The sequence below is a fragment of the Lathyrus oleraceus genome, chromosome 2, assembly GCF_024323335.1.
Source record: "Lathyrus oleraceus cultivar Zhongwan6 chromosome 2, CAAS_Psat_ZW6_1.0, whole genome shotgun sequence".
Lineage (NCBI taxonomy): Eukaryota > Viridiplantae > Streptophyta > Magnoliopsida > Fabales > Fabaceae > Lathyrus > Lathyrus oleraceus.
The window spans coordinates 428,876,073-428,948,161 of NC_066580.1; the positions used below are offsets into that span (position 1 = coordinate 428,876,073).

Sequence of the window (72,089 nt, forward strand, 5' to 3'; positions counted from 1 at the left end):
CGTTATATGCAAACGTGACCAGGCAGGTGGTCGTGAAGTTTATCAAAATTCAACTTATTTGTCGTTATGGTGTGCCAGATAAGATCATTACTAATAATGGATCTAATCTGAATAATAAGATGATGGAAGAGTTGTGCACTGAGTTCAAGATTGCACACTATAATTCCTCTCCTTACAGACCCAAGATGAATGGGGCTGTTGAAGCTGCTAGCAAGAATATCAAGAAGATTATCCAGAAGATGGTTGTCACGTACAAAGATTGGCATGAGATGCTGCCATTTGCTTTGCATGGATATCGTACATCTGTCCGCACTTCAACAGGGGAAACCCCTTTCTCTCTTGTTTACGGCATGAAGGTCGTGCTCCCAGTAGAGGTGGAGATCCCATCAATGTGAGTCTTGATGGAATCCAAGTTGACTGATGCTGAATGGATTCAGAATCGTTACGACCAGCTGAATCTAATCGAAGAGAAGCGATTAACTGCCATGTGTCATGGTCAGTTATATCAGCAGAGAATGAATAAAGCATTCGATAAGAAGGTCAAGCCTTGTGTGTTCCGAGAAGGTGACCCTGTGCTCAAGAAAGTCTTATCTTTCGCGCCCGATTCCAGGGGCAAGTGGACTCCAAACTACGAGGGTCCATATGTTGTCAAGCGAGCCTTTTCAGGCGGTGCTTTGATGCTTACAACTATGGATGAGGAGGATTTCACTCGTCCTGTGAATTCAGATGCAGTCAAGAAATACTTTGCCTAAAAAGAAAAACAGAATAGCTCACTAAGTTGAAAACCCGAAAGGGCGACTTAGGCAAAAATGAGTGTCTCGGTGGATTAAACCCGAAAGGGCGATCCAGGCAAAAGTTAGAGACATGAAAAAAAAACAGATATTTGCATCCCGCTAGATTGAGTACCTCACCCTGGGGCAATCTAGGCAAAAATTTGGGATTTGGCAAGTAACTGCATCCTGACAAGACTGTGTTCTACATCTGTCATCTATCAGAGATTCCTGTTCATTCGTCATCAACTGAAGCTTCGAATACATCGAATCCGGAATTGGTAGAGAAATGGTCATTATGTTCAATGTAGCCCTTTTCCAATATATATCACCAATTTCAAACTTGTAAAAATCTATGGAGTCTTGCCATTTGCAGGCTACCATTCCATCAAATGAATTCGAGCTTTTATCCAATTATTTGCACTCTTATTTGTTTCTATTCAACAAATGTTTTGCATGTTTTAATTGATAAAATATCATTGTTTTTAAATAAATAAAAAATTCACAAATTGTTTTTAAACAAAGTGAACATTCACAATGATTAAAGGATACTCAGGAGATTCTCAGTGCTCTCCCAAGGGTGGTATGATTTCCAACAGGGTAAGACATTTGTTCATATCCCTGGCATGTACTGTATCCTCTTCTCCGGACTTTCTCCTCATCGGAGTGTGTTGCGATTAATATTCCCCTGCTAGAGTGATTGTTGAGATTGGTCTTCTCCCCTAGCAGAAGAGCAGTGGTTTCCTCCCTTAATGGAAGTATTTTATTTGGAAGGTTCTGTATTTGGTGGTTGATCCCCATTGTTCCTTCTCTTCCTCAGATAGTAGATCCCCAACTGAGTTGTTGGTGTATGGGATCCTATTCTTGATGATGTTATATTCCTCAGATAGATCCCCAGCTGGTTGTTGGTGTATTGGATCTTATCTATGATGATGGTATCTCCTGCATGAGATGTTTCCCTTTGCTGAGATACTGTTTTCTGGTATCTGGGTTTTCCCAGCATGGTTCGCTTTTGTGATAGTTTCTACCTACACAATTGAATCTTTTTCTCCGGCTGTGACTGATGTTTCCTCCGGATCCTTTGGGGTTTATTTCCCCAAGCAGAGTGTACGGTGAAGGTATTTTGTTGCCTCCTTCCTCCTCAGCAGGTGAGAGCTCTTGGTGATTGGCCTTTTGAGAGCTTCTTTTGTGATATTTCCCCGGTAGGGTGGCTTCCCTAGAGGAATTTGTTCGCGCCGTGATTCGGTTCGCAGTTGGTGGTTGTTCATTCCCCAACAGAGGTTTGATTTTCGTTGATATCTCTGATTCGCCAGATGGATTGGTGGCAGGGTGGACTGTATCTGTGTCGATTTATCCCCTGCAAAGATTTGGTGATTTCCTGATACCTCTGATCCCCAGTAGAGTTGCTTGTTTGGCAGGATCTACTTGTGTGATCTTCTCTTCCTCAGTGGGTTTTCCCCAGTGGAGTTGTTTGGAGTTGCTTTCGTGGCAGTTTCTGCCTGTGCATTGAGCTCTCTTTCCCAGCTGAGACTGATGATTCATCATTGCAGATGATCCTTGTTGTCTTTGATCCCGGTAGATTGTTTATTCTCCGGTGATCCTGGCTTTCTCTTTCGAGATGTAGTACCGGGTGTTTGATTCCTGGACCTGTTTGTGTTAGATACGTCTGTTTTGTCAGTATTCATCAAACATAAATCAAGCATATTCATGCATACTTTCAACATTCAAATATTCATGTTGCATTTTTGCCATATATCTTTCGTTTGTTGTCTCCTGCTAATTGGTGATATAGATCTCCCCAATAGATCTCCCCCAAGCAGATGTCGGGTGTCTAATCTCTCAATATAGATTCAGCCCCTTAAGCAGAAAGCGTTTGTCTTTCCTTCTACAGTTCCCCACTGAGATATATCCTCGTGGATGACGGTTGTTCCCGCTTCCTCCCAACACATATATTGGGATGGGTTTCCCTATTGAGTTATATCCTCATTAGGATGAGTCTTGATTCAGTTTGCCTTTTTAGTTGATCCTAAATTGGCCTTTTTGTGACTGTGTTCTTGTGCTTCCCTGTGGTATAGATGAATAATTGTTCAGTAACCGGCAATCATTCACTTTATCCTCAGCGGAATTTGTGGCCTTCTACCCAGTAACCGGTAGTTATAAGTCCTATCCTTTGTGGTTTTCTACCCAGTAACTGGTAGTTGTAAATCCTATTTTTCTTGCTCTCTAGCAGAGTTTTGTGGTTTTCTACCCGGTATCTGGTAGTTATAACCCTATTTGTTTTTCCCGTGCGGAGTAGTGATCCTTTCGCTCCCCACGCAGAGGCTTTGGTCTTCTACCCAGTATTCGGTAGTTGTAAACCCTATTTTTATCCTCATCAGAGTCGGCGGTTTCTACCCGGTATTCGGTAGTTGTAAATCCTACTCTCTCCCTGTTGCAGAGTTAACCTTTGTGGTTCATCCTAGTTGATGACGGTTACTTTTGGTGGTTATCATTATCCAGTATTCGATATTTGTCGCAACCTGAAAAAGGAGATGCGAAAAAACAACCGGCGAAGAGGAAATGACAGAAGAGTCGCCACCGTGTGTTATTTACCCCAAAGGAGGGAAAAGAAACGCTCGAAGTAAACCTAAAAAAAGGAAAGGAAAAGACAAGGTCTCGCAACCAAATCTTGGGTTCGGGAGCCGATTATGCGAAGGGAAGGTATTAGCACCCCTATGCATCCGTAGTACTCTACGGGATCCACTTTTGTTGTTCTTGTCTAAAGGGTGCGTGTATATCTAATGTACTATTTACTAAAATGACTCGCACGGATGTCGCATCCACTGCATACGTATCTCATCTGAATATGAGAATCAGAGTCTTCATAGCTCGGCTACCTATGGGTTAAAGAGGAGTGTGCTCGCTAAGACATCGCGTCTTATGCCTACGTATCTCATCTGAAATGAGAATCAGAGCAAGCCGTAGTTCGGCTAACTACGGGAGCAAAGGTCTCGATTGTAACTAGGGAAAGAGAAAGGGAAGGTCTCGATCGCAACGAGGGCGAGAGGAAGGAATCGCAACAAGGGCGAACGCAAACAAGGATTAGTTGTTAGTTGTCAATCAAACTCGGCAAGACATCGCATCTTGTGCCTACGTATCTCATTTGAACATGAGAATCAGAGTTGCCGTAGTTGCACTACATAGGGGTTGCCATCTGAACATGGACTTACAAAGGAGGACACCAGTTGTGTCAAAGGAGAGTGGGCAATGTGTTTACGTCCTAGCAGCAGGTGTCGCAGCTCGCTGAATCGAGTCTTAGGCAGTTACCTCTTTGCAATAGAACGGACTACATGCCACAAGATCGGAGATGCTCGGAAAGGTCTAGAAGTGGGGGAAGATCTGCCCTAGAGTTGTCATGCGATACGTACTTAAGTGTTAGGATTTACAAATGGGAATATCTACCTAATGTTAGCATGCAAAGAATATGGGAATTCTACCTATGTTATCATACAAAAGAATAAGGGAATCCTACTTATGTTATCATACAAAAGGATATGGGAATCCTACCTATGTTATCATACAAAAGGATATGGGAATCCTACCTATGTTATCATACAAAAGAATAAGGGAATCCTACCTATGTTATCATACAAAAGGATATGGGAATCCTACCTATGTTATCATACAAAGGGTTCTATCTAATGGGTGCTACCTAATTGGAACAAGAATTGACGAGTGGAGCAAGGGGAGGTGTTAGGGATAAGGGTAGATGGCGATGCATGAAGCAATCGACTTACAAGGTTGATGGCGATGCATAAAGCAATCGACTTACAAGGTTGATGGTGATGCATAAAGCAATCGACTTACAAGGTTGATGGCGATGCATAAAGAAATCGACTTACGAGGTTGATGGCGATGCATAAAGCAATCGACTTACAAAAGGGTGGATGAATACGTGCTGGTTCTGTTAGGTTTTGAAAAATGATTACTCGACGTTGGATCGAGGTTTTAATCTTGTTTTGAAATGGTTATCGAATGTTCATTTTAATTCTTGTATTAACAGATGAATAAAGAATGAAAGAATAAATATTATACATTTCATGGGAGAGGGATACATTTGTTATGAATGGGGGTTGTCATGGCAATCAAGCAATATAAATATATGCCTCATACACTATACAAGTAGGCAACAGTCAATCAACAATAAGATATTTATACAAGTATATGATCAAATCCAATAATCAAAGAATGAAATGAATGAGCATTAAACAATGTATGAGAAATATGAACATGTTAATCAATCAAACAATAGAAGCATGGATGAAAGAAACAAGTATAGAAAATATCAGATTAATCAGGCAAGTGAAACTATGCACACAAAGAATCAATGAATAATTTAATCGGGAAATGATGCAAGGATCAAATAAAATCAATATGAATGGCCTCTAATACATGGCATATGAGATGAACAAGGGAGGATCAAAAGATCTCCTCAATTGCCCTAAGCAATCCCTATGTCAAACATCAATCATACAAAAGTTAACCAAAAAGTCAAGTCAACTTAAAAATTATCAAATAAATAGTAAATTAATCACAAAAATTATGAAAAATTAAACTAAGTTAGATGGGGTCAGGAAATCATCATCCCCCAAAAATATTTCAAAAACAATGAAGATTGGTTATTGAATTAATTGAATCAAAACAAAGGTCAAACCAAAAGTCAAACAACAAGACTAGGTTAGAAATAAATCAAAAATAAATTGAAAATGGGAAATAAAAATTCAATAAAAGGTCAAGTTGACCATGAGACATCGGTCAACCATCATCCCAAAAATCAGAAGTTAAAAATAATTTTAAGGCAAGAAAATAAAATTTATGAAAAAAAGTGTGTTAAAATGGCCTATTTGAAACAAATAATCAAAATAAAATATTAACATAAAATAAAACGAAAATAAAAAATTAAAATAAATTAAATAACACATTAAGGAAGCTAAAAAATATTTTTGGGTATTTTTAGGAATAAATAAAATATTTTTTATTAACCAAATCAAAACAGAATAAAAAAAATGAATAAAAATGAAATGAAATAATGGAAATGGGTCAAGTTGGGGGGGTGCTGGTAGCAGTGCGCATGAGGCCCAGATCCAACATGATTTAATTGTGTGACAGCAATAAAAATGTGACATTAAAAAAAATGCATGTGACCTAATTTGGACCGGTCAGCTCCCACTTAATACACAAAAGGACAAAAAGAAAACGGACGGACATGATGGAAACTGGACACGCGATCTAGCGGTCCAGATCGCGCCACAAACACGTTTCCATGCAAAACTAGAAAACCTCTTAAAATCCATGCACAGCCAGCAAACAAAACATGAAAACGCGAGCAAGTTCCTCTACTTTCCAAACAACATTTCTCACTCTATGGTACACCAAATGCCATGCCGTAAAAAAGCAAAGTTCGGGTTTGAAGCAAGAAGAACATCATGGTATTTTGTTTTAGTGAAAATGATGGCTCTAACATAAAGAAATATGAACAGCAAGATGGCCTCATGAGCACAAGTGTGAGCAGAAAAATTAACATTTACAAAACTCAACAAAACAAACAAGCATATGGTTAGCAATGTACACAAGCATGGAACAAAATATGAGCATGGCAAAATAGCATGATGATGAGCATGGTGGTGGCATGAAAAAAAACAACAATAGAAAAGCATAATGGTAAGCATGAGATATTATTCATGGAGGGAAGAGCACAAGTGTACCTAGTGGAAAAGTAATCCACTGTCCCTTGGTATTGGAGGAGTGGAAGAGGAAAGAGAGCTGCCTCTTGGTGCTTTTACTTCAAAAGCTTGTGGAATGAAAATGGAGGGAGAGCAACTTTGTTCACTTGCCTTGCTTTTGCTTCAAACGAAAATGGCAGCCACCACCCTCAGATTAGGGTTTTTTCTGGTTTATATATGTTGGTTCAAAGTGTCTTTAATGGGCTTAAGTCCAATTTGATTTAGTTGTGTGCATTTGGAACAAATTTGGCAAGGTGAGGTGGTATTAGGAAATGACTTATTTTGGCATGGTTTAAGTGAGTTGAACCAAAAGTACATGATCAAATGAGGAAAAGCATGTGGCTGGTCGATTTTGGTGGTCTGGCTGCAGCAAGGCAAGGCTTGAAAATAAGTTCAAATGAGTGACTTTTGGACTATGTATCTTGATGATGGTGTGACCAAATGGCAAGGCAATGAAAGCAGTAGCAAGAGGGCATGGAACTTAGCATTTTCCATGTTGAACATATCTTGAAATGATGAGTGGAAAGGGATGGAAAATAGCCATGAAGTTCAGGTTTCAAGGCTGCAAAAACAGTTGGGCCAGTTTGGCCTAAATGATGTCCAAAAGTTTAGTTCATGATGCCAACTTTAGATGGATGCATCTCTCAAACCAATAATCCAAATGAGGTGATTCCAAAAGGATGTGGAAGAGGGCATAACAAGGTACAATTGTCATGAAGAAAGTGTTTCCATAAGATGCCTTGAAGTGCAAGAAATCTGGTCCATAAGTCTTGACAAATTTTGCAAGTTTTGGACTTGGAAAATTTTCTAAGAGTCTTAAAATAAAGTCCTACTTTGACCAAGCATAACTTTCTCAATTTTAATCCAAATGAAACAAACTATATATCTCTAGAAAGCTTGGAACAAGAGGAACAACTTTCATGTTGGAGAAATTCTTAAATGGAGATTGCATCTTGATGGAAAATTGGCTTAAAGTGGATGCAAAAACCATAAAAACTTGCCTTAAATGGAAAGTCAAACATTTCCACATTTAGTAACTTTTCCAACTCTTGATTAAATGGTGAATCCATGATCCAATCTTGATCAAATTTCACATGTGGGCTTCCTTGGGCATGAATTTTGGGATTCCACCTTCAAAATGTCAAGAGTTGACTTTTTGACCCCACAGTTGACTTTTCCCAAACCGTCTAATTCCTGATTCCATTGATCAATTGAGGCACCTCTGGCTCAAATAAAGAGCTGATTTTTTGCATGTAGATCCTTGTGGACATGTGGAGGGCCATGGAAATGAGTTTCATTCAAAGAATCAGAAATAAACCGATTTTATACCAAACCCTAGTTTTAGGGCAACAATGACTAGGATCTGATTGCACTGATTGCCAATGGATCTTTCTGTGATAATTGTGAATCTTCTTAGGCCAAGATGCCTCTATAATCATGACATGAATGAGCCCTTTCACTTCCAACCAAACCTTGCCTGTTGCAGGTAGCCATGAAACCCTAATTTCTGATTAAATCCATATGCACCATCTGAGAGCTCTGAATCTTCCACTGATGAACTGAGGACCATAATAAGACATATGGGACCCCTTGAGACTTGTATATTTGGAGAATGAAATTCAATTCTCAGTCATTCTCTGTGTAGGCTCCTTCTGTTAAGGAGTGATCAATAAAACCTCGATCTCCCAAGTCACTGATGTAGTATGCAATGAGTATGACCTAGTATGATGCTAATGCAATGTGAAACACAATCTCACGCTTCCAAGAAAAATGAAGGGTAAATTTTTGGGTATTACAGCTGCCCCTATTCAATAAACTGGAGACCCGAAAGGAAGATAGCAGCGACTTTCGCACTTTTGAGGTATCAAGGGATTAAATACAATAAAAAACCCGGAAATTTACACTGAAGTGAAGTGAAGTAACAATGCCTGTCAGAATCGGCAAAGAGGTAGTCTTGAACAAGAATCCGTCTGGTACGGTGAGAATCGGTCTGAGTACCGAAAGAGAATGTAAGTCTAAATACCAAAATACACGGTCACAGAGAAATAACCTATGGCCTGAGTGCCGCTCATCAGTTTGAATACTGGAAATGACTTCGATCTGATCATCGGGAGATATGAGATTATTAATATCGGTCTGAACACTGAGAGGCTGGCCTGACTGCCACAAGTTGCGTCGACCTGAACGTCGGAAACTTCTTCGATCTGAACATCGGAAAATTGGCCTGAATGCCACAAGTTGCATCGACCTGAACGTCGGAAACTTCTTCGATCTAAACATCGGAAAATTGGCCTGAATGCCACAAGTTGCATCGACCTGAACGTCGGAAACTTCTTCGATCTGAACATCGGAAAACTGGCCTGAATGCCACTTCGATCTGGATACCGGAAACTGGCCTGAATGCCACAAGTTGCATCGACCTGAATGTCGGAAACTTCTTCGATCTGAATATCGGAAAACTGGCCTGAATGCCACTTCGGTCTGGATACCGGAAACTTTCATGCCTGTCAGTATCGGCAGAAATAGGAAAAATGATAATTGAGGCGGCACGTGGGCCAACGACCCATGCAGGGGATAATAAGTTATGAACAACCTTTAGTCTGAGCACTGGAAACAAACTTCTGGCTTATCACTTGGGATACCGAGAATGTTTTATGTTTGCATGCGTATGTTTGAATTTTGCGATGGCGTAATGCTCCATGAAAATGGAAATGCTACGCGATTTGGGAGGATGTAATGCAATATGATTCTACATGCGGGGGGTGCAAAATGCTGGGCAGAATGCCAAACCGAGACAAGGAAGTCTGCTGGGGAAACGACCAACCATGCAGTGTTTTGGAAATAACATAATAACGGGACTCTGACTGGGGAGAGAATTGAATTGAAAGCCTGATACTGAGGAAAACGATAGTGGTTTTGACAACCATAATCTGCGAGAGAGACGACTCAGCAGGGGAAGCGAACACCGATACGGTACCGAGACCCTGCTTCAAGGAAAGAGACTGTGGCGCCTGGCGTCGAGATTATCAATCTGACATCGAACTCTAAGGAGCAGCCACTTCTGCTGGGAAGATACAGTCTGGCACTGTCAACTCCGCTGGGGATATATAGTCTGGCACTGTCAACTCCGCTGGGGATATATAGTCTGGCACTGTCAACTCTACTAGGGAGTGTATGTTCTGAAACAAACGCTTGGGGAAGTACAGTGGTGAGAACCCGCTGGGGATTGAAGAATCCAACACTCTGATCAGCTCTTGCAGGGATAAGACACCGAATTCGTCTGTTGGCGGCTTCACTGGGGAAGATATTCACGATCATCTGCAGGGGATTTTAAGGAAATGCCCCTAGGGTATCTGTTCTGAATAGACGATCCAAAGCACTTAAAATTTACAGCAATTTTAAATGTTTATTAAGCATGTACCTGTAAAGCCCTTATGTGTCATGATGCAATGTTTATCAAAGATTCAGACGTCATTTTTGCAAACAAAACAGTAAAATGAAAATGAAAACAGAGATATACTGAATAACATGATTTTATTGATTGAATGACCTCTGAATAGGCATTTACATCAGGAAGCAATCCCTGGAAAGAGGTAATCGCACAAAAGATAAAAACAGAAATTAATCTAATGGCAATGTGAAATGGATTTCTATTGGGTTCCAATTCTGCTATGACTTGCTCGTCTTCAAGATCCTCCAGATGATCAGCTTTCTGAAAGAGTGATTGGATTGTTTCCTATCCTTCAAATGTTTCCAGTCATTGACACGAGATGAGATTTAGAACTACTTAGAATGCAGTCATTTGCTTAATCCCTAACTTTTGCCTGGATCGCCCTTTTCGGGTTTTCAATCCACCGGGATACCCATTTTTGCCCAAGTTGCCTTTTCAGGTTTTTAACTTACCGGGTGTACAATCTTTTCACTTTTAATCCCTAATTTTTGCCCGAACCTTTTTCATTTTCTTGGTTCGTCGGGATGCCCATTTTTGCCTGGACTACTCTTTTTATTGTCCAGCGGGTCTATTTCATGCGAAGTATTTTTTAACTGCGTCTGAGTTCACCGGGGAAGTGAAGTTTTCACCATCCATCGTTGCAAGCATTAAGGCCCCACCATCAAAAACCTTGGTGACAATATACGGTCCATCATAGTTAGGAGTCTACTTGCCCCTGTGATCTGTCTGAGGAGGAAGGATCCTCTTCAACACTAAATCTCCGACTCGGAAACAGCGAGGACGCACCTTCTGGTCAAAGGCTCCCTTCATCCGACTCTGATACAACTGCCCATGACAAATGGCTGCCATTCGCTTCTCTTTGATAAGACTCAACTCATTGAACCTTGTCCGAATCCATTCAGCTTCATCTAACTTGACATCCAACAGGACTCTTAGAGAAGGAATCTCCACTTCAACAGGTAGGACTACTTCCATACCATACACCAGGGAGTAAGGAGTTGCCCCAATCGATGTACGTACTGAAGTGTGGTACCCATGCAAGGCGAAGGGTAGCATCTCATGCCAATCTCTGTATGTAACGACCATCTTCTGCACAATCTTCTTTATGTTCTTATTCGCTGCCTCAACAGCACCGTTCATCTTAGGACGATAGGGGGAAGAATTGTGGTGCTGAATGTTGAAGTTCTGACACAACTCCTTCATCATTTTGTTATTGAGATTGGAACCATTATCAGTAATGATTCTTTCGGGAATCCCATAGCGACAAATGATTTGTTTCTTGATGAAACGGGCAACCACATGTCTGGTGACATTCGCGAACGATGTTGCTTCGACCCACTTGGTGAAATAGTCGATGGAAACAAGGATGAAGCGATGCCCATTGGAGGCAGTCGGCTGGATCTTTCCGATCATGTCAATGCCCCACATAGCAAAAGGCCACGGCGAAGACATCACATTCAAAGGATTTGGTGGCACATGCACCTTATCAGCATAAATCTGGCATTTATGGCACTTTCGAGCGTATTTGAAACAATCTGATTCCATGGTCATCCAATAATAACCCGCTCTCAACAATTTCTTAGCCATTGCATGTCCACCGACATGAGTACCGAAGGAACCTTCATGAACTTCCTGCATTAACATGTCCGCCTCGTGTCTGCCCACGCATCTGAGCAAAACCATGTCGAAGTTTCTCTTATACAGCACATCGTCTTTGTTCAAGAAGAAACTGCCTGCCAATCTTCTCAAAGTCTTTCTATCATTGTTAGATGCCTCTGCAGGGTACTCTTGATTCTTCATAAAGCACTTGATATCGTGATACCAAGGCTTGTCATCGACTACCAGTTCAGCAGCAAACACATACGCGGCCCTGCCAAGGCGCATCACATCGATCCTGGGAGCATAGTTCCACCGAATCACCCTGATCATGGAGGATAGAGTAGCAAGAGCATCTGCCATCTGATTCTCATCACGAGGTATATGATACAATTTTACTGTTGTGAAGAAAGTCAACAGTCTTCTCGTGTAATCTCTGTAGGGGACCAAAGTAGGCTGGAGAGTGTTCCAATCACCATTCACTTGATTGATCACTAGAGCTGAATCTCCGAAGATGTCCAGAGTCTTGATTCTCAAATCAATGGCTTGCTCAATACCCAAGATACAAGCCTCGTACTCAGCTTCATTATTGGTGCACTCGAAGGTCAGACGAGCGGTGAAAGGAATGTGGGCACCTTTCAGAGTGGTAATGACAGCACCAATTCCACTTCCTTTGGCATTGACGGCCCCATCAAATAACAAAATCCACTTTTCTTCTGGATCAGGTCCCTCCTCAACAACTGGCTCTTCACAGTCTTTCATCTTGAGGAACATGATGTCTTCATCTGGAAAATCAAACTTCATCGGCTCATAATCGTCAATTGGCTGCTGAGCAAGATAGTATGACAGAATACTCCCTTTGATGGCTTTCTGGGATGTATACTGGATATCGTACTCTGTCAGTACCATTTGCCAACGAGCAACCCTTCCGGTGAGAGTTGGCTTCTCGAATATGTATTTGACTGGATCCATTTTAGAGATCAGTAAGGTTGTGTGAGTCAGCATGTATTGTCTCAATCGCTTAGCAGCCCATGCAAGTGCACAACATGTCTTTTCAAGCATTGAGTATCTCGACTCGCAATCTGTGAATTTCTTACTCAGGTAGTAGATGGCGTGCTCTTTCCTACCTGTCTCGTCGTGTTGACCAAAAACACAACCCATGGAATTGTCTAGTACTGTCAAGTACATAATCAGTGGTCTCCCTGGGACTGGAGGCATGAGGATAGGGGGATTCTGCAAATACTCTTTTATCTTTTCAAAAGCCCTTTTGACAATCGTCATTCCACCTGATAGCCTGATCTTTCCTCAGCAATTTGAAAATTGGCTCACACGTGGCTGTTAGGTGAGAGATGAACCTTGCAATGTAGTTCAACCTCCCTAAGAAACCACGGACTTGCTTCTCTGTTCTTGGCTCAGGCATTTCCTGTATTGCTTTCACTTTGTCAGGATCCACCTCAATCCCTTTTCCGCTAACAATAAAACCCAGCAGTTTTCCAGATCTCACCCCGAAAGTGCACTTGTTCGGATTAAGCCTCAGCTTGAATTTCCTTAACCGTTCAAACAATTTCTGCAGATTCACCAAATGTTCTTCTTCTGTCTGAGATTTGGCAATCATATCGTCCACATAAACCTCGATTTCATGATGAATCATGTCATGGAACAGAGTTACCATAGCTCGTTGATATGTTGCTCCAGCATTCTTCAGGCCAAACGGCATCACCTTGTAGCAGAAGGTGCCCCATGGGGTTATGAATGTTGTCTTCTCCATGTCCTCTGGTGCCATCTTGATTTGATTATAGCCAGAAAAGCCATCCATGAAGGAGAATACCGAGAACTGAGCCGTGTTATCCACCAAAACGTCGATGTGAGGTAATGGGAAATCATCTTTAGGACTGGCTCTGTTCAGATCCCGGTAGTCAACACACATTCGTACCTTCCCATCCTTCTTAGGTACTGGGACGATATTTGCAACCCATGGCGGATAATTGGTGACTGCTAGAAACCCTGCATCCAACTGCTTTTACACTTCTTCCTTTATCTTGACAGCCATCTCTGGTCTTGTTCTTCTAAGCTTCTGCTTGACCAGAGGACAACCTTCTTTAAGAGGCAAGCGGTGTACCACGATGTCTGTGTCAAGCCCGGGCATGTCCTGATAAGACCAGGCGAAGATGTCAACATACTCTTGTAGTAATTCGATCAACCCCTTCTTCACATCGTCTTCCAAAGCAGCCCCTATCTTGATTTCTCTCTTGACGTCCTCAGTGCCAAGATTAATCACTTTAGTAGTCTCTTGATGTGGTTGAATGACCCTTTCCTCTTGCTTTAACAGCCTAACAAGTTCTTCAGGGAGTTCACAGTCTTCATCACCCTCTTCTTCAGCTTGGAAGATTGGATTTTCGAATTCGAAGCGAGCCATAGCAGAACCGTTATCAATAGGATCCGGTGATGTGCATCTGCATGAGTGATGGTATGTGCTTATGAGTGTGAACAGTGAGTGAAAACTAAACAAAACATTGCCAAATATTTTTATTCTTTTGAAATTTTGAAAACTGCAAAAATAGAAAGACAGTGAACAAAAAATTTGAATGCAAAAGGCGTCCTTCATTTATGATAAACAATGCAGGTATTCACATAGATGAGCCCTACAATGAGTCATTACGCCCTGGGTGGAACGTAAGACTTGGACATGCATGAATAAACAAAGAAAAATTACTCCTCTAGAAGAGTGACTTGGACAATTTCCTCGGAAGACCAATTGTTGATGACTTCACCCGGGATCCTCGGACGCACCCAGTTGTCGATGTCGCAATCACTATCCCCATCTTCGTCGTTGATCGCCGAGATCTAGCCATATTGGATGACGCCAGCACTGGAGAAAGTAATCGGCCCCTAACGAGTCTGAAGTGCTGAAGTTGTAGAAGTCAGCGTTGGTTGATACCCAATCCCGAACTTGTCGTCTTTCATTGGTAACTCCAACAGACGTCCCCAACCGGGAGCAACACCTGAATCCACCAAGGCCTGTACCTGCTTGAAGGATGAGATAGAGGCACCCACTTTAACCTCTTCCACCGGAGCTGCATCCTTGATCTGAACTGACTCAAAGGCCTGACACAGGGTCTCATGAATTTCACCTTCCACCTCCACATACTTGAAAGTAGACATGTTACTTACCAGGATGTCCTTCTCACCACAGACGGTGATAATTCTTCCATTGACTGGGAACTTGATCTTCTGATGCAGTGTTGAGGAGACTGCCCCAGCATTGTGGATCCAAGGACGACCCAGAAGCCAACTGTACGAGGGACTGATATCCATCACATAGAATACGGTGTTGAAGGTTTGTGATCCAATCTGAATTGACAATTCTACCTCTCCAAACACCGACCTCTTAGAACCATCGAAGGCTCTCACCATGAGATCGGAAGGTTTCAAGATCAAACCTTCTACTTCTATCCTTGACAGGGCTCTCTTGGGTAGCACATTGAGGGAGGAGCCTGTATCCACCAGAACATGTGACATCACAGTGTCTTTGCATTCCATTGAGATATGCAAAGCCTTGTTATGATTGCGTCCAGCTGGTGTTAAGTCAGAATCAGTAAAACCTAACCCGTTGCTTGCATGAACATTTGCAATGATCCCTTCTAGTTGGTTTACTGAGATCTCCTGAGGCACATATGCAGCATTAAGGACCTTCAGAAGTGCCTCCATGTGTGCCTCTGAACACAACAGGAGTGAGAGAATGGATATCTTAGACGGCGTCTGAATCAACTGATCAACTACTTTGTAGTCGCTTTTCTTTATAATTCTTAAGAGCTCGTCCACATCATTCGAGAAAGTAGGCTCTGAGCCAGCCTGGGGTGCAGAGGTACCCTCATTCACAACTTGTTTGCCTTTGGCCTTAGCCGCGGCATCAGCACTATCAGTTTGGGTAACGGGTGGTGAGAATAATCTGCCACTCCTGGTGAATCGCCCGATTCCACCAACATTGTCCATTGCGGGACCTTCAACTTCGAGTTCAGGCTTCTGACCCTCGTCTACTTTTAGTGGTCGTTCCACCCTATGATCGTGCGTGTATACACTCCCCCCATAATGCCACGGAATGGCCCTTTCACTGGTGAAAGGTAAAGGACCAGGGGTTGTGATGGTCATTGTAGATTGTCGCACTGGTGGCATGGGTTGCGCTTCTGGCACACTGATCTGATTAGCTGGGTAGAAAATAGTGATAGTAGCAACATCACAGTCGTACTCAGAAATCTCATTCATTGAAGCATAAACATCCGAAACATCGGAATCAAGTTCAATTACATCAGCATCAACCACATAGTTTGGGATATTAGCAACAACATTGGAAAAATTAAATACATCATTACGAGTTACAGAATCAGCAGGAACAACATCTGTAAATTCTTCAACAGCATCTTCAAACACCTCTTCAGCTACCCCTTCAACAAACTCTTTGACAGACAAGTCTTCAACTTGGAGGATACCATTGTCAAGCAAGACCTGGATACCCTGCTGCAGCTTCAAGCAACCCTTGCCCTGTATAGCACAATCCAAACAATCCTTCCCACAACCGGGGAAAACATCGGCCTTCAGCAAGCATTCTTTAATCTCCAACAGCGGAGTCTTCAACTTCAACACATCCTTAATGGACTTGTCTTCTCCTTCCAGCATATTAACGTTTGCACCACCATGCTGCGGCATGGGATTGTTGACGACATTAGAAGCCGGTGCAAGGTTGATGGCCTTTGAATCTATGAGGTCTTGAACTACGTGCTTAAAAGCTTTGCAGTTCTCGATATTGTGGCCAGGTGCCCCAGAGTGGAAGCTACACCTAGCATTGGCATCGTAACCCACCGAAAGTCTACCAACAGGAGGAGCCAAAGTGCGTAATTGCACAAGTTGTAGTTGTTGAAGACTAGAAAGCAACTGAGCGTACGACATTGGAAGAGTGTCGAAACGTCGGTCCATCATCCTCTGCCTCTGTTAATAGGCGGGTCTGTTACCTGGTTGTTGTTGTTGTTGATACTGAGTTTGCTGACGTTGTGGTTGTTGTTGTTGTAGTGGTGTTGCAGCCGGAATAGTCACAGCTGCAACATACGATTGCTGATGATAGTTTTGAAAGTTATTCCTCCGGTTATCCCTGTTTTGATATGAAGACACATAATTCACACCCCCTCCCTCTGCTTCTGTCCTCCCATAAACGGCTTCTTTACCCCTGATGAAGATCCACCTCCATTGTGGCTCTTGAAGGTCTTCAGGTAATTCTCCACCCTCTCTCCGGTAGAGACCGCATCAGCAAAGTTGGAGGCATTGCACCCCACCAGACGCTCCAGGTAAGGTCCGGGCAGCGTATTCATGAACATGTTGGCCATTTCCTTTTCCAACATGGGAGGTTGAACACGGGAAGCTGTCTCCCTCCAGCGTTGAGCGTATTCCCTGAAGCACTCATTGCTTTTAAGAGACAGATTCTGAAGTTGAGTTCTGTCCGGGGCCATGTCTGCATTATACTGGTACTGCTTCACGAAAGCCTCCGCCAGATCCCTCCAGCAATGGATGTGGGCTCTATCCAGCCTCATGTACCATTCCAGGGATGCCCCAGCTAGGCTGTCCTGGAAGAAGTACATAAGTAGCTTCTCGTCATCAGAGTATGCAACCATCTTTCGGAAGTAGGCTTGCACATGGGTCTTCGGGCAAGAGCTACCATTGTATTTGTCAAAGACTGGGACTTTGAACTTCGGTGGGACCCTCACGCCTGGGACCAATCCCAAGTCAGAAACATCTACCCCCAGAGGGTTTTGTCCTTCCACTGCCTTCAGCCTCTCCTCTAATCTCCTGAACATGGGGTCCATGCCATGGCCCATGCCAAAGTCTTCCGGCAGCAAAGTGAACTGATCATCTTGATCATCATGAATGGGTTGTTGATCAGGGTTGTTACGTGGGATCGGGATAGGCCCCGGTCCGCTGGGTCCATTAACCTCTCCAATTGGAGGATCAATCACAGCCTCTGGTTGAGTAGTTGCGGGGTTCCTTTGTATCATTTGTCTAATCTCTTGCTATCCTTGAGCTACTCCCTGAACCACATCCATGAATTGGTTCATGCGGACCCTCATCTCGGCAAGTTCTGCTTGTAGGCCCTCCATAGCTCTCTGCTGGTTTCTGCGGGTACCGTACCGGTGAATTCCTGAATCAGCTATCCTGCTAGTGGAACACCAAACAAATGAGAACACCACAGCGGTACCTGTTATGCAAGATATGCAAATGAATATGTTAATGCAATGACATGTTTATCAATTCCAAAAGGGTATTCTAACCCCTTGATTCTGGTCTCCCAAGAAGATCGAGCCATAGATAAACTTCGGAGACCAAGATGCAATAGAGAGGAAATCTTCATGCAGATAAATTCAAAGAGAAGGGCCTTAGCCAATAGTACATCAAAAGAAGATCCCCACAACAAGCCTGTGGATTATCAGAGCAACAACACAATAAGAAAGGAATAAAAAAGATCAGGACTCAGCCTCCTGTATACAAACCATAAGGACTGCTCCTCACTTCAGTCAGTAATGCCATCGTGTCGGGATGATCGGGAGATTCTATCAAACGCCGGATAAGCAAATTCCTTTTATGAATAACTCCATCCAACTTGTTGATGTGCTCTCTGTAGTAATTCCCATCGTCTTCTCCGAATACCTCTTCAAGTCTAGATTTCTTCAAACCTGCCAGCACCCTGAGTTCTTCAATCTGTTCTTGAGCCTCATTGAGTTGATCTATGATGTAACCATTAGTCGAACGGGCGCACAGAAGCTCATTGTTCTTCTCCTTCAGCAAAGTCTTCAATTTCTCCACCTGACCAGTCAGTTCGGCCACCATCTCCTCCTCCTTTGCCTTCCGAGAAGCTGAAAATGCATCCCATTGCTCTTGCCACCCAGCTAATTTACCATGAGCATCCATTAACTGTTGCTTGACTCGCCTTAACTCAGAACTGGATGATCCCAAGGCCTTGTCTGTCTTCCTGAAGAAGTCCACCTCCACAGCTAATTTCCTCTTTGCTTCCTCTTGCAATCTGACGGCTTCCCTCTTCTGATATTATGCCTCATGGAATTGATGCATATAGTCTTGCAACTTCACACTTAACTCCGAGTTTTCAGTTCGAAGCTCCTCCATGGCATTCTTCAATTTGTCATACTCCTCTCGGCTCACCATTGTTGACTTCTCAGGAGTAGGTGGATACAAAGGTTCTTCAATAGGAAACGGAAGACCAAACTCTTCAACTCTTCCTTGAAGCCACTCTTCATACTGAGGATAAGTCCTACAATCTCCTTTTCCAAGCACGGTCCTTCCTCTCTTTATCACCTTGAGCCAGGCCTCAGCTACCTTACGGGGTATAGTCAAATCAGATGAAGAATGGAAAAACAGAGATTCTTCCACATCTTTTCCAAAAGGCGGAGTCCTTAAAGCATATCCAAACTGTCTGACTGCTAGAGAAGGATTATAGTTGATTCCTTCTCTTCTTCCTATCAACGGTAGATTCAGGAAGTTCCCACAACTGTGAATAATATCCGCCCGAAGCAAGCTCTGGTCAGACCACCAAGAAATATTCTCAGCTCTCAACCCCATCAATCTCTTCGACCAACTCAACGAGTCCTCGACATCAACGAACGCTTCTGACTTGGGTAAGTGAGAACTGAACCACTTATAAAACAAAGGCGCACAACAATTCACCAATCCTCCCCTTCTATTCTCATTCCTGTGGTGCACTGAATGAAAAAAATCTCCCAACAAGGTCGGCACCGGATTTCCCAACACGAAGAGGCGTATGGCGTCTACGTCCACAAATTTCGCCACATTAGGGAACAGGACAATCCCATACACACAAAGAGCCAACACAGCATTGAAACCCCTCTGGTCACCATCTTCAAGCTTCTTCTTTGCTTCTCCCAGTAAGAAACTCAAATGAAAGCCACTGACTCCTCCCTTCTGACGCATATTAGCCTTCAAGACTGATTTTCCCAAATATGTGGCCGAAGCAACCATGTTGAGATCGGGCAGAAACTCAGAACTATAGAACAACAACTGTGACTTGATAGGAACTCTGAGAAAACTGACAATATCCTCCAAAGTAGGGACCAAAATATAATCCGGGAATGTGAAACACCTCAATGGAGGGTCATAAAACTGCAACAGTGTGAATAGAGCATCATGTTGATCCTTGGAAAGAATCGTGACGAAACTTAGAATCAAACCGTACTCCTTCCGGAATCCTTCTAGAGAATCGTGATTCATTAACTTCATCAGTTGTTGAATAGGCTCCAAACAAGCTACAGGAAACTTGTAGGCGACGTGTCTCTTTCTGCCAATATCCATCCCAGGAGAACCAGAAAACCTCGACCAGAATCAAGAAGAAGATGTAAACCCCCTAGAAATGGATAAAAATGTGTTAAATGATATGAATGCAGAATGATGTGATGCAATACAGTGACATGGAAATCAGGACTGCTGTATCTGCTTGAACATCTTTCGGGTTGCACTGTCTGAAGGGAAACCCACTGAGGAATATAATATGAGATAAAGCTCTGCTCTAGAAAACCGGGTTGGTTGAAGGTTAAGGTTTCCTGAATTTAGCCCGCCCCTCACTGGTAGGTTCTAAGAACAAAAGTTTGTCAGCTTCAGCCTTTCAGTCGAGAATAATACGTTTACCACTGATGGTTTGGCATTATTACGGGATAAAAGACCTCCACTGACTCCCCTCAACAGGACATCCTAAAGCAAGTTCCCAGCCTCGAGGTCCTCGGATTGAGCAGCGAGAGTGCGCCCACCAGAGCTAACATAAACGCGTCTCAGAGGAGAGGCCTCGACTGAGTTCTCGGGAAATGGTCACCAGAGTCGACAATTTCTAGAGGAACATTTGTCGTTATGGAACACCCATAGGACAAAATATATCCAAAAGAAACCTAGTCTGGATGTGGGTCTTCATGAACGACTTAACATAGCAACATGCCACGCAAGCCTCATGACTATCCACTCTAAAACCTGTGTGTACGCTCAAGCCTGGATAGTGGGCTTATCTCTCATAGAACATCCCACCCCAACAAACAAACAACCCACAGAACCCACAGATACAACAAACATATGTACATGAATGCAATAAGGTAAAACAGGTAAATGCTGAAAAATAAATAACTGTACAAAAGAATAAACACCCAACAAACAAGAAACCTACAAAAGCTAGGAGGGACTCGCTTAGGGAAACCGGGTCCCCAGCAGAGTCGTCAGCTGTCGCAACCTGAAAAAGGAGATGCGAAAAAACAACCGGCGAAGAGGAAATGACAGAAGAGTCGCCACCGTGCGTTATTTACCCCAAAGGAGGGAAAGGAAACGCTCGAAGTAAACCTAAAAAAAGGAAAGGAAAAGACAAGGTCTCGCAACCAAATCTTGGGTTCGGGAGCCGATTATGCGAAGGGAAGGTATTAGCACCCCTATGCATCCGTAGTACTCTACGGGATCCACTTTTGTTGTTCTTGTCTAAAGGGTGCGTGTATATCTAATGTACTATTTACTAAAAGGGGGGTCAAAAGAAAATGACTCGCACGGATGTCGCATCCACTACATACGTATCTCATCTGAATATGAGAATCAGAGTCTTCGTAGCTCGGCTACCTATGGGTTAAAGAGGAGTGTGCTCGCTAAGACATCGCGTCTTATGCCTACGTATCTCATCTGAAATGAGAATCAGAGTAAGTCGTAGTTCGGCTAACTACGGGAGCAAAGGTCTCGATTGCAACTAGGGCAAGATAAAGGGAAGGTCTCGATCGCAACGAGGCGAGAGGAAGGAATCGCAACAAGGGCGAACGCAAACAAGGATTAGTTGTTAGTTGTCAATCAAACTCGGCAAGACATCGCATCTTGTGCCTACGTATCTCATCTGAACATGAGAATCAGAGTTGTCGTAGTTCGGCTACATAGGGGTTGCCATCTGAACATGGACTTACAAAGGAGGACATCAGTTGTGTCAAAGGAGAGTGGGCAATGTGTTCACGTCCTAGCAGCAGGTGTCGTAGCTCGCTGAATCGAGTCTTAGGCAGTTACCTCTTTGCAATAGAATGGACTACATGCCACAAGATCGGAGATGCTCGGAAAGGTCTAGAAGTGGGGGAAGCTTTGCCCTAGAGTTGTCATGCGATATGTACTTAAGTGTTAGGATTTACAAATGGGAATATCTACCTAATGTTAGCATGCAAAGAATATGGGAATTCTACCTATGTTATCATACAAAAGAATAAGGGAATCCTACTTATGTTATCATACAAAAGGATATGGGAATCCTACCTATGTTATCATACAAAAGGATATGGGAATCCTACCTATGTTATCATACAAAAGAATAAGGGAAACCTACCTATGTTATCATACAAAAGGATATGGGAATCCTACCTATGTTATCATACAAAGGGTTCTATCTAATGGGTGCTACCTAATCGGAACAAGAATTGACGAGTGGAGCAAGGGGAGGTGTTAGGGATAAGGGTAGATGGCGATGCATGAAGCAATCGACTTACAAGGTTGATGGCGATGCATAAAGCAATCGACTTACAAGGTTGATGGCGATGCATAAAGCAATCGACTTACAAGGTTGATGGCGATGCATAAAGCAATCGACTTACAAAAGGGTGGATGAATACGTGCTGGTTCTGTTAGGTTTTGAAAAATGATTACTCGACGTTGGATCGAGGTTTTGATCTTGTTTTGAAATGGTTATCGAATGTTCATTTTAATTCTTGTATTAACAGATGAATAAAGAATGAAAGAATAAATATTATACATTTCATGGGAGAGGGATACATTTGTTATGAATGGGGGTTGTCATGGCAATCAAGCAATATAAATATATGCCTCATACACCATACAAGTAGGCAACAGTCAATCAACAATAAGATATTTATACAAGTATATGATCAAATCCAATAATCAAAGAATGAAATGAATGAGCATTAAACAATGTATGAGAAATATGAACATGTTAATCAATCAAACAATAGAAGCATGGATGAAAGAAACAAGTATAGAAAATATCAGATTAATCAGGCAAGTGAAACTATGCACACAAAGAATCAATGAATAATTTAATCGGGAAATGATGCAAGGATCAAATAAAATCAATATGAATGGCCTCTAATACATGGCATATGAGATGAACAAGGGAGGATCAAAATATCTCCTCAATTGCCCTAAGCAATCCCTATGTCAAACATCAATCATACAAAAGTCAACCGAAAAGTCAAGTCAACTTAAAAATTATCAAATAAATAGTAAATTAATCACAAAAATTATGAAAAATTAAACTAAGTTAGATGGGGTCAGGAAATCATCATCCCCCAAAAAGATTTCAAAAACAATGAAGATTGGTTATTGAATTAATTGAATCAAAACAAAGGTCAAACCAAAAGTCAAACAACAAGACTAGGTTAGAAATAAATCAAAAATAAATTGAAAATGGGAAATAAAAATTCAATAAAAGGTCAAGTTGACCATGAGACATTGGTCAACCATCATCCCAAAAATCAGAAGTTAAAAATAATTTTAAGGCAAGAAAATAAAATTTATGAAAAAAAGTGTGTTAAAATGGCCTATTTGAAACAAATAATCAAAATAAAATATTAACATAAAATAAAACGAAAATAAAAAATTAAAATAAATTAAAGGGTTAAATACACTTTACCCCCCTGTAATGTTAGCGAGTTTAGGGTTACCCCCCTGGTAAAGTTATTTTTTCAATACCCCCCTTATGTTATGTAGATTCCTTCATAGAACCCCCTAATATCCAGGTGGCATGGAATCTTGGTTTTTTATTTCAGACGTGGCTTTTTAATTTTTTTATTTTCACATGTGAATCTTCATTAGGTCTCCAGCATGGCATAAACTAGAAATTAGGGTTCCAAATCCATCCCTCTCTCTCTTCGTGAAATCCATCCCTATCCCAAATCCATCCCTCTCTCTCTCTTCGTGAAATCCATCCCTACCCCAAATCCATCCCTCTCTTCATCTTCGTCCGTGTCCCCTTCATCTGGGTTATGGGTGGCAGCAAGGCATCTTCCACGAGTGAAGTTGGAAACGGCTTACCAAGATGTGGATGCAATGAAACCATGAAGTTGTTGGTCTCCAAGTCAATTGAAAACCCCGGTCGCAAATTTTGGAAATGCAGGAATTATATGGTGAGCAATTTTGAAGCATTTTATTATTTTGAGTTTGATTTCGAAATTAATTGTTGGTGGTGTTTGTCTCAAATTGCAGAATGGGTGCGGTTTATTTTTGTGGGATGATTTGGTCAGTGAGTTTGCAGTGAAAGAAACCAATCCGTCCGGATGCCGCCAATGTGAAGTCAACAAGGCTTATTTGATTGAATTTGCTAAAGAGATTGTTGAGGAGATAGATTGCAGAGTCGGAAAGCTTAACAAGTTAGAAAAACTGAAGAAAAAGATTGCAATGGAAAAGAGGAAAAATTTATGGTTAATGTTTGTAATTGGTCTGTCATGGATGTTGATAGCAGCTATGGTTAAGTTAGTCTAATGAGTCTGTCATGTAATTGTTATGTCATTAGTGTTTTTCAGCAATGTAATGTTGAACTTGTAATGTGTTCATCAATGAAATGTAATCTGTTCATCAATCTTAAACTGTCAGTGCAGCATCATTATTTGATTAAACTTTCAGCATTCAATCTACCAATAATGACAGAAAAAAGTTATATCATAATGAAAGAGCAAAATTGCAAAATCATCAGAAAACTACAGAACAATTTTATAGTCAGTAATTCTAAAGAAAATATGACATAGTAAACATATAAATAAATTGAAATATATTAATGTAGTCTATCTCTTAAACTTTTTCAGTGCAGAATTCAAGGTGAATGTAATTAAATACTTTGGCTTTTTCTTTAGGTCCTGCAGAATTCATGGTTTTGTTGTAAGATTAGTGCACAGACTAGCCATGGCTCTCTGCAGAATTCATGGTTTATGAAAAACAAGAAAAAAATGTGACAGACTAGCCATTGTGTTTTATAGACAATACACACCAATAATGTTAAACTGATACATTAGAATTGATCATCACAGTAAGTGCATATGTTTGTTACAAAAGGATTACAAAATACATGTCTTCAAAGATCAGTTGGCATTACAAAAGAGTTTTCCAAAAGGATTACAAAATACATAGCAGAAACATAATAATCAGTCCCTCATTTTGAAGTGGGTATGTCTTCATTTTCTGGTAGGGTAATTGGTTTGTCACTAGATATTCCTTCACCTGTTATGGGTCTTTTAAACCAACTCAACTTGATCCTCTCACTTTGCCTTCTTTTGATGATAGGTTTTTTTTCAACCCTTTTTCTGGATTGTTTTGTGATTGAGGCAGCCACACTAGATCCTGTTTGACTCATAATAGTTGGAACAGGCATATCAGTTGGAGGCTGTGGATCAGTTGGAACAGGCACATTTGTTGGAACAGTCATATCAGTTGCAGTTGGGGCAGGCATATCAGATGCAGTTGGCATATCATTTGCAGTTGGCATATCAGTTGCAGTTGGCACATGTCCTTTTTTAGGTTTTCTCTACAATGTAAGACACAATGTATGGTTGTCATCACAATGCATATCACAATGAAGAATGTAAGACAGAATGTAGAATGTAAGACAAAATGTATATCACAATGAATTACCTTTCTTTTAAGTGCATTGGGATCCTGAGTGGTAGCCTTACAAGTCATAGCATTGTGACCAAAATTATCACATTTGGTGCACTTATATGCAACACCAGATCTTCTCTTCCTTGCACCATCCTCTCCACTTTCTCTTATCCTAATCTTCTTAGGTCTACCAGGACCATTTTTATATGCAGGTGGTAGAGGTGGTTCCATCTCAACTTCTGGCCACATATCTTGACCATTGATTGGACTTACTGAAAATCCATAACATAGTGCAAACTTTTCTCTTGTGTAACAAGCATCAACAAATTCATCAGGGTTTTGCTTTCTATAACTCAGAGCAGCTACAGCATGCCTACATGGAATTCCTACTAATTCCCAAAAATTACAACTACATGACCTTTTAGCAATGTCAACAATAAATTCATGTGTGTTGTAACTATGTGTAACCTGAAAAGTCTCAGCAATTGACCATGTTGGCAACCAATGACCACTATTGAACACCTCATTATCTAACCTTCTCCTAGGTATTGGCATCACCTTATGTGGCCAATTTTCTAGTTTACTTGCAGAGGTGGATAACCTATTCATCAGATATTTTCTTATCCACTCACACATTGTGAGTATAGGTTTGTCCCTAGCAGCTAGAATGGTAGCATTAAAAGACTCTGAGATATTATTCATCAATGTATCACATTTAGGGTAAAAAGAAAAGGCATGCTTACACCAGCTTTTGGTAGGAACAGCCATCAACCAAGTCCAAGCATTGGGATCTGCATTCTTCAATTCATTCATCTTTTGGACCCATGCCTGATCGTATGTGGCTTTAGCAGCTCCCATCATTCAATCTCTAATAAGGGCTCCTCCACCAAACCTTTTCTTGAAATTAGCATACAAGTGCCTAAGACATAATCTATGCTCAATAGTATCAGACAATTCTTCAAATACAGCCACAAGTCCCTGATACAAAATAGAAATTTTTTCAACATTTAGAGAATAGAATAATTTGCAACAGAAAGATAGAGTTAAATACATACCTTCTGTTGATCAGAGATAAATACATATCTTCTATCCTGACCAATGTCCTCCATTAGTAGTTGTATAAACCATCTCCAACTCTCCTTTGTTTCATTTTCAACCACACCAAATGCCAAAGGGAAGTATTGATCATTAGCATCCCTGCCTACAGCAATAAGTAACTGTCCACCATACTTGGTCTTTAAGTGACATCCATCAACCCCCACAAATGGTCTGCATCCATGAACAAAGCCTTTCTTACAGCCATCAAAACAGAAATAAAATGACCCAAACCTTGGTTGTATGGATGGACTAGGTCTTTCTACATTTATCTTCACAGTGTTGCCATGGTTTACCCTTCTTAGTTCTTCTGCATACCTCCATATGGAAGTATACTGATTGTCAGCATCACCTTCAATTATCTTCTTGGCAATTAGCTTAGCCCTCCATGCTTTTGCAACAATAATACCCACAGAATATGTTTGCCTCATATCTTGGATGATGTCTCTTATCCTGACTGTATCAGAAGTTTGCATCCTCTTTACCACATGCTTGGCCACCCACTTTGAGCTAGCAGACTTGTTGTTCAAAACCCTAGCACATGTGTGCTTATGTACAAGTGTTTTTATAGCAAAAGTCTCCTTGTGGCCCACCTTAGAGCATAAGACTAAAAACCCACATTTATGCTTACACACCACCCTTACCCTATCTCCCTCATTTTTCACAAAAGAAATTTCCCTCCCATTAAGCACTGACCACTCACGGATAGCTGCCCTAAAGTCATCAAGTGTGTTGAATTCCATACCCCACTTGAATATAAAGTCTTTGTTTAGATGCTCTTTCCTAAACCTAGCATACTTGGGCCTTTCTTCATCACAAGAATCATCTGGGTCAGAACTATTCAACTCATCACTATAGTATACATCATCTGAATCCATACTCTTATTGGGCTCCTCCATACTGTTATTGGGCTCCTCCCTAATAGGCTTAGTAACATCTATTCCTTCAAAACCATCAAAGTAAGCAGTAGCTCTTTCATCTTCACTGTCATCTAACCCCTCTACCTTCTCCTCATCTAACCCATCAATTCCATTATCAGGGGGGTGGTCATCATCATTCACACATTTAGGTTCCCTATCAGCAGGGTCCATGTTCCCAGTACTATGTTCAACATACAAATCTCCTTTCACATTCATTGCACTAAAGTATAGAGCAAAATCATCAACAGCATCATCATCTTTCCTAATCAGAAAAAAACCATCTTGAATTTCTAAAACTTTTGTCCATACCCTAACACAATCAGCCTTATACCCTAACCTACTCAACAACTTCTCAATGTTATCCATGTTCCAATTTGAAACATGTATCCCATTAACTGTCGTATCCGTACCCCCTCTGTATATAATTTCTTCTTCAAAAACCCTGTAAAATTCACCCCCATGGTGGAGTGTAACACTAAAGTGTTGTGAATCCTGTCAATATATTATACCCACATGTCAAAGATTGTTGATTTCAAAATTTTACCCTACGACATTGATGAACTTCAAATTTTTACTAACCTCGGACTTTGGACACTTCACTGAGCTCGTCTTCACTGAGCTGGATCGCTTCTTCGTATTCGCTGAGGTTGTCTTCATCTTCGTCTTCACTGCGGTCGTCTTTCTCGTTTGCTTCGTTCCCTGCATTCTTCTTCTTCGTCTTCGTCTTCCCCTGGAAATTTCGTCTTCGTCTTCCCTGCTATGTTCAGAACCCTAATTTTCTAAGGGGGTATTTGAAATTAAAAAGTGTAAAATGACACATAATCACTTTAACAAAATTAAAAATATGCCAGGTGTAGGACCTCTTATTAGATTCCATGCCACCTGGATATTAGGGGGTTCTATGAAGGAATCTACATAACATAAGGGCGGGTTTACAAAAAATATTTTTACAGGGGGGTAATCCTAAACTCGCTAACATTACAGGGGGGAAAAGTGTATTTAACCCTAAATTAAATAACACATTAAGGAAGCTAAAAAATATTTTTGGGTATTTTTAGGAATAAATAAAATATTTTTTATTAACTAAATCAAAACAGAATAAAAAAAATGAATAAAAATGAAATGAAATAATGGAAATGGGCCAAGCTGGGGGGGTGCTGGTAGCAGTGCGCGTGAGGCCCAGATCCAACATGATTTAATTGTGTGACAGCAATAAAAATGTGACATTAAAAAAAATGCATGTGACCTAATTTGGACCGGTCAGCTCCCACTTAATACACAAAAGGACAAAAAGAAAACGGACGGACATGATGGAAACTGGACACGCGATCTAGCGGTCCAGATCGCGCCACAAACACGTTTCCATGCAAAACCAGAAAACCTCTTAAAATCCATGCACAACCAGCAAACAAAACGTGAAAACGCGAGCAAGTTCCTCTACTTTCCAAACAACATTTCTCACTCTATGGTACACCAAATGCCATGCCGTAAAAAGCAAAGTTCGGGTTTGAAGCAAGAAGAACATCATGGTATTTTGTTTTAGTGAAAATGATGGCTCTAACATAAAGAAATATGAACAGCAAGATGGCCTCATGAGCACAAGTGTGATCAGAAAAATTAACATTTACAAAACTCAACAAAACAAACAAGCATATGGTTAGCAATGTACACAAGCATGGAACAAAATATGAGCATGGCAAAATAGCATGATGATGAGCATGGTGGTGGCATGAAAAAAAACAACAATAGAAAAGCATAATGGTAAGCATGAGATATTATTCATGGAGGGAAGAGCACAAGTGTACCTAGTGGAAAAGTAATCCACTGTCCCTTGGTATTGGAGGAGTGGAAGAGGAAAGAGAGCTGCCTCTTGGTGCTTTTACTTCAAAAGCTTGTGGAATGAAAATGGAGGGAGAGCAACTTTGTTCACTTGCCTTGCTTTTGCTTCAAACGAAAATGGCAGCCACCACCCTCAGATTAAGGTTTTTTCTGGTTTATATATGTTGGTTCAAAGTGTCTTTAAGGGGTTAAGTCCAATTTGATTTAGTTGTGTGCATTTGGAACAAATTTGGCAAGGTGAGGTGGTATTAGGAAATGACTTATTTTGGCATGGTTTAAGTGAGTTGAACCAAAAGTACATGATCAAATGAGGAAAAGCATGTGGCTGGTCGATTTTGGTGGTCTGGCTGCAGCAAGGCAAGGCTTGAAAATAAGTTCAAATGAGTGACTTTTGGACTATGTATCTTGATGATGGTGTGACCAAATGGCAAGGCAATGAAAGCAGTAGCAAGAGGGCATGGAACTTAGCATTTTCCATGTTGAACATATCTTGAAATGATGAGTGGAAAGGGATGGAAAATAGCCATGAAGTTCAGGTTTCAAGGCTGCAAAAACAGTTGGGCCAGTTTGGCCTAAATGCTGTCCAAAAGTTTAGTTCATGATGCCAACTTTAGATGGATGCATCTCTCAAACCAATAATCCAAATGAGGTGATTCCAAAAGGATGTGGAAGAGGGCATAACAAGGTACAATTGTCATGAAGAAAGTGTTTCCATAAGATGCCTTGAAGTGCAAGAAATCTGGCCCATAAGTCTTGACAAATTTTGCAAGTTTTGGACTTGGAAAATTTTCTAAGTGTCTTAAAATAAAGTCCTACTTTGACCAAGCATAACTTTCTCAATTTTAATCCAAATGAAACAAACTATATATCTCTAGAAAGCTTGGAACAAGAGGAACAACTTTCATGTTGGAGAAATTCTCAAATGGAGATTGCATCTTGATGGAAAATTGGCTTAAAGTGGATGCAAAAACCATAAAAACTTGCCTTAAATGGAAAGTCAAACATTTCCACATTTAGTAACTTTTCCAACTCTTGATTAAATGGTGAATCCATGATCCAATCTTGATCAAATTTCACATGTGGGCTTCGTTGGGCATGAATTTTGGGATTCCACCTTCAAAATGTCAGGAGTTGACTTTTTGACCCACAATTGACTTTTCCCAAACCGTCTAATTCCCGATTCCATTGATCAATTGAGGCACCTCTGGCTCAAATAAAGAGCTGATTTTTTGCATGTAGATCCTTGTGGACATGTGGAGGGCCATGGAAATGAGTTTCATTCAAAGAATCAGAAATAAACCGATTTTATACCAAACCCTAGTTTTAGGGCAATAATGACTAGGATCTGATTGCACTGATTGCCAATGGATCTTTCTGTGATAATTGTGGATCTTCTTAGGCCAAGATGCCTCTATAATCATGACATGAATGAGCCCTTTCACTTCCAACCAAACCTTGCCTGTTGCAGGTAGCCATGAAACCCTAATTTCTGATTAAATCCATATACACCATCTGAGAGCTCTGAATCTTCCACTGATGAACTGAGGACCATAATAAGACATATGGGACCCCTTGAGACTTGTATATTTGGAGAATGAAATTCAATTCTCAGTCTTTCTCTGTGTAGTCTCCTTCTGTTAAGGAGTGATCAATAAAACCTCGATCTCCCAAGTCACTGATGTAGTATGCAATGAGTATGACCTAGTATGATGCTAATGCAATGTGAAACACAATCTCACGCTTCCAAGAAAAATGAAGGGTAAATTTTGGGGTATTACAATATTGATATTCCTTGCCCTCTTCTGGATAATTGCTCTGAGTAAGCAATTTTATCCCCAGCGAGTCTTTCCCCCTTTTTGTGGATAATTGCTCTGAGTAAGCAATTTTATCCCCAGCGGGTTGCTCCCCTTCTTTTGGATAGTTGCTTTGATTGCAATTCATCCCAGTGAGTTATCCTTCGTCTACCCTGTTGTTGTTGGTAACGATTGGTTCTCCCTGATTGGTCATCTTTATATACCTAGTTTGGTATCCCGATGCCTTTCTCCTTCGGTCGATTTATCCTTTATTAACCCAGTAATCGGTTATGGATAATCTTCCATGCGAGTATATTATCTACGTTCTGACGGTAATATATAATATATCTCATGCACTCTTCTGTCGAAACCTTTTGGTCTTTCCCCAATTGAGTAAGATTCGTATTTCCTGTTTTAGGAATCGAATATCCTTTTCCGTAGTTTTCTACCCAGTATTCGGTAGATGTAATCCCCTCTTTGCGGTTATCTTCATCCAGTATTCGATGTTGATATTTCCCCATTTGTTTGGATAATTACCGTATGCTTGCAATTTATCCCCTGTGAGTCACCTCTCATTTATCCTTTGTTGATAATGATTGTTTCTCCCTTTGGTCGGTCACCTATTATATACCCAGTAACCGGTATCTCTGGTGTTCCCTCCATGCGAGTATACTATCCACGTTATGACGGTAATGGATAATATATCTCATGCACTCTTTGGTCGAAGTCTTTTGTTGTTTTTCCCCAATTGAGTAAGATTCGTATTTCCTGTTTTGGAATCGAATATCCATCCTATAAACAAGTCTGCTTTTCTAGCTTTCTTCAGGATGATGAGTGTTTTGGAAGTAAAAACCAATTCACGTTTCGGTCGGTCACCTATTATATACCCAGTAACCGGTATCCCTGGTGTTCCTTCCATGCGAGTATACTATCCATGTTCTGACGGTAATGGATAATATATCTCCTGCGCTCCTTGGTTGAAGCCTTCTGTCCTTCCCCATTTGAGTAAGGTTCGTTTTCCCTTTGTGGAGTCGAATGTCCATCCTGTAAGTCGATTTGCTTTTTTCAAGCCCTCCTTTCTGATGATGAGTGTTTTGGAAGTAAACCCCAATTCACGCTTTGGTTGGTCACCTATTATATACCCAGTAACCGGTATCCCTGGTGTTCCTTCCTTTCTGCTCTCTATTATGACCTTGGTCCCCTGTGGAGTCAGATTTTCCTGAGTTGATGTACCTTTTCAGGTCTTCCTCAGATGTTTTTGGTTGATTGATATCTCTCACCCTTATACCGGTCTTAGATATTCATTCTTCCCGAGCGTGTTGTTCTTTCACCCAGTAACCGGTGTTCAGATCACATGTCTCTTTGAGCTTGTTACCCAGTAGCTGGTAACACCTCACCCCTTTTGCTTCCCCTGGAGAGCCTTTGTTAAGACTTCCCCATCAGAGTATTTCTGTTGTGATCTTTCTCTTGTGTTGTGTTGGCGTTTTCCCCAATACATGCATTTTCCCGGCAGAGTTGTCTTGTCAGCTCTTTCCCCAGTCCGAGTCCGGATTTTTATCCGAAGTATCCTTTGTGGATAGTTTTGCTATGTTGGCGTTTTCCCCAATACACGCATCTTTGAGTCAGCTTGAGTCTTTCCATTGGATTTGTCTTCCTGTGGAAATCTTTCCCCAACTGTGAGTCCTTTACTCCCTAGTAAAGTCCCCTAATTCTAAGTCGTGTCCTGCTCATGCATTTTTTCGTTTTTATCCCCATAAGAGTCCTGTTAGAGTCTCTGTATTCCTAGTGAGTGTATTACTCCAATGGATTGTCTTTTCTCCTGATTTCTTTTATTCTTTGTGGACCCATATCCCCACAGAGTTTTGTTTGTTTTGCATTCATACATTTGCATCATGAGGTCTCTCAGGGACCAAAATTTGTCTCTTTGTTATTATTTAAGCCCATCCTACCGCGTCGAGATGAAGATTTTAACCTTCATTTCTCCGGCTGGAATGACCTTAAATAGGGGCATCTGTAAGACCCCAATTTTGTCCCTAAGATCCCTCATGGCATCATATCATAGCATTGCATAGCCTCAAGGATCTTTGAGCATCTTGCCTTCCTTTCCTTTGGGTGGGGATCTCCTGTGAGTGGTTTGAGATCACTAGGCATTGCTTGCATTGTATATCATTGCTTTTCTTGTTTTAATCATTAACCAAAAGTACCAAAAATATGTCATCTAACATTTATTTTGCAGTCTAAGTAGCCACAAGTCAGGCAATTCAAGGTTTTCCTTTGTACAAGAGCAGATGGTATTTTCTTGGTATGAGGACCACATGTCATTATCTTGAGCCTATATGAGCTAGAGATTCATTTTGGAGCAAATTCCCCAAGTGGTTGAAGCTCAAAATCATCAGGCATTGTCAAGGTCATCTGAGGACCATTCAATCAACTGTGCAGTCAATTGAAGGCTTTGAGGTGTGGGAAATGATTTAAGACATCCCATTCATGCTCAAACAAGGTCTATTCATCATGTCAAACATCTAGCTTGAAGATTTTGAAGTCAAATCAAAAGTTTCCCAAAATGGAAAGTGACCTGTAATTTCAAGTTTCCAAAAATGGCAAGTTTTTGGTCCATATTCAACTTGACTTTACAACATCAAAGAAGCTTCAAATGAATTTTTGGTCAACATGAAAGTTGAAGATCTCTCTCTCCCATTTCCAAAAAGTCTAAGATCATGATCATCTGATGAATGGTTGAGAAGTTATGATCCAATAATTGCAAAGTGTGCTTGGAACTTCAAAATGCCATAACTTTTGATCCAAAACTCCAAATTGAGTCCCTCTTTTTGAAATTTGCTCCTTGTGACCTATATTTTCCAAATCCAACATTGCATTGCATGAAATTTATTCATATGATCATTTGCCCATGCATGTGTATTTTGGAGGGAAAATGGAGAATTTAAATTCTATTGATCATACATGAAAAATACCATTGCCATTGTGTTCCTTGGTTGATTTTAAGAGCATTTGAGCCATGCATGTGCACTGTTCACGTGTGCCTTGCCATGCATAGGTGTTTTTACTAATTTTGGTCATGCACCTCATTTTCATTAATCTCCAATTAACCAATGCCTAATTACATTTTCAGTATGATTAGTACATGGTATAAAACCTAAATCATAACAGAATTTTAGAACAATCACATTCTAGATCTAAAATTTTCTTTCCCTCCAAATTTTTCTCTCAATTGAAACTTCAAATTTTTGCACACAACTCATTGATTTTACTGCATAATTGTGTTCATTGAGTGTGATTGATGAAGAATCAAGCATTGGATTGAAGATTTTGGCCAAGATTCGTGCACATCAAGCTCATGAAGATGAACATGGAAGCTTCAAATTGATCAAGATCCAAGCTTTTTCAAGTCATATTTCGTGCATAAAGCTTCACTACAAGGTTGATATAGGAGATCTGGAGGATTAGAGCTCTTGAATCCACTGTCTTCATCCACTGCTCTTTAAGAAGGTTGGATTTCGAATCTCTTAATTCTTCATTTTATGCACATGATATTGGAGATCTTTTCATGCTGATTATGCTGATGCTTTTAGATTTTAAAATGAATGAATATTGAGTGAGATATGAAGGTTTAAAGTTTGTATGTGCAAAATGTTTTCGATCGATCCGTCCATTATGTGATGAATTAGGATTAGACATTGTTGGATTCATATTCCTCATGAAAAGATCTTTCGACCCATGTATCGTATGCGCGTTTCTGGATTTTTTTTATGATGTTACTGTAGCGCCACCGGTTCCATTGAGGAAGACGGTGGAAACCACCGTCCAAGCCACCGTCTGCAAAAGCGCTAGGGTTTTGCCCTATAAGCGCTGGCGTGGCTTCTGCATGGCGTATTCATTGGCTCCCGTTTCTTTGACCTGTTCCACGTACGCGTTGACTGTGAGTTGGCATGCCAACTCAATTAGTGGAACGCTGCGTTTCACTTATTGAAACGCGCTTGTAACCTCAGCGTCCTCAGTTCGATTCCAGCGTTCTGCTTGCTTTGATTTTCCATTTTGTTTTATGCTAGCGCTTATGATGACTTACATGTCTTGAGTTCAAACCATGGCTGATGCATTGTTCCAATTTCTCATTTCAATTATTATTTTCTACATGTTTCCACATTATTCCATTATTTTCATCAAATTCAAAAAAATCATAAAAAATAGAATATGTGTCCAATTTAATCCATTCTTTTTTTCACATGTTCATCTTGATGTCTAGTATTTTATGATGTTGATTTCCTGATTTTATCATTTCTGGATTTTTAATTGTGAACTATTATTTGAACATGATGCAAATGTGACATGTTATGCTCTTTGACTTGTGAAATGCTCATACTTATTCCAATTGCCTTGAAATTTGACATGCTCATTCATGACACATAACATGATCTTTTGGATTTTGTTTGGCATTTTTACCATTCTCTAACACTGTTTTAGACACATGGACATGTTGTGCAACATTTGGTGTCACATTCTTGATCTCATACTTGTGCATTTTCATTCACATGTCAATTGAGCTTTTCTGATTCTAATTTTTTGCATGATGCTTGTGTTTAACATGTTGTGTGCACATATAAATTTTCATGATCATTGGATTCATTTCTGTTTTAATGTGGATTTTCTATGTTTGATGTCCAATTATGATCATCTTGCTTGCCTCTGCCTTATCTTGTTCATTAGATGGCTTTGCCTATTGATTTAGACTTGGTCCTTTTTAGGACATGTTCTTACTTGAATAAATGTGCTTCATGTTGAATATCAACTTCTGTTTTGACTTTTTGCTTTGCCTTTGACCCTAGTCTTTGCACTAGTGGTTTGTACTCACCTTTTGAGCTTTGTATTTCAGGTTCAAGCATTTAGTTCTAATGGATGATATGCTCTCATTACTTGAGATGCAAGTTACTTTGGTTAACTAATTTTGATTGTGTTGTAGGTCCTTTAGTGGTGAATTCACTTGAGTGATTGCCTTTTATGGCCTACATGTTGTACATATTGGAAACCACTGTTGTTGTCTGTTGGTTGTTTTGTCTGAATATCCTACTGATTGTTTGGCTTTTCATACATGTACATTAGTCGCTTTTAGCTCATTACTTGAGCTTTGCTTTGCTTGTGGTTGGTATACCACTTAGGTAACCTCTCTAACTCCATGTAGTCTGGAAGCCCTGTCGTTTCTTTTGGCAGGCATTTGGCTGAAGTCCTCCTTAAGAGGCAATGTCTGTGATTGTTTATATTTGTGCTAAAGAACTCCTTGTCGAGGCATGTTACTTAAGTCCTCCTAAGTGAAGAGGCAATTGACAGATAGAAGGGATTTGCAATCAATCCCCTATTAATCAGTTGAGTCTTTCATTATGCTCGCACTACGTGCTGAAGCTTTTGAATAAACACCCAAAATCTTGTATAGAGTCAGTCATGTGGAATAGGGTCCCTCATTCTGGATCCCCACACCTTTTTTGATTCAAGCTCACCCAGGCCAGGGTTAAGAGCATGAGGTCTAATCCTCATTTCCTTTCATCAGCTTCACCCTAACTCTCAATGTTAGCGGTTAAGAGCTCAAAAACACCCCTTACAGATTTGGCTTGTTTGTCGAGATTGATATGACCCCTTGACTAAAGCCCAACTTTGTCTGAGCCTCTTGCTTGTGTATAGAGTGTGATAATTGATTGATGTGATTGCTTGTGTTTGCATTTGCATATGTTTTTTTGCATTTGTTGTTTGATTTGTTTGAGGAGACAGATGTAAGACCATTGATTGGCTATCTGTTTCCTGTTCCTTTTGGGGAGCTGGATATAAGACCAGTTATTGGCACTCCATTTCCTGTTTTGTTTCCTTTGTGGAGCCAGATGTAAGACCATTGATTGGCTATCTGTTTCCTGTTCCTTTTGGGGAGCTGGATATAAGACCAGTTATTGGCACTCCATTTCCTGTTTTGTTTCCTTTGTGGAGCCAGATGTAAGACCATTGATTGGCTATCTGTTTCCTGTTCCTTTTGGGGAGTTGGATATAAGACCAGTTATTGGCACTCCATTTCCTGTTTTGTTTCCTTTGTGGAGCCAGATGTAAGACCATTGATTGGCTATCTCTTTCCTGTTCCTTTTGGGGAGCTGGATATAAGACCAGTTATTGGCACTCCATTTCCTGTTTTGTTTCCTTTGTGGAGCTAGATGTAAGACCATTGATTGGCTATTTGTTTCCTGTTCCTTTTGGGGCGCTGGATATAAGACCAGTTATTGGCACTCCATTTCCTGTTTTGTTTCCTTTGTGGAGCTAGATGTAAGACCATTGATTGGCTATCTGTTTCCTGTTCCTTTTGTGGAGTTAGATGTAAGACCATTGATTGGCTATCTGTTTCCCATGTTGCTTTGTGGGGTTGGACGTAAGACCATTTATTGGCACTCCGTTTCCCATCTCGTTTCGGAGTTGGATGTAAGACCATTTATTGGCACCCCATTTCCAACTTTGTTCTTTTTGAACTTGCTTATTTGTTTATGCTTTGTATTGTTTAATTCCAAAGGAACTTACTTGGATCATTTCTATGATCTTGAGAAAGGAATTCCTGCTTGTGGCGTTGTCCCTTATCCATCACCTCTTGCATGCTTAACCTTGAACCCTTTTTCATCCTTAAACCCAAAAAACCAAAATTGTGCAAACTTCTGATTCTTTTTCAAACTAGAAACTTAGGCCATATGCCCCTGATTTTTTTTTCAAACTTCTTTTCATGAATAATCATTGTAATTGAACTTAACTCATACTTTGACCATATTTTGTGAATACTCTAATTGGTTAACTTAACCCACTCAATTGTTTCTGTGGCTCTGTGCCCATTCCTTAATCAAATTTTCATACATTAGCCGTAGATCTGAATTATCTTAGTGGTTGATGTAAATCTCACCGCATCCTTAGTGAGTTGATTGTAAGACTTCCATACTTATTATAGGGTTAACCCCTCACTAGTATGTTGAAGCCATCCTCACATGGTGGATTGTTGGTTCAGGTCGAGTGTTCTCCCTTTGATAATGAAAGACCTTAAGGCTTTTGTTTAAAATCAATCCACTCATTTTTTGGAAATCTTTTAGCCGAACTACGAGGTTTTGATCCTGTTAAGGTACGTAGGCAATGGATTCATCCATCCAAACACAAAAATAATAAACTTGTACATTCTTTTCTCACCTCTTCCCTCATGTTTGCACAATAAACTTTCATAAACAATACTTTTTGCAACAAATTGTGAAAAGGGTTCCCTAGGAGTACCTAGGATGTTGTGGGTGCCTAACACCTTCCCACAACATAATTACCCCCTTACCCAGATCTCTGTACCCCTTTTATTAGTTTTCTTTGTAAAACTTCTTAGGCTTTTGTTTGCTTTCTAGCCATTCCTTTGGATAAATAGAAGTGCGGTGGCGACTCTACTTTGTATGCTTTGCTTTTGATTTAGTCAATAAATCTAAAGGTAATGAATACACTGCTAAAATATCAAAAGTAATAAAAATATGAATATTTAAGGAAATAAAGAATGCGATAAATAACATAAAGATAAATCAAGTAAAACGATAAAGATAAACACCAAAAAAGAACAAAGAAACAAACCAAACTATGCTTGACTTGCTTATGGAGTCCCTAACAGAGTCACCAACTATCACACCGTAAAAAATACCTTAGTGCTCGTGACGAGTTCTCCATCCTCTACTGTATGATCTTAAATGCATTGGAAGTTTGTTTCCATACAATGACGATCTTGGGCCATTATAACTTCATTATCTGGAATGAAAGAGAGAAGTTTCTAATGATATTCGAAGCAACAAAAACACATTGATATTTTTTTTGCTCGCCCTTCGTCATATAAATCAAATAGACCCTCTTCATCAAATCGTAACTCTGAAAAGCGAGTTTTTATTGTGCCATTTTGTTGTGTTGATTATGTACTGGAAGATCTAGATCCTAGACTAGGCCGTTGGAGAACACTAGTAGATCCCAAAGTCTGATACCTATTTCCAAATCTAGTTGCAACCGAATTTGCACCTAACGACCTGACCCTTGATATCCTGACTAGATCATGCGGGAGTGCTATGTCACGCCAGTCATCAGTCATCGCTCGCTAGCAATCTTCAACCTGTAATCCATATTAACTTCATCAAAGTTATAAAGTGAACCTATAGCAGCTGCCCGAGCATCAATGATCGGTAAGTTGATAAGGTCAATTAAACATTTGTGTATATGTGGAAAAAATGATAGCAAGAAAGCTTTGTTGTCAGGATTAATGATCAATCGCCCAAGTAATTCAACAGCAACATAATGGCAAGCTTTGACAGGAGAATTCAATATCCCCATGATGACCTTACCTACACGTTTATGTGTTATTTTAATAAATGAAGGCTTGGACGAGCTGAACATTCAAAGATCCAATATTGGAGCCATAATTAGTTCCTGACGAACCAATCAAATTCTCAAAAATCGGTGTAGTGCTTACAATATATTCTTCACCATATTTTCCTAATGATGTTTGCAATTTCATATTCAAACTTTCTTCGTGATTTTTCAGGCCGAGTCCAAGTCTGTTGCTTGCATGATCAAAGAGATGGAATTCTAGTGGCTGCAATGCTTCCCAAGACATACTCGTCGGTTCCAGGGCGAAACTTGTCAAATCGATAATCAATCCTAAAATGCAAAATCGGGGTCATTTAATAAGTGGTAAATCTCTTGGGTTTTATGATGCATCATTCCCCCTAGCTAGATCATGAACCTCTCCATAATTCAATTGAACTGCAACCTGGTTCTTGATGTAGGGTTAATGTGTTGTAGTTAATTATTAGTTATGGACTGCTAATTGTTGTAGCTGTGGACTTTGTTAGATAGATGAGTTTAGTTAAGTTGCAACTGTTATGCTTCTCAGTTAGAAAGAAATATTGATCACGTTTGTGTGTTTGGTATGTTTTGCAAGGATGTTTGGGCTTGGTAAATGAGTATGAAGAATTATTTTGAAAGGTTAAGCATGACATTTGTTTTGGTTCATGTTGAAATGAGCAAGTCAAGTCATTTGGAGAAATCTTGAGATCAAGGCACAAGGTTACATGTCTTGAGGATGCAAAAAGTGAGAGACTTACAATTAGGGGTTATAGAGTTGACTTTGGTCAACTAGTTAACAAAAAAGTCAACTATAGGTCAAAGATGTATTTTTTGTGTTTGTAAAGTCTTGAATTTTTGTGTAATGACTTGTAATGACCTCTTTTGTAATGAAATTGATGATTTGGTAATGAAGTGACTTTTTGAATATATTTGTGTAATTTGTGGTTTAAGAAAAAGGCTTTCCCTCCAAAAATGAATTTGAATTTGATCTTGAACTTGCCATATTTTGAAATGGGATGCCCTTAACTACTTGAATGAAAAGTGTCATGTCATGAATTCATCGATCAACCAATCCTAAGTTAGTCACTAGGTAACTCTAATATGGATAACATGATCAGATAACCAAAACCAAGGATTAGGGTTTCCCTGAGGACTTGACCAAGATCAATCCACCAATTTATTTGCATCCATAATCAAAATGTCCCGATGAACCAACATGACCATACGCTTGCAAATTCTACTTAAATAACAAAGGACCTTTGAATCAAATGGTGTTATTTGAAGAATGCACTTGTGAAGTAATGACCTAAGTGATTATGACCTGAATATGTATATGAATGAATGATTGTACATAAATGAATAGTTAATAAGAGAACTATGTATGCAAGTGGATGTAGCAATAAGCCAGATAAAAATAAAAAGATAAGACAAATTTTTGGGTATGACACTAGCCAATTCACTGGGATGAGTTTCTTTATCAGACGAGTTGGTATTTTTATATTTATTTTTTGGTTTAATTAAAATTTTAGTCCTCTATTTTAAAATACAATTTTATTAATATGTATAATTATATTAAATATTTATAATAACTAAATAATATTAAAATTACAAATTTAAAATTTTGTCAAAATTTAAGAATCAAACTTGGTCAAAACTACTAAACTTTGTATTTTTTACCAAAAACACTATGAATCCTTTTATATTTAATTTTATCAAAGAGAATTGTATATTCTATAATTACAATATTTCTTTTTGAAAAAGTTTTACACAATCTATATCAAAAAAATTTATTTTATAAATATCTTTTTGAATCAGAATTCACGCGGCTCGACTAATCATTCAGTTATTCAATGAATAATCCAATGATTCATTAGCTTCGGATGTCAGCAGAAAAAGTAGGGGATCTGTTTCCCATGGGTTACTTAAACTACCTGGTGACTCGCCAACCAAAAGGCACCAACAACATAACAACTCACTTTCTCTGCACACGAACCCTAATTTCCTTTCCTTTTCACCTCTGAAGATTTCATCTCCGTTATCTTCTTCTTTTCAAATTGCAAACACCTCTATTACTCTCTCAAGGTTTGTTTCTATTCCCCTCTTTCATTCACCACTCTTCCTCTCAATTTCACCCCCAATTTTCTGTTTCACCAACTAGGGTTGTTGAATTTCGTTTTGGGTAATATTTTAGCTTCTTCCAATTAGCTTGTTGTAGCTTTTAGAAGATATTATCATGTTTTGTGTTCGAGATCAAAGGGGGTGTTTGTTTGATACGTTAATTATTTCGACGATCGTAAAGTTTGGTTTCTTATGCAGTTTATGAATTGCAAAGAGCTAGTTCCAAAAACCGGGTTTTCTGTTTTTACCGGCGAAAATGTGTTCGAAATTGGAATGAGTTTTACTTTCACTAACTCTATGATATATGTGTGTTGCTAACTTGTTATTGTTTTTTTTTATCATGCAGTGACTATTGGTGAGAAATGCAGGATCCAAGGATTCCTTTGTCCGAGAATACATTGAGTATTAAGCCAAAGAAGAAGAAAAACCCAACCCAAAAGGCGTCTTTACTTCAGGTGCAAGGGAATATTGTTATCGGAGAGGGAAAGACTCCTCTGCCATTGAAATCAAGACACAAGGGTTCCAAAAGACCCATAATGACTGAAGTCTCGCCGTCTTTTCAGAAACCAGAAGGTTCCAATTCAGATTTGTTGCCCGACTCCTCTGCAGGTGGAAGTGAATACCGTCAATTGAGGCGGAAGTATTTGCAGCTGGAGGATGATGGGTTCGCGATAGGTAAAGAGCTAAAAGAGGCTGAAGATCAGGTGAAGACCCTTGAGGAGGAGAAGATTGCGTTGCTGGATCAACTCGTTGTAATGGAAGGTCTCGTTAATCCAACGGAGATTCACTTGTAGTGATTGCAATTGATCTTCTGATCGTGACACCTACATGCTGTTATATATGTAATGCCTATAATGAAGTCAATGTTTGCCTCCTTTTGTGAAGGGCTTTAGAAATTTGATGGATTAGAATCATCTGTAATGATTTTAGAAGTGAAATGCTGAAGCTCACTAATATCTAAAATGCCGTTTGAATACATCACACTGATTATCTTAGTTATAGCATATTGTTCATATTTCTTGTTCACCATCTGGATTCCTATGTTTACTATGAATTGTGATATACTGTTTTATAAAGTATCAACAAGTTGTCACTGGACAGTGAACTTTGGGGTTTGCAGACATATAATTAATACATTCATAGCGATTAATACATCTTTAAATGTGGTAACTTTTTATTATATTTGGAACCCAAAAAAGTTGTAGACAATTTCTTATATTTAATAGGTAAAATGTTACAATAGTGACCAAACTATTTTAACTTCCCAGCTCCCAGACACAAGTATACATTTCTGTTACTGACTAACCTACAATAATACCAATAACACTACATAACAGTGTTCTCTGTTGTAACAACTGACAAATAGTGATAAAGTATCCTGAAGGGATCGAGATATATTCTCTTTGAATTTTGTTTGGTATCACTTGCTTCTCCAAACATGTAGCTGTAACTTAGGTTTATAAATTATCATTTAGATTGTTCGGGACATGAGTACGAGTGTACGACTGCTTGTTCTTGTAGCGACCATGGGAGTCTCACAGCTCCTAAGCTAATATGTACATATTTACAAGTGTTGCTATCTGACCAGCCCAAGGCTCGCTGTTGCAACCTTTACAACTAAAGGACTGGTGACCTTTGACATTCTGTTACTCCATGTTAACAACCCAAATGCATAGCCCTTTAAGGGAGCAATCACTTTGAAATTCACAGTGAACTTGATCTTCTGCCCTGTTCTTGTGAATGCTAACCGATTTGGTACAACAGTAACATTAACTCCGTCTGGAGACAGCACTTCAGCTTCATAGATACTTCTTGCTTTTCCAACATTAGTCACAACCCGAGTCGCCGAAAAGCTGTCTTCAAGATTGGGGACCGTAATAGATGGATAGTTGAGGTTAGATGGTGTTTTGAATGCCCCAGCGCATGTGCTGTTGTCTCTTGTAACGAGGTGGAGTGACTTCTCATCGTAACCAATTGAACATAGGAATGCCACAAAATCTTCTGGCTGTGAATCATATACAAGACCAGGATCTAGAACTCTTGCAGGGTTCACAAACCCTGATCCATAATCAAATGCATCAGCCATTCTTCTATCAGGATCCGCTCTAATCGGTTTGTTTTGCTTATCCACAATTGTTGCTGCATATTAAATTTATGATTAGTTCCCTATGTTTGGATAGTAATTTGTGAGTCTTGTGCACTGTAAGGTCTATCTATGCAATGAACTTCCATTAGTGCTCCCAGGATCTAGATTTTTGAGGCATTAAATAGAAGACCAAATTTAACTAGTAGGAAGATTTATTTTAATGTTTGATTAAGAAGAATCTCAACAAGCCACATAGAGTAATATAAGATCTAGATAATTATATATAGGTAGTTATACCAGTAGTCATGATGGCAGATTTGATAGCAGACGGAGACCATGAAGGATGTGCAGCTTTGATTAAGGCTGCAATTCCAGTTACATGAGGACAAGACATAGAAGTTCCTGATAGAATATTGAACTTCATGTTTCCAGCTGCTGCTGGAGACCATGCTGCCAGGATGTTTAACCCTGGAGCCAAAACATCGGGCTACATAGTAGTACAACAAGAAATCATCAAGGGTTAAGTTGAGAAAAAATAAGGCATTTTATGAACTCGATGGTTAATAAATGAGAATATAACCTTCAAAATTTCGGGGGTTAAGGAATTGGGGCCTTTGGAAGAAAATGCTGTCGCACGCGGTGCAGGCTGAACTCCTACTACTGTCTTGGCCCTGGAAATCCTAGATATAGGCATGCTGTTCACCATTATACTATACATGGTTAGAGAATGGAGATAGAAGATATCAAAATGTGTATTTAATCAAATATAAAACAACAAACCTTGTGCTATTGATATATGATAGAATCTTCTCTCCCGTTTTCGCTCGAACAATAGCTGAAGGTATGACAAATGGGATGGCAACTTCTTGGTCTGTTTCATCAATAAGTATCATCCCAACTCCACCTGCCTCTTTGACTACCCTACTTTTTTCCAATTTTGACGCCATTGAACCTCCGTCGTGTCTACACACCAGAACCTTCCCTTTGGTCTTGGTCTTGTTTAATGAGCTATCCAAACAGTAACTGTAGAAAAGTAGAAAAGAGGACAACACTTAACTTTGAAAGCCATCCATTTGCATTGATATTTAGGAAACTCTAGCTTCGAAGTACCTTGTGCTTCACCTGGATTGATAAGGAGTAAAATATCCTGCAAAGGCTTCAGATGCAGGAATTGTTCTTCTGGAGGCATTCATTTCCAGTAGACTGAGACTGTCACCCTAAGGCAGATATAGAGAACTGTTAGAACAACAACAACCATGGTTCAAAAGATAACAGATGCAAAAAGCGCAAACAAAAAACACACAAGATGTCAAAATTTGATTACAAAGTTTGGCCAATTGTGCTTACGTCTCAGTCTGCAAGCGTTATTGCAGTGTCTTTCTATAATCCAACCCTAGAGTTACATATTAGAATTTATGCTTAAATACCATATCTGTGTTTACCTTGATGTTAACACCATTTCCTAATATGATATCAGAGGTGAAATCCCTATCTGTTGAGCCAGCAGCAACAGTGATGATCCATGGTGCGAGGTTTGTTGCAGAGCCAGGAGTTCCTTCATTTCCAGCGGATGCTACTACAAGAACTCCATGTCTAGCAGCATGGAAAGACGCCACAGATATGGCATCATTGAAATAGTCACCTTGAGGAGATTGAGGACCAAGAGATAGTGATATAATGTGAACACCATCTCTTATGGCATCATCAAAGGCAGCTAACAAGTCCACATCATAGCAACCTGAATTCCAACATGTTTTGTAAACAGCAATTCTAGCCATAGGTGCACCTCCCCTAGCTTTTCCTGCTGCCAAACCCTTATAGTTCATATCTGCGACGTATCGTCCTGCTGCTGTGGAAGCTGTATGGCTCCCATGACCGGCGCTGTCTCTTGCAGATCTGAAGGAGACTTTTTTGTCTGACCCTTCTTCTGCTTCATATCCACTCATATAGTATCTTGCTCCTATCACTTTCCTGAAGTTTACCATCAATTTTTAACCAATGAAGATGGTCCAACTTGAACCTAATAATGCATATGAAGTAAAAAAAATCATTAAGTGATGAGCATGTGATTCAATCAGAAACCTGTTACAAGATGAAGCATTGAATGCTTCTCCTATTTGACAACGGCCTTTCCATCTGCGTGGAACTGGTGGCATGTCAGTGTCTCTAAAGCTTGGGGATTCTGGCCAAATTCCTGTGCAAATAATGGTAAGTGATTATGACTAAAACCTGTTAGTCATGCTTTTCTTTTACTGCTATTCATAAAAGTAAAGGGATAAATATGTACTTCTGCTTCTAAAGCATTAAATAAAGTGTGTAAATACTTGTGAAAACCGACTAATAAATGTTTTCATAAGACTTCTAAGAAAAGGTACATGTTGTACGTGAGAATGAAGGGATAGTTAGTTACATAGAAGTTATCAAAAAGGTACCACCTTACTGTAAAAGTGAGACTTCTCACCTGTATCAATGATACCAATAATAACATTTTCTTGGTTTTTGTTTGAGTACCCCATATTCTCCATGGTTTCATCATCCAAAAGTCCCATGAAATCCCATGAATGAGTAGTGTGCAACATTCTTTTAGAATTGGGGAACACAGAAACCACTCCTTCCATTTCTGATGAAATTCAAACCAAATAACTAAATAAATGATAAAAAAAATGATAGGATCCTTTAAACATTGAAGCTTAAGGAAGATGAAAGTTTCACTGACTTGAAATTTGGTAAGCCTGTTCTTCTGTCAGCTTTGCTGCAAAGCCTTTGAAACCATGTTTGTAGCTATAAATATGTGAAGCTTTTGCTTGTTCAATACTGTTACATAAAAAAGGTAAAATCACATATCTGAAACGACATAGAAAAAGGGATATTCCAGATGAATAAAACTACAAGCATTAATTCTTACCTTCCCCTATTAACTTCCACAAGCATTTGATGATTCTGCTTCAGAATATTATCCTGATCTTGATCGTTACTTTTGCTTCCCATGTAGACGACATAAACCTGTCAGTTCCATTGAATTCAGATTCCATAACTTGCATTTAAGATAACCCAAAGGGAAAATATATATACTTTGTGAAATTCCATACCTTGGCAGAAAAGCAAAAGGTGGAATTTGCAACAAGTACTGCAAGAAACAGATTAAAGAAGGCAAAACTTCTTTGCCATGTAAAAGAAAGCATTGTCACAAGGTTCTATAAATTAAAAGAAGTTAGAAGAAGAATCTTGGTTGCAGTTGTTGTATAAAAACGTTGGTGTTTTGTTTTGTCTTAATAGAATGAAATTAGTTAGTTATATATAACAAGAAAAAGAATGGAAAAACGTGGAGTAGTGGGAGTAAAGGAAAGTAGTAATGGGAAAAAGACTAAGATGAAGACAGAGAGAGAAAGAGAAAGAGAAAGAGAGTGAGTGTTGCTTTTGGAACAAGTAAAAGGAACCGCAAAAGAGTCCATATTTGTATGAAACCGTTATATCTTTAAAGCAATGTAATGTTATATGAGACTCTCAAACACTCAATCATTTTATAACCTCCACTAGACGGTTCAATCAGTTACTGTTTGATTATTTTGGCAGTTTTGTAGGTTTTTAAAACATTAATCTTATTAATTAATAATGAATTGTTGATTTGTTCCAGTGTGATGATGTGTTTATGAAGTTTTATATACTATGATACATCATACATGTGATGAGCAAATGTATATTTGTCCAAACAATGAGATTGATTCCACTGCCTCTCTTACCATTGACAGTGAAATAGCGTATGGTTGTCACTAAATGTAGCAATTGCACTTGTCAAAGATGGTTAGGTCTCCTGGTCATACATAAATTGCAGCTATGATTTGGATGTTAGATAGAAATTCGATTGATGGTTTATACGTGAATTTCATTATAATTCTACAATGATACTGACGGTTCTTTTCTAAACTTACATTGAAATGTTTCTTCTAATGTTAAGTAAAATTTGGATTTTATGACTTTTTAATTGGTGTTCCTAGTTAAATCTTATTTGGTAAAAAGGATTTGTATTTGTTAGTAAAATAAGACCTCATTATGTTTTAAATTTTTTAAAATTTTAAATTTTCAAAATCAAAATTAATTTTAAAAATAAATATTTATGATAAATATATATTAGGTCTGTGAAATAATTCATATATTATTAAGTTTATAATATATTTGGTTAATAGTAATTTTTATAATAGCGGTTAAAAGTGATGGTTGTCAATGTATGTTGGAGTGGTGATTCCTGATCGTTAGAGTGGTGATTCCGGGTCGTTAGAGTGGTGGTAGTCGACAACGGTTAGTGATGATAATCAATAGTGGTTGGAGATGGTCAAAGTGGTGGTTTAGTGGTTCTGGGTGGTGGTAACGGGCGGTCAGATTGATGATCAAAGTTGGATAGAGTGGTCATCGACGATCGCTGGAGTGATGGTCAATGTAATGGATGACAATATTTGATTATTGAAATATGTCTTAAAACATTCAATGAGAAAAGAGAGGAAAAACATGTTTCATGGACAACCAATTTTTCTATTAAGATGTGGCAACAATATGAGCGATATCGTAACATATAGGAGTTTGTTGGCGATAGAGGTCGTCTGACTAATGGTGGTGGGGTCCTCTTCTCTGATATCTGATTGGCAATGGCTCCGACTGATCAGCGACGACGATTGCGATGTGGCGACGCAGTAGAGTCTGACAGCGATAGAGGTCCTCTGATTGGTGGTGGCGGTCGGTCGTCCGACAACGACAAAGGTCAACTGACTGGTGACATCGACGATGGCAGGTGACCGGACGGTAACGAGTCAAAGGTCGGGTAATGGCGATAGTTCAAATGAGTGTCATTTTTTTACAAGCTTATTTACGGACATATTTATCAATGGGTCATATCATCATAAGATAGTAATCCTAATCATAAACAAATGGTAGAAATTTTTTAAGACTATATTCTTGTGGTTTGACATTCTTTTGGGTTATAAAGGAATTTGAGAAACACTTCAAATATCTTGAGAGTTGAGAGTTTGAGAGATTCAAAAACACTTAGGTAGGTAGAACATAGAGTTTAGTTTGTGAACTCCAAAGACTTTTTTTTAATTCGTATTGTAATCTCTTTGAATAAATTTTGAAGCATAGTGAATCGAAATTTTTTTATTTCCCTCACACACTCGTTTGATTGAATTAGGTAAACAATATTCTTTGTGTTGTGGACTACGATATTTGTGTTGCTTGAAACTATTGGTTGGTTGTCAGTGTTGTTTAGTCTCACAAATCAAAGTCTTAGTGTGTTTCAATTTTGACTCATTTTATTAGTTTTTCACAATATTAGTGGTTGGTGGCGATCAAATAGTAGTAGAGGTGTTTGTGGTGCGGTTTGGATGAGTTTTGAGAAAAAAAATCATCCGATTTAAAGAAAAAATTTACTCGTGGTTCGGTTTGATTTTGGATGATTAGTTATAAAAATTCGATTCATTCTAATCCAATTTTCATGCGATTTTATTGATCGATTTTTAGATATTAAAATTACAAAATATATTTTTTATTAATATTGTAAAAAGAATGAGGTTCAACTTACTCTCAAAGTACGTTTTTTGAACATAGTTTGAATCATAGTCTTTAAATTGAATCTAATCTAATGAATAATTAATCTTTTTATTTAACTAATTATTTGATTAAATCTAATTTAAAACCTAAAAATAAAAAAATTTACTCTCTTGAAATAAGTTGAACCATACTCTTATAAAAAAATTAATAAATAATAAATTTGATAGAAGATATAATATATATTATATTAAAAATTAATATTATTAAATGATAATGAACGTTGATTAAAACAAATTAAATTGTAAAAATAACTAAATTAAATCTAACTACTAAATAATATTTTAATAAAAAATAAGAATCCTTCGATGATAAATTAACACATCATATCATACTAATATAAAATAAATAAGTATAACTATATATACGGTTTAGATTGATTTTTTAAATATTAATTTGAAATTTAATCCGAACCAAATGACTTTTATCCAAACACATATATAATATTTAGCTTTTTTACGATTTTTGATTTTTATCTATTTATATTTTTTATTTGAATCGATTTAAATTTGAATATCCCTAAATAGTAATCGAAGAATGATCGATGATGTCTTAACTATACTCCGAAAACAAAAATTTAAATTTAGTTTTTGTTTTTAAAATTTTGAGTTGGAGTAGAAAACTTAAAATTAAGTATAAAAAAAAAATCAAATTCATATTTTAATTTTGAAATTGACTTTCAAAATCAAAAATAAAAAACTAACAACTATCCCCAATATTTTATTCTTTTCTTTTTCCGTTTCACAGTTACATCTCACGTAATCATACAGGTTGAAGCTTATCATCTATAATGTCTTTTTCTGTAAACAAATAATTAAGAATTAAGACGGTTGAGAGATGAATAAAATTATACTTAACTCATAATCATTAATATGTCAGCAAGACACATATGAGATTGACTATATATACGTATTACCATATATACTAATATAATTTTTGGTAACATACAAAATTAGTTCGATTATTAACAATTTCGTGAAGAATTATTGTTATTTAAATTTAAATGTTTTTTAAGAGGGAATTAGCTAGTATCTTTTATAAGTAGTTTTAAAAAAATTGAGGGAAAGCTTTTCGTTTAGTCGTGGTGTGGTTTTCTCGGCAAATTTTAGAATCTTATTTGCTGAGGAAATTGAGATTAGATCTAATCGACTGTGAGTGTTTAGCCTTGCTAATGATTAAGAATTATTGATTGCTTCAAACGTTTAAGTTTAAGTGGCTTAGGAAAGGTAAATAATTTTAGTTTTCATGCTTTTGTAGAGGTAGAAGGAATGATATCACAGTACCTTAAGATAGGAGAAAGTTGGATTGAAAGATGTTTGAATTAGGTAAGAGGTAGTTAAATATATCTTTGAGATGTTTAGAGAATTAAATCTTGATAGACTTCGGTTATATGGTGTTGTGTTCCACTCTCTTTCAGATAATAATTTTGTTTTGACGACTTCTTCCCGTCTCCAAGAATTAGATATTGTTGTGTTTTAATATGATGGTAATAAAAGTTTAGGTCCGTATAAGTTTAATTTCTCCTTTTTGAAAAGGTTATAGAGTTTTGTTATAGAAGATTTGCGGACCGTGTTTGATCAATTTCATTGATTTGTCTCTCTAGTTTGTAGTTTTGCATTCTTCTTTGTGACTTTGATCTCTAATATCAAATCTCTCTCTTATTTGGGTGAATTTAGGTTGATTTCTTTGGCGGAATAGTTATATAAGCTGGTGGCTTAAGTATTGACCAATAAATTTGGGTTAGTGATGGATAATCATTTCCCCTAATCAATTGACTTTCTTAAAGGGAAATTTTTGGTTGATGAAGTGGTAGTTATCAATGAAGTCATAGATTTGGCCAAGAGATTTAAGAAAGTTTGTCTGATTTTAAAGGTAGATTTTGAGAAAGTGTATGATTCTGTTAGTTAGAGTTTTCTGAATTATATGCTTATCAGATTTGGTCTTAGTTAGAAGTGGAAGGCTTAGATGAGACCTTGTGTGTGCAATGATAACCACACAGTGCTAGTTAGTGGGTGTACAAATCAAGAGATTAGCATCCAAAGGAGATTAAATCAAGGGGATCCACTAGCCATTTCCTTTTTCTGCTAGTGGATGATGGGCTAAATGGCTTAGTTATTAGGGTTAAGGAGATTGGTGTTTACTATGGTTTTAAGGCGGGCTTGTATAATATCGTGGTAACTCATCTTTAATATGCAAATGTTACTCTCTTGATGGAAGATCTTACTTTTGAAAATTTGTGGAGTATTAAGGCGATCCTAAGAGAGTTTGAATTGACTTTAGGACTTCGGCTTAATTTCTTTAATAGCATTCTTATAATGGTTAATATGGACCACGTCTTTCTAACCCATTTAGGTTATTTTCTTAATTGTGAGATTGAAATCCTCCCATTTAAGTACCTTGGGTTATCGATAGGGGCTAATCCTAGGCTGAAATCTACTTTGGACCTTTTAGTCAATTTTCTTACCAGGAGACTCCATTCTTAGAATCACATATATGTTAGTTTGGAACGCAGGGTGGTTCTCCTTAATTATATGCTTGATGTTATTCTCATATTCTTCTTGTAATTTTTGAAAAGGTGTGAAGAAATTTGTTAGCTTATAGAGAAGGTTTCTTTGGGGAAGGGTGAAGGGGAATCTAAGATTTCATAGATTAAATGGAAGAGTGTTTGTAAGTCTAAGAGTAAAAGGGGGTAGGAGTTAGGGACCTTCTACTAGTTAATCTAACTCTTGTGGCTAAGTCGAGGTGGATATTTCTTACAATTGATTTAGGCTTGTGGTTTAATATTCTCGTATCTAGGTATGATGCTTCAATTGTTTCCTCTTTTCGAGGGGGGGGGGGACTTTGGGATTCCGATCTACTTCACCTTTATGAAAATGTGTGTCTCTTATTGGATCCAAAGAAGATGACCCTTCTGAATCGTTTGCTAAAGGTTTCCTTTAGAATCTCATGAGGAGGAGACATTTCTTTCTTAGAGAGGTACACGTGTTTGAAAATCTTCTATCTATGCTTTGAGATGTTACTCACGCTCATAAGTGGGATACGTGGATTTTTAGGCATACTAGAGAGGGTTTATTTTCTGTCACGTCTGTTTATCATGTTTAGTTTGTTATTCCTTGCCCTCTCATACGTATGAGAATTTGACACCCCTCTTATCTAAGATAGATGGGCTCCTCCTAAAGGGTTGATCTTCTCTTGACATCTTTTGCAAGATAGACTCCCTTATAGAGAAAACCTGTTTAAAAGGGGGTAACTTCTTATCCTAGTGAAATTTCTTGTCCTTTTTAGGGGTGTACATGAGTTGGGTCAATCCACAAAACCCGGTCAAACCCATCCAAAAAAATCCAAAAAACGGGTTGGGTCGTGTAATTGGATGGACATGGGTTTAAAAACTAAATAGCCTTTAAAATTTGGGTTTCTGGTAAAACCGAACCTAAACCCAAAAAATTCATTGACCCACTAATCAAACATTTATTATTACAATTTTAATGATTTTGATGAATATTAACTTAGTTGTTGAAATTTTAGTCTCTTGAACATTTACTATTTTAGTGAACCTTGACTTTAACTAATTTTGGATATTTCACTCTTTAGTTATTTTGATGCTAATACAATTTTTTGTCGTGCAATTTTAGTATTTTTGTGAGTAATTTATGATAATTTTTATTAGTTGATGTTATCATTTATTATTTTATGATGCTAAAAAATAGTAAAAATAGGTTATCTATTTTTTTAAGAAGATAAAAATCTTCAGTAATTTTTATGAAAAAATAAGATGACTCATCATTTAGTCATTTAATATTAATAAAATAGAAAAGTTATTTGGGTAACCCACAACTCAACCCAATCCAACCCGAAAATTAGTGGATTTTCCCAAACCGACTCATTGGTGTAACAAGTGAGTATTTTACCTCACCTAAACTGGAGTGTCCTATATGGATTAGGTATTGGATTTGGCAAAACAAAATCCAAACCGGGCCACGTACACCCCTAGTCCTTTCTGTGGGAATTTGGTTGAATCGGTCTCCCATCTTTTTGTCACTTGTGAGTTAGTTCTTGTTGTATGGTATAAGATCTTAGAGTGGTTAACAAGTGGTTCTTCCAAGCTACTCAACTATAATAATATCTCATATTGGTTGAGTTCCATGTTCTAGGGATGAACCATCCGTCTAACTCAATGAGCTTGTAGGATCCATTAGACAGGTTCTGAAATATGTGATATGGACCATCCCAATTAGGTTGTAATTTTCCCTATTGGACGGACACTACGACTTGTCGTATCACTAAATCTCCTTCATGTATCCCTCTTCATATTACCTTGGATTTGTATCTCCTGGCTGCTATCGACTTAGCAGCGAACTGTCGAATGTGAATGTGTATCTTGGAGAGACCCTATGGTATGATGCTAGACATTGTGGCTTCTCCAATATACCTAAAGATGAAATTCCACAACTTCCATGATAAACCAGTGATGATATGCGTTGATTTATCTAAAACACGAAATATGGACAAGTCCCTACAGTGTGAGCGATACGAAAAAAGGTAAATAAAGTGTGATGGAGATCAACATGGCTTGCCTCAATGAGTGCTCGAGAGAGATGGTGATTAGCCACCAAGGAAATGGATTGGTGTTTCCATCAAGTTGATAGAAATTAATTTAATTTGGTGGTTGCAAGAGACAATAGCAAGTTCACCCTAAAGCCAACAATGTTAAACCATACTAAGATGACGGAAGATCAAAATGTATCGACTATGTTGCTTGGTGAAGTATTTCTATTTCAGACGTGTAGAACCTACTTTAGGTCATCATGTAATACTTCTTCCTAGAAAATGATTAAATTTCCACTAAATTCTCTTTTTTATGATCATGAAAGGATAGGCGAGACCAAGGGGTGTTGTCAAAAACACCATAGGTGTACGACTAAAGTAATTAAAACCCCACAGTAAAGTCACACTAATAAAGATAACGGACCATAAAACAATGTTGTGATCCGGGATCACCCCTTTATTGGTAGATAGCCACTACATAACGTATGACGTGAGTCCCAAACACGTTGTCCTTGAACCAAGTCTAAACTTGGGGAAATGGAATATGAGAATACCATTGCCCGGACGCGTTTCTCAAAGATATCTAATAAAAATTCAGAGCATGACCTTAGACAATAGATGATTCCCAGATAAGCAAACTCGAGACTCGATGCAACATGCGTAGCAAGTAAAACAATGTTAAGCAAACAAAGAAACAATAATGAAGTAATTATACATGACCATTAATTCAATAGGTAACATTAAATTGGGCAGAAGTACCTCGACAAGAAAAAAGAATTGCGACTCCAACTCACCCCTAATGTTCACTGAACTCTCATCCATTATTTCTTGTTCACGATGAATCATTTCCCTTGATATTTTCACCCTGGGATGGAAAATTCCACCTGCCTCAAATTATTTTCAAAGGAAGCTTGGAGAACAATATAATAATGTTCCACTGACTTCACATACTCGTTGGATAAGTCAATATATTCAAACCTTCACGAGCATCATTCAACGACGCCTTCAATTTATTTACTGTCTTGTAGGAAGAATCTAATGCTTTAGTCGCATCAGTAAGGGATATCTCAATATTAGACAACATTTTCCAAACATATGCTATGGCAGTGTCCTTCTTCTTTATTTCTTGAGCTAATGAATGCACCCTCTCATTCAACAAGCGAGGGTAACCAAATGATTATATCTTGTTCCACATCTTTGTAAATAGGCAGGTTGGCCTAACGATCTCCTCTAGAAATCTATTCCAATTTATATTAAGGACACAACATGCTCCTCAAGCACTTATTTCAATTTCCAAAGACAGTCAGGGAAAAAGACATCCCCTTTTACGTACACCAAATGCTATGACTGCTGGAAATCTACACATATGATATGATATATCCGACAGTTCCTCTTGACAAACAACTTCAACCTTACTCGATAAGTAAGCATAATCTTTTTCAAAAATAAAATATTGAAGTACCTGTAAGACCCCAATTTTGACCCTAATATCCCTCATGGCATCATAACATTGCATATTGCATTTGCCTCAAGGATCATAACATCTTGGCTCCTTAACCTTTGGGTGGGAACTTCTGTGAGTTGGTTTGAGATCACCAAGCATGCTTGAATTGTATATTATTGCTTTTCTTATCTTGTTTACTAACCAAAAGCACAAAAGTATGTCACGAACATCTTTTGTTTTGTAGCTTGAGCAATCATAAGATCTGAGGCTCCTAGAGGCCCCTATGCTCATTGATATGGCTAGTTGAAGATGAAAGCAAGCATAACAATGGTTCCCAAAGCTCTCAATCATCAAATATGCCTCCCAAGTATCTCAATTCATCATTTTGATCAAAGCAAACCAAAGGGCTTGAGGCTTGTTTCCCAAGGAAACCCTAATTCATCTGTGCCTTGCCCATGAAGCAACCTCAACCCATGATCAAATATAACCAAGTGAAGTTCTTTCACTCATAATTTAATGCATATTTGAGCTTATTTAAGTGTCCTCAATCATCAATTCATCAAGATTTGGGACATGGACTTGAGAAGTTGATCAAGTCAATTCATTTGACTATTTTGAAATACACTGAGACCTAACTTTTGATGTGTTTGTCAAATGGAGATGACCCCAAGAGAAAACATGTTCTTAATAACCATATGAACAACTTTCATGTTCATCCAAAATTGATTTGAAGCTTGGAAGGTCATCATCCATTCCAAGACATTATAGGTCCTTTTGACTGAAACCCTAATTTTAGGTCAACTTTCCAAGAACATAACTCATTCATTTTTCATGATTTTGAGGTGGTATTGAATGCATTGAAAATTTTAAGATGTATACTTCATTTTTTATGTTGAACAAATTTTCATAATCCTAAAAGAAACACATGTGATAATGCAAAACATTATAGGTCACTTTGGACCAAAGGCATTGAAATTTAAAAAAGTCTAACTTCAAGTTCCCATAACATCCTCATAAAAAATCCAAATGATAGAAAATTGAAGTCCAAATTGATTGTCTTGAAAATATCTACAACTTTTATGTTGAAGGTTTTGTCATTTGGAGCTTGCATCATTGAAACAGAAGGGCTTGAAGTTTGGCCATTTTTGAAATTTTCACATGTACATGTTTTGCACCTCACACTTCATGATCAATTTTCACCAATTTCCCAATTGAAAATGAAGTTTTGGTCAACATGACAATTGATATTCATGCCAAGAGATTTCCAACCATTACCCATAAGGATATGTTGCATTTTTGGAAATGCCATTTTCGAAGAGAAGAACAATTTGGTGCATTTTTGGAAACTCATTGAAAACACATTGCATGAGCTCAGTACATTACTTTTGCACGTCCACTTTGATTCTATTTGGTATCATCTTGCAATTCTAAGTGGAATTGGGCCCTCCATGCGCCTGTACAGGCCCATGCATGGAGACCCTTTCCATCCATGCACATGCTTTGATCATGCATACCTTCACCACTTGCTATAAATAAAGGTTCAGAGCTTCATAATTTCACAACCTAAGGGCACCTGTTATGCTGCAAGAATCTCCCCTTAACCACACTAAAAGGAACTCTCTCTTTCTTTCAAAAATTTCAGATCTAAATTTCAATTTCCTTGATTGATTTCTAGATCTATAGTTCCTAAACCTTGCTCACCTTGATCCTGAGATTACACTGCAAGCAAAAGCATCAAAGAATCATGCTCTCAAACTCTTCATTTCAGAGGTTTACATCAGAATTTGTTTTCTTTGAATCTCCTTGTATATAGCTTATTTCTTGCATTTGCTAGGTTGTCTGAAGTCCTCTCAATAGAGGCAATTGTTTTGTGCTTTGAATTTTTGAATTCCATCAAGTTTCAGTTGAACACCCCAAATTTCAACCTCTAATTTCTTTCTCCATGGAAGTCTAGAGTGGAATTGGTTGGTACAGGGGTGATGTACATCACCCCAACTTTCATTTGATATATGGATCGTGGCATTTGATGAAGTTTTGATCTCTGCAACTTTTGGCCGACGCCGGAAGTCTTGCCGGAGAAGACGGTGGTGTACACCACTGTCTGTTTGCCAGATCCATTCCTGGCCACACGATCTTGTTTCCAGATTCAATCTAGACCTTTACATGTTATGACTTTTTAATAGGCAGCATGTGATTCAGTTGACTAACGTGTATGGTGGATGCGCGCTTCTGATCCGTCTGATGCGCCAGCTCAATTAATGAGCTCAATCCAATGCCTCATGTTTTTTTGCATTTTTAATTTCTGATTTCATTTTTATTTTATTTCTTTTATTCCATTTCATTTCAAAAAATCATATCTCCTTCATTATTGGTCCAAAAAATGTGTGACCAATTGTATTATTTCTCTTTTCATTTCTAGTTTCTAAAAATGATTTTTAATATTTTTTATTTTATCATTTGATATTTTTTTAGGAATTTTCTCTTTTCTGGTTATTTTTAATTCATTTAAAATAGTTTTTGATATTCAAAAAATACAAAAATATTTTCTTAACCTCTTTGAATGATGATGGATCTATGAAAAATATTCTCATCAATTTATTAATTGATTTGAGATTTATTTGAGATTTTAATTCAATTAGGTTATTTTTATGCATTTTTAATTGATTAAAAATAGTTTCTGACTTCAAAAAATGCTGAAATTTTTTGTCAAACTTTGTTTGACCTTGTTGAACTTAGGATAATTCACTTGGACTTTTCAAAGTTGATTTGAAATGAATTTGAAGTTTGACCTTTAATTGTTTATTTTAATTCAAGTATTATTTTAATTTTGAAAAATACCAAAAATATTTTATTTGTTTCTTGACTTCTAATCTTCATCTTGCTTCTGTTTACTAATGTTTGACCTTGATTTCATCTATCTTTGGTCAATGCAAGTTGCTTATTTCATTTAAATTTCCATTAATGCACTTTCTTATTCATCTTCTTCTTCTTTCTTCTTTTTCTTTTTTTGATCAATGAGTTGAAGATTGGTGGTTAGCCTTGATACATGGGAGATTTAATCTTCCTTGATTCAAATCTAATTCATCTTGATCATAGATCAAGTGAATGGCTTTGCATTAAGGATAGGTTGCTTCCTAATCAAGCAAAGAACCTAAATCAATACAAGATCATTTCTCATCTTCTTTTGGCATGGCAAGTTGTAGGAGCTTGATTCACTAATCAAGATCTCTAACTTGTGCTTGTTGCCTATACTTTATTGACTGGCCTCAGATAGGTGTGACTACTACATTAGTCCACTTACGATTGCTTAACATAGCGCTAAATTGCCTTATGGCACACTAACACTAACTATTGACCATTAACTTTTAATTCAAGTCATTTAATTCTTGCACTTTACATTTATGCAATTTACTATTCTTGTACATATTATTCATTTGTTTTTGCCCTTTGCTCATTTGAGCACATGTTTATGTTAATGCAATTTGCCTTTTGCTCACTTGAGCACATAATTGTGTATATACTTTTGTGCTTGTGTTTTGTTTTGATTGTTGTGAACCAAATGCAAATGGACCAAAGGACTTAGACCTTAGGACTTTCCCTATGCAAAATGGAGTCAAAAAGCAACTAGGCCTCATGCCTTTAGAGTGCTATGAAAGTCAAAGAGCAACTAGGCCTCGTGCCTTTAGAATGCTTAATGTTGAAGATGAATTGAAAGGACCTATTCTCTAAACTCCCTTTTGTCCATTCTTTGTTTGTGTCATAGAACTTTTTGATGTGTGTGATTTTGTGCTAGGGATTCCAACTTGAGCCTAAGTGAAGAACCATTGTTATGAGCTTCTAAAGTGAGAGATACAACAGCCATTGGAAGATTCCTAGGAGCTTGCTTGCTTAATTGTGTGCTTGATTGCTTGAGTTGTTTGCTTATTTGCCTGCTTTATCCAAAGGATGGGAGCTACTTGGATCATCACTATGATCTCAAGAAGGGAACTCCATTTGTGGTCTTATTTCTTCTCCTTTATCTCTTGTATGTTTAGGACTTAGCCATTCTTCTTCTTCCCTCCACTCTAACCCAAGTCAAAACTTTTGTGAAACATTAACATTTGTTTTCAAAATTAGAAACCTAAGCACTATGCTTTTGATTTTCAAACTTTCTTTTCATAACACTTATTTTGAATTGAATCTTTAAGTCAACTTTGACCATATTTTGTAAATACTTTTCATTGTAAATATAACTCATTTAAATGTTTGTGTGGTTTCAATGGCCACTTCTTATTAAAACTTTTTCATAATCATTAGCTATTAGGTTTGAGTTATCCTTGAGGTAGATATAATACTCACCTACATCCTTGGTGATGGACAATAAGACTTCCATGCTTATTATAGGGTTAACCCCTCACTAGCATGTTGAAGCTATCCTCACATGGTGGATTTGTGGTTTTAGGTTGAGTTTTCTCCCTTGGACAACAAAAGACCTTAAGGATTTTGGACCAATCAATTCACCAACTTGTTTTGAGATTTTTACCCCGAACTACGAGGTTTTGATCCTAATCTTTTTTAAGATGGTACGTAGGCAATGGGTTTATCCATTCAAACACAAAATTGTAAATAATTTGTATATTCTTCTCTCATCCCCTCAATCATGTTTGCACAAACAAATTTTCATAAAATACCAACATACCATACAACAATTATGAAAAAGGCTCCCTAGGAGTACCTAGGATACTTTGGGTTCTAACACCTTCCATCTGTGTAACCAACCCCCTTACCCGTGATCTCTGATTTTTATTAGTTTTTATGAAAACTTCTTATCTTTGGGTTTGTTCTTACTTTTTCCCTTTTCCTTTGGAAACAATAAAAGCGCGGTGGCGACTCTTGTTAATTGATCTCTAGCTTGTCAATAGCTTGATGATCATGAATTTCCCGCTACATAAAAGTGGCGACTCTGCTGGGGAATTAAAAGCCTAGTAGGCTTTGCCTACTTTTCATATTTGTTGTATTGTTGTGTATATTATTTTGTGACATATTTTTGTGCAATTTGGGATTACTGTATTGTATGTAATGATTGAATTGCTTGATATATTAACTCCTTGTATGCTTGGTGATCTTTGTGAGATGAGTTCTATACCCGAACTCGAGTGCACTTAGGATAGGAGAATGGCATAGTCTTGTTGACTTGTGTGGAGTTATTCCTTAGCAAGTTGACTTGCAAGCCCATTCACTTGGTGGAGGTCATGTTGGGATCAATAATGTCACACGAGTAGTCGTGGTTAGGCATTACTCTTTCCAATATAGACCTTAGAAGCCAAGGACCTTAGTTTACCAAGCCCATCTTGGCCTATTTTTTAGGACGTAGTGCGAAGGCCGTTCAAGTGTAAGATTTGATACGATCGTTACGCGATACTACACTCATAATAGTCTCTCTTGAGAATATTTTTGGAATACGAGTAGTCGTTTATCCGATAATATCCGAAAGATGGGATGATGACTATGGGAACCTCTTGTAGAACATGTTTGGCAGGTTTAAACCATAGTACACTCCATTTAGGTGGTTCTTTACCGAGACTCCATGCTCGTGACTCGCAACAAACCCTTGATTCACGGTTGATTCGTTCTTGTATATCCTTAATATCAATGGAACTTGGGTGTTGACAAGGTGTAAACCATAATCCACCAAAATGGATGATTGATATTAAGGATGACTTGATCCATCCCATGACCTTTGTGTGGTGTGCTTTGCTTGATCCTTGAGTGTGATTGTTGCATCCATGCATTCATGCACCCATTTGCATCCATATCATCAATAATGAGAAAATTTTCAAGGAACTTAAGAGGTCTATTTGCAAATTTTCAGACATGGATAGACAAAGAAGGAATACAAAGAAGTACAGTTTCAGACAACCCGACTTGAAAGAGCTAAGGAGTTTGACATCCTATGTATTAGACCCCTTGGAGTTTAAGGCTCGTCATGGGAAGCTTCTATCTATTCTGGCTACTCAAGTGGACGAAGGTCTGATGAGCGTATTGGTGCAGTTCTATGATCCCTTGTACCGTTACTTCACATTCCCGGATTTCCAGCTTTTGCCCACGCTTGAGGAGTATGCCTATCTTATGGGTATACCTATCCTAGATCAGTTATCGTTCAGTGGCCTAGAGAGGGTTCCTACTTCTCAAGAGATTGCTGATATGCTGCATATAGATGAATCTCTGGTTGGTGCTCATATGACTACCAAAGGTGGAATTCAAGGTCTCCCTTCTGAGTTCCTCATTGCTCAATCTACCTTGTATGGGAAGGCCATGAGTGAGGACGCCTTTGAGGCCACATTTGTGCTTCTCATCTATGGGCTAGTGTTATTCTCCAACATCGACAAGTTTGTGGATGTGAACGCTATTAGGATATTCTCTACTCTTAACCCCATCCCGACTCTGTTGGGTGACACTTATTTCTCTTTGCATATGAGGAATGCAAAGGGTGGTGGTACCATTGTGTGCTGTTTGCCTCTGTTGTGCAAGTGGTTTATTTCGCACTTGCCACAGACGGTCGCCTTCAAGGAGAACAAAGGATGTCTACGGTGGTCCACGAGACTTATGTCTCTCACTAATGATGATATCTTTTGGTATAACCGTGTATATGATGGTGTGCAGATTATCGACTCTTGTGGTGAATTCTCCAATGTGCCTCTTCTTGGTACATGTGGTGGGATTAACTACAACCCTATTTTGGCACGTCGTCAGCCTGGGTTCCCCCTAAAGGATAAACCTAATAACATTTTATTAGAGGGTGTGTTCTTTCAGGAGGGTAAAAATCCCCAAGGCTTGAAGGGCAGGATGGTCCGCGCTTGGCGTAAGATCCATAGGAAGGGAAGGAAAGAGCTCGGTTCGAAGAACTGTATTGCTTTGGAACCCTATACCTCATGGGTTAGGAGGAGAGCTTCTGAGTACCTTATGCCTTATGAATATCCGAGACCTACACCTATGGTAGTGGCTGGGCCTTCAACCCTCCCTGACCAAGGAGTTAAGGAGTTGAGAGATGAAGACCGTTCGCGTGCTTGGATCCGTGAACGAGAGGAGCTACTTCAGCAGCTTAGAGATAAGGATGCATTAATAGAGTTTCTTAAGCATCAGGTTATTGATGAGCCTGATGATGTGATTACTTCTCTTCTTCCTTAGTCGTCCAAGTTTTGAAAGAGGAAGTACAACATACTCGCCAAAGAGAAGGCAGATATGGAGGCAGCCTATGAGAGAGAAGTGAAGAGGCTTCGTGCAGCTTATCTTCCGGTCTCCAGGGCTTTAGACGATTGTTTATAGGGTTCCATAAGAGTTCTTTTTCCTTCTCTCTTGTATTGTATTTGGTTACCAAGACTGTACTTCTTTGGTGTAAATTTTTTTCCAGATATTATTGATATGATATTTCCATATATGTCTAAATGATTAATATTTCCAATATTTGCAAATAGATCTCTAAAGTTCCTCTGATAAATAAAAAATAAATCATATGCACAAGCATTGCATGCATCATGTGCATAAGTAGGTTTTGCTCCAGGCTTCTTGTTCAAATGGTCTAACTTTGTGTTCTTCATTTATTTTGAAGACAAGCTGACTCACCGGTACTACACCAGAGCCAACACTTCAAGACTGATGGATCACTTAGAGCAAGAGAACCGAGAACTCAAGGAGGAAGTGGCAAGACTGACTGCCCTCATGGAGTCTTTCTTGGCCGCCCAAAGCCAGTCTACTCCAACACCTTCAACTCCTCCCCAGAGGACAGTCATCTCTGAGATTACCTCTTCAACAGTGCCTACTGCCAGTGCCCATTTTGCGCCAACTGCTATGCCAGCCGGGTTTCCCTGGGGGATGCCCGCAAACTTTGTTCCTGAGGGTCTCGCCCCCATGTTTGCTACTCTGCGGCATCTAGCACGATCCTTACCGTTCCACCTCCGGTCGTGCATACTATGCCAAGAGTAGACAAAACCATCTACCACTCTGAGCCGTCTGAGGGCCCAGACGCGTATGAAAAGATGAATGTTATGAACGATCAGTTTCTTGAGCTCCGCAAGGAACTCAAAACTCTCAGAGGAAAGGACCTCTTTGGCAAGTCTGCTGCTGAACTCTGCCTAGTTCCAAACGTCAAAATCCCTATAAAATTCAAAGTTCCTGACTTTGAAAAGTACAAGGGAAATACTTGCCCTCTCATCCATCTGGTTATGTATGCGAGGAAGATGTCGACTTAGACCAACAACGATCAGTTCCTCATTCATTATTTCCAGGACAATTTGTCCGGTGCTGCCCTGAGATGGTATATGGGCTTGGACAGCGCGGACATCCGATCCTTCAATGATCTTGGCGAAGCCTTCGTCAAGCAATACAAGTATAACGTGGATATGGCTCCCGATAGGGATCAATTGAGAGCCATGTCCTAGAAGGACAAGGAAACTTTCAAGGAGTACGCCCAGAGGTGGCGAGAGCTAGCTGCACAGATTGTGCCTCCGCTGGAAGAAAAAGAAATGACCAAGATCTTCCTGAAGACCTTAAGCTTATTTTATTATGAGCGGATGATTGCCAGCGCTCCTTTTGATTTCACCGAGATGGTGAACATGGGGATGTGTTTGGAGGAAGGAGTCAGGGAAGGGCGCCTGACTAGAGAAGAAGGCTCTTCTGCCAAACGATATGGGGCATTTGGAAAGAAGAAAGATGGTGAGGAACATGCTGTGACCTCTCATGTCAAACCAAGAAGACCCTCTGTGAGGAGGAAGACCGTGCGTCCCGTCGGTAATCAGCATCAGGTGGCTCACATAGCACCTGTTTTCAGAGAAAACCAGCACTATCAGCATAATAATAACCAGCAACAACAACATCAACAATATCAATAACAACAACACCGTCCTCAACAACAGGCCTACCAGCCTCGAAACAATAATCAGACCAGTACCAGCTATGAGAGGAAAAGGGTCACTTTTGATCCTATTCCTATGACCTACGCAGAGCTATATCCCTCTTTGATAGATAGGAAACTGATTACTCCACGCGACCCACCGGCTATACCTACCAACCCTCAGTGGTGGTATAAGCCCTAGCTACATTGTGTTTATCATTTCGGTGCCCCCGGACATGACGTGGAAAATTGTTACCCGCTGAAGACCAAGGTTCAAGACCTTGTGAGAAGTGGTATCTTGTGTTTCGAGGACGTAGGTCCCAACGTTAAGAAGAACCCATTGCCTGAGCATGGGAAATCTGCTGTCAACATGGTCCAGGGCTTCCCTGGTAAATATAAAGTCAAATATGTCAGCCATATTCGACAATCATTGGTCGAGATGCATAGACTGTTGTGTGAATACAATCACTATGAGCACGACCATGACAGATGCTGTGTCTGCACTGTCAATCAAAGGGGATGTCGTCAAGTCCGTAAAGACATCCAAGAAATGCTGGATGAAGGTGTAATTGAAATACTTCAGAATCGCGATGGAGATGATGAAGTCAATGTGATATCACCAGTGTTTCGGATCCCAGAGCCTGTTGTCATCCGATATGATAGCAGCAAACAGAAGGCTTCTCCCTCTCTGATAATTAAACCAGCTGGCCCTGTGCCATATTCTTCTGATAAGGCTGTCCCCTATCATTACAATGTTATGACATTGGAAGATGGGAAGGAGGTGCCCCTTCCCTCTACTTCTGTTGTTAATATCGCTGATGTCAGCGGCCTGACCCGTAATGGTCATGTTTTCTCGGCTCCGCCGAAACCCCAGGCTGACATCAGAAGGGCTGATGTTGCTGATTGTGATGTGCGTCCGGTTGGAAATGCTGTTGTTGCTCCAAATCCGGCACTTGTTGCTAATAAACCTGCCACCGCTGTAAGAACTCCTGTCTCTGCTGGCCAGGATGGCCCAATGAAAGAAGACTGTAATGAGATGTTGAGGCTCATCAAGAGGAGTGAATACAACGTTGTAGATCAGCTTCTACAAACACCATCAAAGATCTCTGTGTTATCTTTGTTGATGAATTCAGAACCACGCCGTGAAGCTCTGTAGAAGGTGTTGGATGTGGCGTATGTAGACCATGATGTCACAATAGAACAATTCGATAGTATTGTTGCAAACATTACTGCTTGTAATAATCTGAGTTTTTGTGATGCCGATCTCCCCGAGGAGGGAAGAGACCACAATTTGGCATTTCACATATCTATGAGCTGCAAGGATGATGCCATGTCTAATATGCTGGTAGACACTGGATCATCACTGAATGTGTTGCCAAAGTCCACTCTCGCCAGATTGTCATACCAGGGGCCTCCCATGAGGCAGAGTGGAGTAGTGGTAAAAGTTTTTGATGGATCCCGCAAGACGGTGATTGGCGAGGTTGAACTCCCAATCAAGATTGGACCAAGTGATTTCCAGATCACTTTTCAGGTCATGGATATCCACCCATCATATAGTTGTTTGTTGGGTAGATCATGGATTCACGAGGCAGGCGCCGTGACATCCACCCTACATCAGAAATTGAAATTTGTCAAGAACAAAAAGCTGGTGGTGGTAGGGGGAGAGAAGGCTCTCCTGGTTAGCCATCTGTCTTCCTTTTCTTATATAGACGCTGAGGATGAAGTTGGGACACCGTTCCAAGCTTTATCTATTACTGAGCCTTCTAAGAAAGGAACTTCTTTATTTGCGTCCTACAATGATGCTAAGTTGGCCATTGAGCATGGCACAACTACTGGTTTGAGAAAAATGATCAAGGTGGAAGACAATAAATCCCGGGCTGGCATAGGGTATTCTTCTGGCACTTTCAACAAGTGTGAGCTATTTTAGAGTGGTGGGTTCATCCACACTGTCCAAGACGAAGAAGCTGCTGCTATTGTGGAAGAGGATGCAGAGGAGGATTCTGGCAACTTTGTCATCCCTAGAGGGGTCTGCAATAACTGGGTCGCTGTTGATGTCCCAACAATCGTCCATAAGTCAACGTAATGTTCACTGTTTATTTAAAAAACCCTCTCCCATGCCAAAAGGAGGGGTGATGACATTGTTGGCTCATAAATACAACGATATTTTCATTCAATAAATTCATGTTAAATGTTTGTTTTTCCAATTATTTTCACTTTTTGCTTTTTTGCATGAAATTGGTGATCACATAAAACCTTAAAAATAGAAAAAAAATCAATCTTTTCATCTGCATAATGATTTGCCTTGTTTGAATTCTAAAATCTCTTTATATCCAAAATCATTATGCAGGTTGATCAAACCCATTGAACATAATGATCCAACACCATCTCCCAACTCTGAGTTCCCTGTATTTGAGGCCGAAGAAGATGATGTTGAAGAGATTCCTAACGAGATTACCCGTCTACTTGAGCACGAAGAGAAGATCATTTAGCCACATCTTGAGAATCTGGAAACAGTCAACTTGGGGCCTGATGTTCGTGTGCGAGAAGTGAAGATTGGGGCATTCCTGGAAAAGTCTGTTAAGAAGGGGTTGATTGAGTTGCTACGAGAATACGTCGATGTCTTTGCCTGGTCATATGAAGACATGCCTGGTCTAGATACTGATATCGTGCAACATTTCATGCCTTTAAAGCCTGAGTGTGTGCCTGTGAAGCAGAAGCTCAGAAGAACTCATCCTGACATGGCAGTGAAGATTAAAGAAGAAGTTCAGAAGCAAATTGATGCGGGGTTTCTGGTGACTTCTACATATCCTCAATGGGTGGCCAATATTGTGCTTGTGCCTAAGAAAGATGGAAAAGTCCGAATGTGTGTGGACTATAGAGACTTGAATAAAGCTAGTCCGAAAGATGATTTCCCGCTATCACATATTGATACGTTGGTAGATAATACAGCTAAATTCAACGTCTTCTCATTTTTGGACGGATTTTCCGGATATAATCAGATTAAAATGGCACCCGAGGATATGGAGAAGACAACATTCATCACACCGTGGGGAACATTCTGTTATCGAGTGATGCCCTTCGGTTTGAAGAATGTAACACCCCTTTTTCTACCCCAAATTATTTAGCATATAATCAGAGTAAATAAGCACGCATATAAAGAAAAGGGCGTCACATCGACGTTTTCGAAACTTAAAACTTTCAAAAACCAACAATACACCTGGTCATTCAAAATAACACATTTCACTCATCATGAATATTCAAGCAATATGCGTTCGCAGCGGAAAATAAAGCACACTCATGTAATTCATAATATGATCCATGTCCCATACCATGATCATCTCTCAATAATCACTTCAAATAAAATAAAACAATTAATGACATAAAGCATATCAAAATAAGATATGAGTTCAATACCACTAATTTACCCAGTGTTACATGACCAGAGCATTGACTCATTACCTAATTCCAAACTAAATACGGAAACTCTCCAGCTATTCTTGAGCGAGCTACCGTCCACCTACTCCAGCAATACTACTCTGTAGTATCTGCACGATACCCATGTAAAGGTAACATTCAAACAGAAAGGGTGAGAATTCAAATCATTATGAAATAGCATAGTAAGGCACAATGAATTAAAACACAATTTAAGAATTCATCACACTTGGTATAATCACGTCAATAATATTAACCAACAATCATCTCACATATTTCAAACGTACATCGCTTCCACATCAATACATGCATTCAATGATCACATAACTATAGACGACTCAATGCAAAACAATGTGACTCAATGCATGTGGTACCTCAATGTGAACTCAAAGTTTCACCGCTTTCCGATTCAATATCTAGAATCCAAGCCACGCTTCCGATCCGGACAAGACCAAAGCCCTACGTCTGTTTCCAATGAAGGATCACCGCTTAATACTACGCCTAATCCCAATTAGGATTAATGTCTGCTACGTCTGTTTCCAATGAAGGATCACCGCTTAATACTACACCTGATTCCAATTGAGAATCAACGTCTGCTTATGTGAACCCACGGTTTCACCACTTCCACAATGAAGTCAACCATGCTATGAATGAATGCACACATACCAACACATATGCAATTAAGACCATCTATACCGTCTTAACATTTCACATATCACCATAACTCACAATTGGCACATATACACATCCATCACCACACATCATTCATGATTACATATACACATCCATTACCATAAATCATTCACAATTCAATAATGGTATACATACACATTCATAAAATATATTATTCACCAGTATAGGCCAATCATCAAATATGTACACATAGATTTCATTCCAAAACGCACACAACATTTAAATATCAATTTTCCACTTTTCAAACAGTGTTAACCGGTTAACGCCCTGGGTTAATCGGTTAACGCAAAACAGAATGCGCTTCTTGGCAATTTTTAACTGTGTTAACCGGTTAATGCCCTGGGTTAACCGGTTAACGCAAGACAGAATGCAATTTTTTCAATATTGTAATAGTGTTAACCGGTTAACGCCCTGGGTTAACCGGTTAACGCAAAACAGAATGTTGTTCCTGCGCTAACACGAAACAGAATGCAGATTTCCCCGCATTTTTCATCGTTGGAGGACTTCCGGACCTCCGATTTCGATTCCGTAAAAAGCTACACGTTCAGAAAATTATGACTCATCTAATTATATATTCATTCACAGTTTTAGCATAATTTGATCATCACAATTCAAGAGTATTTATCAAGACCTAATAATTCCAAATCATGCCAATTAAGGATTTCAACCTAAAACATGTTCCTACCCATTGACCCAATCATACTAACCCACAATGATAAGGATTTCCCCCCTTACCTTGTCAATTTGATGGAAACCTTGACTCCTCTCGTTTTTCCTCTCCTCTTTCTCTATTGCCTTCAGTGCTCAAGTGAATTCTAATTCTCACCTCCTTCACTCTTACTATTTATAGTAGTATTCTAGTTGGGCTTAAATCATCTAATTTAATCACTAGGCTCAATAATACGTAATATTTAAATACCTCTATTTAAGTTTAAATAATTAACCACTCACTATGCAACCAAGTTAATTAATTAATTCAATTATTTAATTATTTCTCATATCCACTAGATAATGAATTAATACACCACTTAATTAATTAACACTCCACATAATTAAATTAAAATTATAATAATAATAGTATAATAATTCAATACTAAAAAAATTGGGTTGTTACAACTCTCCCCCACTTAAAAGATTTTCGTCCTCGAAAATTTACCTCAAACGAACAACTCCGGATATGATTCCCTCATCTTATCCTCGAGTTCCCACGTAATATTTCCATTGGCGACTCCGCCCCATATCACTTTTACCAACGCAATCTCCTTACCACGAAGCTTCTTCACTTCTCGATCTTCAATCCGCACAGATGATGTATCAACCGTCAAATTATCCCGTACTTGCACATCATCTAATGGAACAACATGCGATGGATCCGCAATGTACTTCCTCAATTAAGACACATGGAATACATCATGAAGATTAGAAAGTGATGGTGGTAATGCAATCCGATATGCCACTTCACCTATCCTCTCGGAAATCTGATAAGGACCAATGAAACGCGGCGTCAACTTACGCGACTTCAAAGCTCTACCAACACCCGTTATTGGCGTAACTCGAAGAAACACATGCTCGTCTTTCTCAAACTCAAGAGCTTTCCTCCTCTTATCATGATAACTCTTTTGACGACTCTGAGAAGCCTTCATCTTCCCTTGAATCATCTTAGTCTTATCTGTAGTCTCTTGAATCAACTCGGGTCCAACCACAGCACTCTCTCCCGATTCGTACCAACATAAAGGAGTTCTACACCTTCTGCCATAAAGGGCCTCAAACGGTGCCATTCCAATACTCGAATGGAAACTGTTATTATATGTAAACTCGATTAAAGGCAAGAAACTATCCCAATTTCCTCCTTGTTCCAAAACACAAGACCTCAAAAGATCTTCAAGTGACTGAATAGTCCTCTCCGTTTGACCATCAGTTTGCGGATGATATGCTGAACTCAAACGCAACTTCGTACCCAAAGCACCTTGCAAACCTTCCCAAATTCTCGAAGTGAACCTCGGATCTCTATCCGAAACAATACTCGACGGTATACCATGAAAACACACAATTCTCTCGACGTACAACTTAGCAAGTCTCTCCATCGAATAATCCATTCTCATCGGAATAAAATGAGCACACTTCGTCAGTCTGTCCACAACGACCCAAATCGCCTCATAATTACTCGATGTTCTTGGTAAGCCCGAAACAAAATCCATAGAGATACTATCCCACTTCCACTCGGGAATAGGTAACGATTGCATCAAACCAGACGGCTTTTGATGTTCAACCTTTGACTTTTGACAAGTCAAACATGAATACACAAATTCCGCTACATCCTTCTTCATACCTTTCCACCAAAACATCTTCCTCAAGTCTTGATACATCTTAGTAGCACCAGGATGAATACTCAGACCACTTCTATGCCCTTCCTCAAGAACCCTCTTTCTCAAATCCATACCATCCGGAACACACACTCGATCACGACACCTCATGATACCATTCTCATCAATCCGAAAGTCACCACCTTTACCTTGGTTAATCAATGTCATAACATCGACTAACTTCAAATCTGACCTCTGACCTTCTCTAATCTCGTCAAGAATGTCACACGTAAGCTTCAACATCCCAAGCTTAACACACGAAGACGTCGCTTCACAAACCAAACTCAAATCCCTAAATTGCTCCAACAATTCAAACTCTCGCATCATCAACATAGACATATGCAATGACTTCCTACTCAATGCATCGGCTACAACATTCGCCTTCCCAGGATGATAATTCAAACCAAAATCATAATCCTTCAAGAATTCCAACCATCTCCTTTGCCTCATATTCAATTCTTTCTGATCGAACAAGTACTTCAAACTCTTGTGATCACTAAACACATCAAACCTCGATCCAAACAAGTAATGCCTCCAAAGCTTCAACACAAACACAACGGCGGCCAACTCTAAATCATGCATCGGATAATTCTTCTCATGAACCTTGAGTTGCCTTGAAGCATAAGCTACCACTTGCCCCTTTTGCATCAGAACACCTCCCAAACCCAACAAAGAAGCATCGCAATACACCACGAAGGTTTCTAACGGATCCGGTAAAATCAAAATAGGAGCCGTAGTCAATCTTCTCTTAAGCTCTTGAAAATTCGCTTCACACTGCGAAGTCCAAATAAAAGCTTGACCCTTCCTAGTCAACTGCGTCAACGGTAACGACAACTTAGAAAATCCCTCAATGAACTTCCTATAATAACCAGCCAAACCAAGGAAACTTCGAATCTCAGCAACATACTTAGGAGCTTACCACTGAGTTACATCTTCGATCTTCGTAGGATCCACAGAAATCCCACCGCTCGAAATCACATGTCCAAGAAAACTTACTTCACTCAACCAAAATTCGCATTTAGAGAGTTTAGCAAACAACTTCCTCTCTTTCAACACCGATAACACAACCTTCAAATGCTCTGCATGATCCTCTTCGCCCTTGGAATAAATCAATATATCATCGATGAACACAACTACAAACTTATCCAGATAATCATGAAAGATTCTATTCATATACTCCATAAACACACCAGGTGCATTCGTCACCCCAAAAGGCATCACGGAGTACTCGTAGTGACCGTACCTTGTCCTAAAAGCAGTCTTCTGAATATCCTCAGTCTTTACACGAATCTGATGATACCCAGACCTCAAATCAATTTTGCTAAACACACAAGCTCCAACCAGCTGATCCATCAGATCGTCAATCCTCGGGAGTGGATACTTGTTCTTAATCGTCACTTTATTCAGTTGTCTATAATCAACACATAATCTCATAGAACCTTCTTTCTTCTTGACCAATAGCACAGGTGCACCCCACGGCGACACACTAGGACGAATAAACTTCTTCTCGAGTAAGTCTTCAAGTTGACTCTTCAACTCTTTCAACTCAGAAGCAGACATTCGATAGGGAGCCATCGATACAGGACTAGTTCCAGGAACTAAATCAATCGAAAACTCGACATCTCGTTCCGGCGGTAAATCACTTATATTTTCCGGAAATAC

General features: G+C 39.0%; 4 protein-coding genes across 4 annotated transcripts; 1 reads left to right on the forward strand and 3 right to left on the reverse strand.

Moving 5' to 3' along the window:
* Positions 1 to 23,409: 23,409 nt before the first annotated feature.
* LOC127121503 (uncharacterized) lies at positions 23,410 to 24,247 on the forward strand. The gene is made up of 2 exons (XM_051051992.1): positions 23,410 to 23,788; positions 23,868 to 24,247. Exons 1-2 carry the CDS (start codon positions 23,648 to 23,650, stop codon positions 24,141 to 24,143), a joined length of 417 nt encoding a protein of 138 aa, XP_050907949.1. The 5' UTR covers positions 23,410 to 23,647; the 3' UTR covers positions 24,144 to 24,247.
* Positions 24,248 to 24,752: 505 nt separating this feature from the next.
* LOC127121504 (uncharacterized) lies at positions 24,753 to 26,000 on the reverse strand. Its single transcript, XM_051051993.1, has 2 exons — positions 25,287 to 26,000; positions 24,753 to 25,179 (listed from the first exon to the last, which is right to left on the reverse strand). The coding sequence occupies exons 1-2, from the start codon at positions 25,953 to 25,955 to the stop codon at positions 24,808 to 24,810; spliced, it is 1,041 nt and encodes a 346-aa protein (XP_050907950.1). The 5' UTR covers positions 25,956 to 26,000; the 3' UTR covers positions 24,753 to 24,807.
* A 114-nt stretch (positions 26,001 to 26,114) lies between these two features.
* On the reverse strand, positions 26,115 to 27,925 carry LOC127123544 (uncharacterized). The gene is made up of 3 exons (XM_051053754.1): positions 27,848 to 27,925; positions 26,309 to 27,760; positions 26,115 to 26,231 (listed from the first exon to the last, which is right to left on the reverse strand). The coding sequence occupies exons 1-3, from the start codon at positions 27,923 to 27,925 to the stop codon at positions 26,115 to 26,117; spliced, it is 1,647 nt and encodes a 548-aa protein (XP_050909711.1).
* A 14,621-nt stretch (positions 27,926 to 42,546) lies between these two features.
* On the reverse strand, positions 42,547 to 46,921 carry LOC127119950 (subtilisin-like serine-protease S). The gene is made up of 11 exons (XM_051050322.1): positions 46,576 to 46,921; positions 46,392 to 46,489; positions 46,203 to 46,300; positions 45,948 to 46,106; positions 45,569 to 45,680; positions 44,929 to 45,457; positions 44,609 to 44,703; positions 44,267 to 44,509; positions 44,067 to 44,181; positions 43,784 to 43,973; positions 42,547 to 43,539 (listed from the first exon to the last, which is right to left on the reverse strand). Exons 1-11 carry the CDS (start codon positions 46,666 to 46,668, stop codon positions 42,977 to 42,979), a joined length of 2,295 nt encoding a protein of 764 aa, XP_050906279.1. The 5' UTR covers positions 46,669 to 46,921; the 3' UTR covers positions 42,547 to 42,976.
* Positions 46,922 to 72,089: the final 25,168 nt, after the last annotated feature.

Bases quoted from the DNA above. Each gene is read 5' to 3' on its own strand.
- LOC127119950 (XM_051050322.1), bottom strand. From the start codon at position 46,668: ATGCTTTCTTTTACATGGCAAAGAAGTTTTGCCTTCTTTAATCTGTTT. The intron at 46,107-46,202 runs GTCAGTGAAACT...GAATTTCATCAG, and splicing joins ACAGGCTTACCAAATTTCAA to AAATGGAAGGAGTGGTTTCT. The intron at 44,510-44,608 runs GTGAAGCACAAG...ACTTTTCTACAG, and splicing joins TTTACTCCTTATCAATCCAG to TTACTGTTTGGATAGCTCAT.
- LOC127121504 (XM_051051993.1), bottom strand. From the start codon at position 25,955: ATGAATAATATCTCAGAGTCTTTTAATGCTACCATTCTAGCTGCTAGG. The intron at 25,180-25,286 runs GTAATTCATTGT...CTTACATTGTAG, and splicing joins CCAATGCACTTAAAAGAAAG to AGAAAACCTAAAAAAGGACA.
- LOC127123544 (XM_051053754.1), bottom strand. From the start codon at position 27,925: ATGAAGACAACCTCAGCGAATACGAAGAAGCGATCCAGCTCAGTGAAG. The intron at 27,761-27,847 runs GTTAGTAAAAAT...ATATATTGACAG, and splicing joins TGAAGTGTCCAAAGTCCGAG to GATTCACAACACTTTAGTGT. The intron at 26,232-26,308 runs GTATGTATTTAA...ATTTTGTATCAG, and splicing joins TTATCTCTGATCAACAGAAG to GGACTTGTGGCTGTATTTGA.
- LOC127121503 (XM_051051992.1), top strand. From the start codon at position 23,648: ATGGGTGGCAGCAAGGCATCTTCCACGAGTGAAGTTGGAAACGGCTTA. The intron at 23,789-23,867 runs GTGAGCAATTTT...CTCAAATTGCAG, and splicing joins GGAAATGCAGGAATTATATG to AATGGGTGCGGTTTATTTTT.